The sequence below is a fragment of the Leptonotus elevatus genome, chromosome 13, assembly GCF_054856555.1.
Source record: "Leptonotus elevatus isolate MCC_2025b chromosome 13, RoL_Lele_1.0, whole genome shotgun sequence".
Lineage (NCBI taxonomy): Eukaryota > Metazoa > Chordata > Actinopteri > Syngnathiformes > Syngnathidae > Leptonotus > Leptonotus elevatus.
This window is the reverse complement of record NC_141251.1, coordinates 17,083,931-17,152,911: the sequence shown is the minus strand read 5'-3', so window position 1 is coordinate 17,152,911 and position 68,981 is coordinate 17,083,931. Positions and strand designations below refer to the sequence as shown.

At 38.3% G+C, this 68,981-nt stretch overlaps 9 protein-coding genes across 13 annotated transcripts; 5 read left to right on the top strand and 4 right to left on the bottom strand.

Moving 5' to 3' along the window:
* Positions 1 to 1,249: 1,249 nt before the first annotated feature.
* tmem72 (transmembrane protein 72) lies at positions 1,250 to 8,183 on the top strand. The gene is made up of 6 exons (XM_086093205.1): positions 1,250 to 1,302; positions 1,408 to 1,502; positions 3,964 to 4,030; positions 4,246 to 4,317; positions 6,263 to 6,402; positions 6,499 to 8,183. Exons 2-6 carry the CDS (start codon positions 1,427 to 1,429, stop codon positions 6,909 to 6,911), a joined length of 768 nt encoding a protein of 255 aa, XP_085949331.1. The 5' UTR covers positions 1,250 to 1,302; positions 1,408 to 1,426; the 3' UTR covers positions 6,912 to 8,183.
* A 636-nt stretch (positions 8,184 to 8,819) lies between these two features.
* rassf4a (Ras association domain family member 4a) lies at positions 8,820 to 30,886 on the top strand. Its single transcript, XM_086093204.1, has 11 exons — positions 8,820 to 8,876; positions 16,585 to 16,653; positions 16,726 to 16,801; positions 23,823 to 23,932; positions 25,030 to 25,109; positions 26,397 to 26,569; positions 26,932 to 27,033; positions 28,195 to 28,246; positions 28,344 to 28,465; positions 30,074 to 30,171; positions 30,525 to 30,886. The coding sequence occupies exons 2-11, from the start codon at positions 16,601 to 16,603 to the stop codon at positions 30,592 to 30,594; spliced, it is 936 nt and encodes a 311-aa protein (XP_085949330.1). The 5' UTR covers positions 8,820 to 8,876; positions 16,585 to 16,600; the 3' UTR covers positions 30,595 to 30,886.
* Positions 12,774 to 14,637, bottom strand: LOC147164048 (C-X-C motif chemokine 11-like). Its single transcript, XM_086093256.1, has 4 exons — positions 14,553 to 14,637; positions 14,326 to 14,443; positions 14,166 to 14,249; positions 12,774 to 13,229 (listed from the first exon to the last, which is right to left on the bottom strand). The coding sequence occupies exons 1-4, from the start codon at positions 14,617 to 14,619 to the stop codon at positions 13,124 to 13,126; spliced, it is 375 nt and encodes a 124-aa protein (XP_085949382.1). The 5' UTR covers positions 14,620 to 14,637; the 3' UTR covers positions 12,774 to 13,123.
* Positions 20,765 to 22,124, bottom strand: LOC147164047 (uncharacterized). The gene is made up of 2 exons (XM_086093481.1): positions 21,866 to 22,124; positions 20,765 to 21,322 (listed from the first exon to the last, which is right to left on the bottom strand). Exons 1-2 carry the CDS (start codon positions 22,122 to 22,124, stop codon positions 20,922 to 20,924), a joined length of 660 nt encoding a protein of 219 aa, XP_085949607.1. The 3' UTR covers positions 20,765 to 20,921.
* A 2,300-nt stretch (positions 30,887 to 33,186) lies between the features above and the next one.
* paox (polyamine oxidase) lies at positions 33,187 to 36,963 on the top strand. Of its 2 annotated transcripts, none has more exons than XM_086092189.1 (10): positions 33,187 to 33,438; positions 33,753 to 33,929; positions 34,013 to 34,143; positions 34,214 to 34,395; positions 35,002 to 35,183; positions 35,261 to 35,430; positions 35,656 to 35,741; positions 36,003 to 36,115; positions 36,204 to 36,358; positions 36,440 to 36,963. In XM_086092189.1, exons 1-10 carry the CDS (start codon positions 33,285 to 33,287, stop codon positions 36,593 to 36,595), a joined length of 1,506 nt encoding a protein of 501 aa, XP_085948315.1. In that variant the 5' UTR covers positions 33,187 to 33,284; the 3' UTR covers positions 36,596 to 36,963. The 2 variants fall into 2 exon arrangements, with proteins under 2 accessions (XP_085948315.1, XP_085948316.1); XM_086092190.1 differs by lacking the exon at positions 33,187 to 33,438 and adding an exon at positions 33,453 to 33,550.
* A 619-nt stretch (positions 36,964 to 37,582) lies between these two features.
* On the top strand, positions 37,583 to 41,447 carry mtg1 (mitochondrial ribosome-associated GTPase 1). 2 transcript variants are annotated; one of them, XM_086093571.1, is made up of 11 exons: positions 37,583 to 37,804; positions 37,897 to 37,963; positions 38,038 to 38,140; positions 38,723 to 38,806; positions 38,877 to 38,933; positions 39,105 to 39,195; positions 39,748 to 39,809; positions 39,885 to 39,981; positions 40,242 to 40,323; positions 40,414 to 40,526; positions 41,290 to 41,447. In XM_086093571.1, the coding sequence occupies exons 1-11, from the start codon at positions 37,702 to 37,704 to the stop codon at positions 41,385 to 41,387; spliced, it is 957 nt and encodes a 318-aa protein (XP_085949697.1). In that variant the 5' UTR covers positions 37,583 to 37,701; the 3' UTR covers positions 41,388 to 41,447. The 2 variants fall into 2 exon arrangements, with proteins under 2 accessions (XP_085949697.1, XP_085949696.1); XM_086093570.1 differs by having other exon boundaries at positions 38,720 to 38,806.
* Positions 41,448 to 41,491: 44 nt separating this feature from the next.
* sprn (shadow of prion protein) lies at positions 41,492 to 44,659 on the bottom strand. 3 transcript variants are annotated; one of them, XM_086093576.1, is made up of 4 exons: positions 43,184 to 43,246; positions 42,811 to 42,847; positions 42,632 to 42,677; positions 41,492 to 42,554 (listed from the first exon to the last, which is right to left on the bottom strand). In XM_086093576.1, the coding sequence occupies exon 4, from the start codon at positions 42,552 to 42,554 to the stop codon at positions 42,090 to 42,092; it is 465 nt and encodes a 154-aa protein (XP_085949702.1). In that variant the 5' UTR covers positions 42,632 to 42,677; positions 42,811 to 42,847; positions 43,184 to 43,246; the 3' UTR covers positions 41,492 to 42,089. The 3 variants fall into 3 exon arrangements, with proteins under 3 accessions (XP_085949702.1, XP_085949701.1, XP_085949700.1); XM_086093575.1 differs by lacking the exons at positions 42,632 to 42,677; positions 42,811 to 42,847; positions 43,184 to 43,246 and adding an exon at positions 44,417 to 44,659; XM_086093574.1 differs by lacking the exons at positions 42,632 to 42,677; positions 42,811 to 42,847 and having other exon boundaries at positions 43,184 to 43,304.
* echs1 (enoyl CoA hydratase, short chain, 1, mitochondrial) lies at positions 44,211 to 47,505 on the top strand. Its single transcript, XM_086093572.1, has 8 exons — positions 44,211 to 44,572; positions 45,118 to 45,315; positions 45,403 to 45,530; positions 46,197 to 46,296; positions 46,390 to 46,494; positions 46,638 to 46,757; positions 46,847 to 46,914; positions 47,002 to 47,505. Exons 1-8 carry the CDS (start codon positions 44,479 to 44,481, stop codon positions 47,065 to 47,067), a joined length of 879 nt encoding a protein of 292 aa, XP_085949698.1. The 5' UTR covers positions 44,211 to 44,478; the 3' UTR covers positions 47,068 to 47,505.
* A 4,839-nt stretch (positions 47,506 to 52,344) lies between these two features.
* LOC147164041 (uncharacterized) lies at positions 52,345 to 53,332 on the bottom strand. Its single transcript, XM_086093631.1, has 4 exons — positions 53,314 to 53,332; positions 53,161 to 53,218; positions 53,010 to 53,047; positions 52,345 to 52,876 (listed from the first exon to the last, which is right to left on the bottom strand). Exons 1-4 carry the CDS (start codon positions 53,319 to 53,321, stop codon positions 52,345 to 52,347), a joined length of 636 nt encoding a protein of 211 aa, XP_085949757.1. The 5' UTR covers positions 53,322 to 53,332.
* Positions 53,333 to 68,981: the final 15,649 nt, after the last annotated feature.

Sequence of the window (68,981 nt, the reverse complement as noted above, 5' to 3'; positions counted from 1 at the left end):
TTCAGTTTGCGTGTTTTTCCACCAGCAAAAATTTCCGGGGTAATTAAATTCCGAGTACTATCTCAGCAGCAGGGTCTTGCTGAGCAAAGCTGGAACTTTGAGTGGACGGGCTGCACTTATGGAGGACCAAAACTGCCCAAATTAAAAATAAATGACTAAATAAATAAATAAATTGCTAAAATTTAAAATAAAAATAATTTTCAAATATGTAATCCAAAAAAATAAATATCAATGAAATAAAAATAACCAAAAAAAATACATACATGCATAAATAAATAAATAAAAGTTTAAAAAAAAATGAAATGAAATTCAAAACATAAAAATAGATATAAAAATAAATGTCAAAATAAATACAAAAATAAATATATAAATATAATTAAATATCAATCAATAAATAACATTTCGTCCTGGCAGAGTGTCTGCAGCATGAAATAAATAAATGTGAGAGCAGAGTTTTATTTATTTATTGATTGATATTTAATTATATTTGTATATTTATTTTTGTATTTATTTTGACATTTAATTTATAATTATTTTTTTAATCTTGTTTTATATTTTTGTATTTATTTTTTATTTTTACTTTTTGTTTTTACATCGGCTGGGATCATCAAACTCACACGTCATCAAAGTCCTTTCAATTAATTACCGAGAACTCCAAGACACTGTGGAAACACAAATTATAAATTCCCTTGAAACTTTTACAACCAGAACTCAAAGATCCTGGGCTTATTGGTGGAAAAGCAGCTAATAGTAAGTAGCAAAATGGCTGCCGCCTGAGATGGATTAAAAGAGGTGGATTTTGCTGCTCTCTTCATATTCCACAAACGCAATATTAATCAGAATACCGTGTTTAGACTAGCTGCTATCCAATAAGAGGTCCTAGGTAAAAATGTAACTTGACCTGTTAAGATGTTTTGGATTGAAACAAATGACAATTCTTTACAACCAATGAAATGTCTTGAAACACTGCTGTGCATAATAATTTGGATGATGATCATCACAGTAGTTATCATTGGGAGGTATATTTTAAACATTTCAATTATTCTCTAATAGCTAATGATGACTTGAAAATGATGCTGTTTGCATATACGACTATATTTATAAAAAATCATTTGCATAATAATTTGGAATACGGTGTAAAAGTACATATGGTTATGTGTGTGACTGTGAGAGAGAGAGAGTGATTAACAACGGGGTCATTATTGAGTCACAAACCTCATTGGAGTTGAACCGGACTAGGCTAAGAGGCTTCAAGCGTCACATCCCATGCAGCTTTCAATGCAGTTCTCCATCGAGCTCAGGGTCAGCTATGTTTCTAGAGCGTTACTCTAGCAACTTTCTGATCTACTATTTAGGGTAGCATAAAAAAAGAGAACAAGTTAGGTTGTTTTTTTGTTTTTTTTGCAGAGTAAGATTCCCAGCTGTGATGGGCGAAACAGGGAACGTTTGCTGGATTGTGGTGGAGATTGCCTGCCGGATTCTTGGCATCTCTACAGCCACAGGTAAAATACACGGTGATTGATTATTTCTGATGAAACAAGACAGACGATAGAACCTTACTGAGTTGTGTTCTGTTGCTCTTCGTTTCTTTAGCTGAGTCTGAATTTCATGAGGCAAGGAGTGAAATATGCTGTTATCTGATGCTGAATCTGTGCTGGAACAGTGCTTATCCATAAAAATACTATTTCAAACGTTACCGTAGCTCTGAGAAAATAATGAGCTTGCTGATTTCTTTCAACAATTACTGTTATTCAATCAACTCTTGACAAAGAAAATAACCAAAAATCCAAACTAAATATTTGGATTTCAGAAGACTGAACTTGGGTGACTATATTTTGATATCCATAAAAGAGGACACTCGAAATAATACTCAAAGTTTACTCAAAAATGTCATATACTGGTACCTATTTTATGCTATGATGTCCCACTCCCTACTGTACACACTAGTTGTTAGCCTAATCACCCCCTACAATTAAAACAATTGCCAACGCTGCTCATTTACACAGACATGCGCCATACAGCAAATGTCTCTGCATCCAGCAGGTTTACTGGCCTTATTTGAGCTCACGTGGTTTTATACACTCATGAGCTTACGGTGCGTTTGCTCTTGTGTGTGCACATTTATGTGTCTGTCTGCTTCTGTGTGTCTTCTATGGATGAACAATTACATAGGGTGTACTTTTATGTTGATTTTCAACTGGTCTGTATACAGTGTTTATACCCCTCACACCCTATAAATGAGCAGCAAGCTTCTAGCAGCATTCTCCTGATTTCCCTCTGGTGCTGGTTGTGATTGTATCGCTGCATTTCTGCTAAGCCTCCCATAAAAATGCTTCCATGTGTAGTCCGTAAGGCACTTTAGCCATGCTTGCCTCACCTACAAACTTCCAAGACAAAAATAAGTAATATCTAACTTGAGAAGGAATCATATTTCTTGAATCGAAATCATAGCTGTAATACAGTAAAGTGTTATGTTTGTTTTCAGTTATTTTTTTCTGTGTTCCAAATGCTAACTTGAATCACACAAGGTTACAGCAGCGAAAACTAACACACCTTAAGAAAAAAGAAACACACACACACACACGCACTCAAGGCAACAGGTGTCGCTGTTGCATGTACCAACTGCAATTGTTGCATTTACTGTCAGCGTTCTGACGTAGGAATCTGCACAACTTGACCTTTTCTTTTTCACTGTTTGGTCTGACGATGCAGCCAGCTGGACTCGGCTCGGTTCCTCGCTTTCAATTCAAGTCTCGGCCAAGCATCGCTTGTTTCTAGCTGGTCTTCAAAATAATATTTTCATTCAAACTAAACAAATAAATGATATAGAACAACAGTACCATTGATCATTCATGAAGTCAGGATGTTTGAAATAAGAGCAAATGCAGTGATATCAAGTTACTAACGGGGGTCAAATCGGAATTACGAAAACACCATTAGCACAATTCAGTAAGCATGACATCACTTTTGACTTTTGGAATGCACGGTACAAATTGTTTACTTCAGGTTTGATTAATTTTATCTTCTATCGTCACCTAGCCAAAAGCAACCAAGAAACAATCCACAATTCCAACAATCCATCTAGACAATTACATGGAAGTGACTCAGTGCTTCTAGACTTCAAGCTTTCAGACCATGACATTTATGGCACCAGTACCTCAATATCCAGCAGGATAATACAATATCATCAAATTGGTTTCTGGAATGCGGCACGGTGCGTGACTGGTTAGCACGTCCGCCTCCCAGTGCAGAGGACGTGAGATTGAGTCCGGGCTTCGGCCTTCCAGGATGGAGTTTGCATGTTATCCCCTTGCTTGCGTGGGTTTTCTCCGGGTACTCCGGTTTCCTCCCACATTCCAAAGACATGCATGTCAGGTTATTTGAACACTCCAAGTTGTCCATAGGTGTGATTGTGAGTGTGGATGGTTGTTTGTCTCTGTGTGCCCTGTGATTGGCTGGCAACCAGTTCAGGGTGTACTTTGCCTACTGCCCGAAGCCAGCTAGGAAAGGCTCCAGCACCCCCCCCCCCCCCCCCCCCCCCCCCCCCGCGACCCTTGTGAGGACAAGCGGTTAAGAAAATGGATGGATGGTTTCTGGAAAATAAGCTCAATTAAGTCAAAATTCCCCTCCAGTCATCAGATGTCGATCTTTATCACCAACTTAGGCTCAGAATCCAAACTGGGTCACCAATTTGCAATGTGAAAGGGTGAAAACTACCTACATTTTAATAAAATATGGTGGGAGATGGTCAGATTTGTGGTTATTTGGAAATTAAAGGCTGTCTAAAATCGACATTTATTTTGCTTATTTTATATTCACAGGGAGGGAATTAAAAAATAAATCTTTGCAAAGACCACCTTCGCAGAAAAACTTACTGCCTGAGAAACAGTGAACCAAGTCTGACACCTGGTGGACACGACTTGCTACCCTCCAAAGTGAAATCAGTTGCGTTCTCTTTTTCAGTGTTGTGTGCTGTAGGAGTGGAGACGCTGCAAAAGGGAGACTTCAACAGCCTTGGCATCTACCTGCTGTAAGAGCTTGTTGAAATATTGTTCAGTGGGATCAAGTGTGATGAATTTTATCCCAGGGGCATTTTCTCTGGTTCACAAGAAGGCAATCTGTCTATTAATGGGGGTAATTACCATCCCTTTACTCAGAGAAAAATCTGAATTCATACACAAGCTGACATGTTTCACTATGTTCTAGATGCTGAATGAATGCAAATGACGATTTGTTCCTCAACAGAGTGACCTCTATTGGCATCGTGATATTTGAGTTGGCCTATTTCTTGGATTCACTTTTGCTCATGTGCCTGCCGTGAGTACGCAGCTTGATTATTTGCATTAACAACACACCATAATAATCAGCAAAGGTTGAAGTGAGTGAACTTGACTCTTTTTATTTGTTCCAGATGTTCACTTTTAATTTGAAAATACAATAAACCTGGTTTGATAGTTGCAGAGTGTGGCTGGTCAACCGTTAAAAACAGAGGGGACATTTGTTTGAGGATAACAATTTACAAATTCTGGATAGGGAGGAACTATAAACATTTAGAACTGCAGAAGCCTTTTGGAAGGTGAAATGTCTTCAACAAACAATTCCATTTGCCTCAAATTCACCTGTGTGGATTTCTATGACCTGGATGACTGAGAATTCACAGCATTGATTGAATCCAAACTTTTTCCTCATATAGGGGCCACATATAGAAAATTTTGATTTGTTTTTTTCTTTGATTTATCAAGCACACCAAAGTCAATCAAGCAATTGTGTATTGTCAATATGTTTTAACAATTTGGACCTTGACAAAGAGCAGAATGTGGAGACCGTTTTTCTTCTTCATTATCTTTATTCACCCCAATGTAATAAAGAGAAAGAAGTTAATTATCAATTGGTAAATTTGCATATTTAGAAAAGCTTTACAGTATATAAAACAGATTTATTAGTAGCAAATGTAATTTTTTGTATATGTCACAGGCCGCTTAAAAATGGACGGCAGGCCACAAATGGCCACTGGGCCGCAGTTTTGACACCACTGATCTACAGAGACTAATAACAATAACTACAAGTGGTATATGTTACATACACTGTATGATTCATTTATCATGGACTTCCTGCTTATCACTGGCTGAAACCCTCCTATGTCAACATTTGGTAAATTATGCATTTTTCACAAGTCTACATAGAGGCCTACTATTAGTCAGTCCACACGTGTCTTGCTAAATTTGATAAATTATTGACCAATCTAAAATGCTATACAAAGCTTGCTCTCTTTGACCATGAAATGTTAATGGTTGAACAAATACCACGGGGTTATTTTTGGACAACTGAAAAGTGATGACTATTTTTTAGGTATAAAGATTCTGCCCGATGCCAGAGATATGTCTTGAAAGTTTTCAGTCATAACAAGCTTGAAGATTGTAGTACAGCTCTCATGACAAATTAAACACAAACATAGACACCGATTTATCACATCTTAACTGATTTTTAAAATGTGAGAGACTCCAAATGTGACAAAGGGAAAAAATGGCAAGTGTGTGCTTATTGCTTGTGTAGTGTGGGTGAACTCTAGATGACACGGAACAACACAAACACATACAGCAAGGATATCTCCACAATCGCCCGTCTTCTCCCCAAAACTAGATGGTCTGTGAAGAGAAAGGCAGCATAACCCTCCATCCAGACTGCTGGAATATGTAAACGAAGAAAGTAGTAGAAGAAGAAATACAACAAGCTAGGCTAACTGCTAGCTTATCTGCAAACGACCTTGTATTCGTAAACTCTACTTCTTGTCATTTTTACTGCTACAATTAGCATTATGCTACTTGCTAAAGCAGCCATGGATTATAGCTATTTGTTCTACCTTTGATGTTTTTGGAAGAAATATCCTTCCTAATTTTGAAACTCCCCAGCCAGAATAAGACATGAAGAATAATTTGCGGCTCTGTCTATGCTAACTGAGACAACATCATGTTCAGTGATTAGTCTAATTTGATGTAAGTCATTCAAATTGACGGAAAAAGATAATAGTAATAATAATAATAATAATAAATCTCAGGCCAGTGCTCATGTGCAAGCACACAGCAATACAATCCGCAAACATGGTTTGAGAGTTATGGGTTTATCGTATTATTGTCATTCAAGTATTTAGTACAAAATATTCATCTTTTAAATATGTTTTACTATTTGCAGCACATTGCATTTCATATACAGTAAATTCAGCATTACACAGATGATGACGATGACTTCTCTGCCATCTCTGCAGCTGTCCCCCAGACTGTTGGCTCTTTATATTATGGGGGAAGATGGCACAAGTTGGAGGCTTTCAGAAGTTCCTCTATTATTTCATAATGTCCGTAGTCTGTTTCCTGCATCCTGTGCTGGTGTGGCATGCAATTATTCCAGGTAAAATTAAACTATCCGTAAAGAATATTTCATAGCCTCAAACCTTGAGTACATAAATGTCATTTAGTACATTTAGACACATTTCTACCCTTTTAGGGACAATGCTTCTAGTGACTGCCTTGTTCAACTTCATACTCAGCAAGAAAACAAAGACCGAATCACCTAAAAGGCCGCAGCAGAGTTACAGCGGCCAAGGCCAAACCACAGTGTGTGTGACAGAAGAGGTCGCCTCAGACGACAAGCTCTCCTTCCTCCATGCGGTGACGGGAAAAAGAGTTGCCCTAGCAACCAGGGATGAGTGCCACTGCCTGGCCGAGAGTGGAGGTGAGAGCTTTCAGGCCATGCTGGAGCTGGAGCACACCCCAAAAGAGAGGAAGAGGAAGGAGAGGAGACCCGTGTGGATGAGACGGCGGAAGGAGGTGGTGGAGCGAGAGATGGAGGAGATAAGAGATTTGGGGGATTTAGAGGCAGAAACCACCTCAGACACTGCACCTATGATCACTGACTGATGCTCTCTGCATTCCTTACTCAAATGTTGAGTTCATGTTTGTGCTAAAACTGCACGGTACTTGGAAAAAACTAGAGATAAACAAAAAAAATAATTTGAACAATGACTGAGGATAACATGAGACACATTTATGCAGTATGATTATAAAACTAAGTGTAGCAAAATCTCTAAAGATGAAAACAATTAATTCCGGGATACTCATTGAAGGTTTATAAATTATCGTTGCCATAGGAGATAATGTAAGGAAGCGTAATCCCATTCAACAATTACCATTAAGGACAGGCAGTTTGTTTTTTGTTTTTTACTTGTAACCTTATACCACTTTTAACAGTCATATTTTATTCCTTTGTTTACTTGTCTGTCTCACTCTAATCTGTCAAAAATGTACCCAATTTTAACCAATTAAAAAATTTTGTTACAGTAACACTCCCTTATGATTACTAATGCTAACATCAACTTGTTTATAATGCTACTAGAGTACCTTTGCAAATGTTTGTGAAAGCTGGATGTGCATTCTCTGTGTGAAAAAAAGAAGCAAAAAGTACAATGAGTTAATCCTTCTAATATGATTTTTGTGTCACTTTAGAAGCATAACATTTCCCAAAATTTCAGGTCAAATTCAGAATGATGACATTTTAGAGCTGTGTCTGTTTTGTATTCATGTGTATACTTTTTTATGATTAGCCATTTGGGCCAATTTGTGGCACACATGGTGCCTTTTAGTCTGATTTAGTCCATATTTGCAAAGCCTGAATGGACCAGGGCAGTGACACTAATGCAAGGCAATCCAATCTAGTTAACGTCCATGTATTATTCATAAGGCAATAAAGTGGATTAAGTGTTTCACTCATTCAACGGCACTAATGGAAATATGCACAAATGTGACAAGGAAAAGCCGGAATTAAAGCCTGTGCAGGTGTCACAGTTACATTCAAGACGCCTCATTGTGTGTGTTTATCAAGTGTGAGTGGTCATCATGGTAACCGGGCTAGTCTGGGAGGTGAGACCAGACACTCCAGACCAATCAGAAAATTGAGTTAATGTGTCTAACATGATTGGTTATGCACTGAAATATTTAATGTCATGAGTAGGCAATAATAAAAAGCCTGCCTTTCGTTTGTCTCTTTCGTCAGTCAGTCTCCAAGCTGAGGTTGTTCTTTTGTTCAGGCCGTAAATCAATACTGTCTGCTGAAAGACTCACACTTCAGCATTTATACACTCCAGTCTTTTGTTTCCTATCGGTAGCAAGTGGACCAGGTACAAGTAGGCTCTATGCAATTGACACATTTCCAGTAGGTTTAACAAGTGAACACACTTGCTCTACCATGTAATGATCTGACCGGTGCCAAATAAATTCTCATTCCATTTCCACTTGTGGTCTTTTCTGAGGCAATTGACTCAACAATGAATATGCCACTTCCTTTAAATTGTAAATCCCCATTAGGGAATGAGGGAGAGACTTCCTATAGTTTTTGTTCCCCCGCTACAATGGCTCAGATGGAAGATCCGGGATCAAAAACAGGATGGGAGGAATAAATCTCGGACACGGCCATGGTGGCTTCTTCCTTTACTCAGAGAATGGGAGCAAAACAGGATAGGCGTTCTGCACTCTCTTGAGGGACTTCATTTAAAAAGAATAAAAAGAAAAGTTATTTGAATCTCTTTGTCAGACATTATACAAATGTGGAGAGGGGGAAATCCAATCTTACTATTTTTTTTGTAAACAAAACAAATGTGGCTGGATAAACTGCAGGAGTGCAGGACCTTGATTATGCTGTAGAGCGGAATGCAAAGCTAATACAACAAGGCCCGCCTATGCCCTACGCGGATTGGTCATATCTTAAATCCCGGTCGCCTATTGGCCCATCTTGGTGTCAGTTTGTTTGTGTGGCTTTCCGATAGAAAGAAAGCTGCTCAAAGATAAGCAGCAGCAACACGGAGGGACACGGAGACCTCAACTGCTATGGTAAGAAGCTTTTAGAGTTTATAACAAATTAACCTGTAGCCTATAATCCTAAATTCAACTGTGAATGCCAGTATTTAATTTTAAGAGCTGGTCTTGTTGGTGACAGTATGTGGTTGATTTTCTTCTCACAATTCTTACTTAAATAGTTGTGAGTACGTCAACATTTTATTTTTTTGTGTGTATTTCTACGCATATAGATGGATGATGGATGGATGTGATGATGTTTGGGCTCTGTTGCCGGTGTAGGTATGATAATTGGATGCACCTCTCGCGATGCTTCTTTGTCCACCTATGGAGCAGAAAAAAAGGCGAGATAAGACAATCCATGCACCTTTTCTCAATTCCAACCTTTCTCCGCTATTGTGAACTTACCTGAAGTATTCATAATAATAGTGACAGACTGGGAATGCATTTAAATGTGTAAATATGCATGAGGGACAGACTGACCCCCCCCCCCCCCCAATTTATGGACAGATTTGGAAGCAATGTTATTAACCTTATTTCCACAGTTTCTATAAAGTAATCAGATTACGCAAAATTTGTATTTTGGGAGGTTTTGGACCACAATTAGAAGATTTCTTCATTCTTTGTTTGACTAAATTTGCACCAAAAACCTAGTGTTGTATTGACTTTTTTTTTTATTGACTGATTTTAGCCGCTTACAAGCTAATGTATAGTATGCTCACTGCATAATAGCCATGTATTGTATAGCCAATCATTTTTGTCGGTTTTGTTTAAAGGCAATGGCATTTATTCAGATGCATTTGTAGTCATATTGGCCAACTATGTCAAAAACACACAAGTATTTTGTTGACGGTAGTTTGTGTCAATTGATAAAACACATTAAACAAACTATGCATTTAGGATGCATAAAATTCACATGTAAAACTGATTACGATTATTTTTAAAGGAATTTAATATTCTGGGTGGACTAAATTCAATTTCAAAAGCTCTATTAGGCGGCAGTAATGAAGCATAAAACATTGACCCACTTTTCTGGTGTCACAAGTGACATTACAAGTGAAATGATGATCCACGTGATCCATTTGATGTGGAAATGAAGCACAACTTGAGGCACTTTTCATACTCCAGTCAATACACTGGGTAGCAGCATTATACCATCAACCGCTAAGAACTTTTTGAATGACCCCGAGTTGGTAAATATGACAGATATAATTTACTTTGGTGGGGATTTCGATAATTGATTGTCTCCTTAATGCCTCCATCAGGTGGAGGAGTTGCTCCACAAGGGCAACACTATCTTGAGACCTTTTGTGTTTCATACAGAACAGTGAACTTCCCTTATATGTGGTGGATAGGAGCTCAGATACCGAAAATCAGAGAATAATCACCCCAACATAAGGGCTTTGTAATTGCATGTAGATGCCACAAGTGGGCGACAGAGCACGTAAAAGTACGGAGAGGGTCGTAGAGTATCAGCGCCATGCCTCATGTACACAGTATGAACCCTTGTTAGGTAAAGGAAAATGTATTCAGTTTTTTTTTTAATTCAGCACAAACAAGTCACATTCACACGAGGACCATCAATAGTATTAGCTAGCTTACTAGTGCAACAATAATATTTTACACAAACAGTATTTCATCATTAAACTCACATACAAGCATCAGGAGGGAAGCACAAACAAAAAAGAACTGTCAACAAAATGAGAAGAAACAATCCATTAACAATCAATTAATTTAAACCTAACAAAACCACCAAAATTCCTGCAGCACTAAAGCGGTGAATAGCCGAGACGTTCAGCAAACAACGAAGAATAAGTTAAATAATAATAATTATTATTATTAATTTAAAAAAATTAAAACTGCAAATATTCATGAATTGTTTTGCAGGCAAAGTGACTTTTCCCTCCCAAGGGAAGACTGCTAATCCCAAAATTACCGTTGCCACCATTTGGCCAAATATACACTTAACTCTCAATTTTTGATAATTATTTCAGGATTTTTCCTCCCTCAAAATGCCACACAATTTATGTATTTATTTATTTATGTTTTTATTTTTTTTGTAATTGTGTTTTTTGCTTTTTGAGTTTCCATTGTATAAAAAAAAAAGTGACTAGTGTCATTATTCAAATATTAAAAGTCCCCTAAAATACTGACCTGGTAATGACAAACGCAGCCCACTTTTGCTTTCCATTTCTCACTAAGCTCTGTCTGCAGTCATTTCGCAACAATCGGCATATCGCGGAGACCAGTGTGATGGAAAACCAGGCAGGTTATGACACGAGCATCGATTCAAATGTCAGTGCAAAGTAATTAACTGTGTGCCAATAGAAAAATGTGTGTGGGTGGTTTAATAGACACCATAAAAAACTCACTTATATTGTTCCTTATCTTGTCACATGAATGTGTTGCTTGCAAGGTATAAAAGTGAAGGTGGGGGGGGGGGCATAATGTAATGCGATATAATAACATGTCATGTCACAGAAAGCTTTCTGTCAATGAAATCTATGCCACTCTTTGATGTTTGGGCTGAGATGTGTTTCCCTGACTGACTCACATCCTGTGGTTTATTACAGTTTTTCTCCAGAGGTTTGGCACATTTCTTGAAACTGAGATGACATTTTCAAAACTGCAAGATAATTTGGCCAAACAGACTTACATTTGTGCACAACCTATCCGTTCATTAGCAAAAGCACATATCTATCCCAAAACTGGTCACACATGCTTCATTCACTCCAAGTTCCTTTTCCAAACAAAGAGTTGGTACAGTCACAACTGCAAAGATCCTTCTCAATTGCTTTGACTCATCTGCATTCACTTAGTGCTTTTACCAAAAAGAACTTGGATGATTTTGCACAACTCTTTGGTTTATCTGCAAAAGCTCATATCTCTCCCAAAACAGCTCACCTATGTGTCAAAATCAAATTTCTATGTCATACAAGTAGTCAGTGCCCCCAAAATGCATCGTCCGTTTGGCATTCTGTGAGCAAGTCAAAATCATCAGATGTTTTCTCACAACAGCTAACAAAATACAATTATATATAAAACTGGGGGGGGGGGGGGGGGGTTACAAGAGCAGTATTCAAAGTATGCGATTTGACATACTCACAGTCAAGGAAATTGCAACAGTTTTTATTCACACAAAGTTACTTACACATTAGAGTGCAACATAAGAAAATGTAAGCCAAATTGTGTATATTTATGAAAAACTAAAAACTAATAACTAAAATCATATCTTGCACACAGCGTAAATGAAGAACTAACTACTGTAACACTTTAACTAGCCTTCCCCCTCTTGGCCATCATCCTCATTCTCTTGGCCATCATCCTCATTCTCTTGGCCATCCATACGCTGCTCTCAGTTTGGCCGCAGGTTTTCATCTACATCGCAGCCGATATTTTCCCTTGCAATGCAGCGAGGAAAAAAACGGTGTGAATGTCTCAACCATCCTCTCTACACTGCTCCCCTGTGATATGCTTGACAAATTTTGACAATTAAACAGATGATTTTGCATATTATGATCTACACACTGAAATCCTGCTGACATGTTTTGGAGAGGACAGCCATTAACATGACTGAAAGACAACTAATCCAGTTCGATCAGCGAGATCCATTCATTTGGAAAAAGTGCTAAATGTGGGTACATTGTGCTAACTGTACACAACCATTTGCACACATCCACTAAGGCAATTGAAACATGTACGAAGACATTGGCAATTTGATGGAAGCAATGAGAAATGCCATTCAGTTGAGACCAATAGTAAGGTAGTTACGGGATTTGTCCATGGTATTTTGAAAATGTCATCTCAGTTTCAAGAAATGTGCCAAGCCTATGGAGAAAAACTAACTAAAGCCAAGGTCATGTGACATCTCACATCCTGCTGTGGAAGAAATGCTCCAATGTCTTCCTCTCTGATCATAAATGACACGCTGGACACTGTTTAAGTTGTTTATTTGCAAAACAACATCAAATGTTGATATCAAAAATAAATAACACACACATGAAACAATATTGACTGGTTAAAGCTGTAGACGTTAATTAACATTTAGCCTCCAGGGCTTTTTAGTGAACATGATATCTGCGCAGATAAATAAAGTCTCGTACTGCTAACGTAGAAAAGATCATCTAATTTCAAGCAGACAACAGAATCTGAGCTGTTCTGACACTTGATGTAAAATAACACAGTGTGCTGCTGTTTTTGAAGGGCCCTGATATCAGTTTGTATTGCAATGTATAATCCACACAGTCCTCTCTTGTACAGTAGCTAGCTTTATGCTGTTTCCACTACTGGCGTTTATTTGAGGCCCTCCCGCGTTGTCGAGAACGGCGCTGACCTCTCCTCCTCCTCCTCCTCAGACACAACTTCACGTTGCGACCCAGAGACTTTGCTCTAGAAAACAAACCAACATTTGTATATGTAGTTTTGTGTTTATGTAAGGTGCAGAGGCGGGTCTTAAAAGTTGTCAATCAAAGTAGGCATGTACTGTATTTCTGTTGCATTGGCAGGTTTGGCAACTTGGACAAATGTAAACAAAATAGCATTCACCGTCTGTGACCTATGACCTCATGCAATAAGAGTAATGCATATTGCTATTATGTATAGAGGTCAACGTCCATTTTTAACCTAAATTGAAGGATTACATGGGGGCTGGGTGAGCATAAGTGTACAAAAGCATGACAAAGGCTGTTTTCTGCGACATTAACTAATTGTGCGTAATGTGTGTAGAAAGTTCAGTATTATTTGTATACACAAATTTGAAGTGAAATAAAAAAAAATGTTTTGTTGAATGACTTTTAGCTGAGTTACACTTCCATATTGCATACTCCCTCAGTTTGTAAATCCCTGGTTTCAGCCGGAAATTATACAAGTGTAAAATAAATAAATAAAATGTGTTAAAATAAAAATATATAAAAAAAATAAAAGTGGTTTTAGATTATTATTATTTTTTTTTAGAGATGTTTTATATTTTTGATCTTATTAAATTATTTTGTGTAACTGCAAATTTACATCGCTCCAAATCATCTTAATCAATAAAAAGAGAATGCAGCCCACCTATCTCCAAATATCTAAAAAATAATAATAATAAAAAAACAAAAGTTCTTCACATGCCACTTGAATTATCCACAGATACAAACACAAATCTAGAGCTCTGACCAAGTAAACATTAATAATAATAACATTAATAAAATATAACTTTTTGTCCAATAAAATTACATTTGAAAAAATAAAAAATTAACTGGGAAAAATTTTCAATCTTTTGACACCTTTCTAATGTAATTTCCAGCAACTCAACAACTTTATATCAAAACAAAAACTCAATTTTACCTGTTCCAGCATCGAATCAGCTGTTTCCCCATTGGAGCATCTGGACTCAGACACACAGGCTCATTGTTGCTCTTCAGCGTCACTCTGTAAAACACACACGTGCAATGTTAGGTCAATTGAATATGCGCGTGCCTGTGTGTATGCAGCATGAGCAACTCACATAACAGTGACTTTGTCACAGTTGGGGTTCTTTGGGTAAACGGTGAGCTCCTGCAGTTTGCCTCGCACGCCGGCTTGTGTCTCGGGACACAAACATCTTCCCGGAACAAACGTACTGTCTGAACAAACGCAAGTAACGGGATTAAGCGGTGGGGTCACTTGGTCTCGTGACAAACAAATCTGCAAGAGTGGAGACAGTAAACAAACACGAGCAGGGGATGTTCTCACCTGTATTCAGCACACAGCAAGCAGCCAGCAAGATGAGCTTGCACACTGACTGAGGGTTGAGCCTCATGTTTGACGATGACTGAGCCTCGACACTGATCTTCTGAAACACACGCCGTCTCTTTTATACCTTTGGCCCCTCCCCCGCACACACAAGAGCTGGGCTTTCCACACCCGGAAATTCCCGACAGCACTTTCCTTCTATAGATGCTGCTGAAAACCTGGACACCATTACTCTGCTAGCCCTGACACCCTCAAGCACAGTTTTCCCACTCTAACACAGGATAGAGATAGTCCAACTTACCCCCCCCCCCCCCCCCATATGATACAACACTCTCTATAATGTGACATGTTAACAGTTCTATAGTAGCCTGTACAATTAAAGATGTTAAAAAAAACAAGTCTTCCAAAAGCATGCTTCAATGCAAAAACCACACTGTGCATCACCAGAAGAACACAATACTGGCGGTGAAGAGTCATGTTTTGTGGTTGTTTTTCTCCAGCTGGAAGTGGTGCCACTTTTTGGTTTTCCACATATTCCGACAGAAAGATGACGCTCAAGAGGAATTCCACCGTTTAGCATGACAATGTTAAGAATGAAACAAAATCAAATATAGAATAGTTGTTGTTTTTTAATGGCCTATCTCGAACCCAGACCTAAACTCAATTGAGATCTGAAGAGAGCTGAGGACAAGCTGCCTCACATCTATGGCACATTTAGAGCCTATTGTGAAACTCTACAATTGATTCATACGGGTTAATAATTTGTATGTTCACTTTCGATTTCCAGTAACTGTGGATATACAACCCCCCCCCCCCCAACCAAAAATAATCCACCTCCACCAAGAGAAAGTATATAGAAGGCTGTTCAGGCATCATCTGGTTATGACACAGGTCAAGTTTGAGGCTTTGCCAGTGTTGGTTACAGTCTGTTGCCTCACAGTCAGTTTGCTGGCTCTGTGTCAACAACACCATGTGATTTATCCTAAGTGCCTCTCTCCTGTTTTCACTCTAGTCACAGCTAGGAGCACCACTTTACATACAGTGTCTATCTATCTATCTATCTATCTATCTATCTATCTATCTATCTATCTATCTATCTATCTATCTATCTAAGATAGATAGAGAGATAGAGCCATTGATTCCCAAAAGGTGGGAAAGCGTCCAGATTTTCAGGTAGTTGGCCTAAGGGAAAATAAAAAGGTTGAATATGAGCAATTCTATATAGCGTTTTATAGGGTGCCTATATGTGAGAGGGGTTGTGCCAACTAATGGGATGTTAGAGGTGTGCAGCTTCAAATGTTTGGCAAAGGCTGATGGAGAGCAAACTACAGGGGTCCTCGATATCGCCGAGCAATATTTCAGTGTTGCTAATGGCAAAGAGTTTGTGCAGTGTTTAAGAATGTGCCGTCATACAACGCAATAAAATGCTCAGTTACAGAGTTACTAATACATCGTTTTATAATTATGAACTCTTTACACTGATGCTGATTTGTCTTTCATGTACTGGTATATAGTTACTGTACAAAGAAAAGTATCCTTCTTTCAAAGTATTTTATAATGGCAAAACATTTTTTTCCAAGCAGAAAAAAAATCTAATTAATAGATGGCAATGATATTGAAATTTCTGAAAGAATAAAATGTCGGTATGCATTTCTAGTGCAGTTTGTTTATTATTTTAGTGGTAGAATGCCATGGATTGTATTAATATTTCAGCCTCATGTAGCTACAGCAAATAATAATGCAGATTTTACATAGTATTGTTCAATTATTATGGTATTTAATGTTTTATTTGATTTCTATTTTGTTGTGTTATTTATCTTCTGCAATAAAACATTGTTTTAAAGCCTATGTTAAATGAAATGTACAGATTTTCGTGTCAGTGTCAGTCAGTGTGTGACCACTGTGTTTTACAAGTAGATAAATCATTATAATGTTATCTGGAACGCCGTTCTTTTGCATAGTGACCAACAAGAATGAAAAAATACAGAAGTGATGCTAATGCTAATGCTAATGTATTCTTTTTTGGCCACAGCTGGGCTCCCGTCAGAATGGGAGAGCATCAAACTTACGTGAAGCTCAGTTTAGACAAACTAATACCCAAGTGAGTGCCTTTTACCCGCACAATTGTAATCACATTGAATAGCGTAAATGCAAACTCTTGTTCTGTTGTTAGGTCTGACATCATGTTGCTGCTCCGCACCTACAACTGCTACCACGAAGGCAAGAACTTCCAGCTGAGGGCGCGTGAGGTAAGAATCACCTATTACAGTAAGCAAGAAGAAAAAAATGGCAATACAGTTTGTTTGTTTATTCTTGGCTGCATGGGAAAAAGCAACGGTCCATAAACTCATAGCAAAAATGAAACCAGCTCAACCGGTGTTTGCTGGCAAACAAATAGGGTTAAAACAGGTTGCCAAGTATCCAGTATGGGCCCCTGTTTGCAAAGCACCAAAAATCCCCATTTCCGACCATTTAATATGGAATAAGAAAGTGGGCCTCTCAGATATGCAGTCATACACACAAACAAACCACTCGCCAACTTAACCTTTTGCTGTTATGTGTGTAAAAAATAAAATAAAAAAAAAGTTTGCAGGAGTGCGGTTATTTGTTTGATAATTGTTCTGTGGCATTTATGGCCAGGAGTTTCCCTGTGTGCACCAGCAGGTTGCTGAGTGGTCAACTGCATGTGTGTGTGGGCAGCCAACCATGGCCATGATGTGTCCCTCATATTTGTCCCCCACCAGTCAGACTCAGGACTTCTGGGAAAGTCCCTCACATTCCAACTAAAGGCGACCTACACATGTTCTCCATAAGTTAAATTACATAGACTCTATGCTGTACATGTAGTGTGTATAGTTTAGTGGTGCTACAGTTGAAACTAGTATCTTCTGCAAGTTTGTTGCCCTTAGAAGTTGTACAATTTGGAGTTCAACTATAATGATCTGTAAAAATAGACCTCCATAAGTCAATTATATAGCGGATTATTTGCTATACTAATGCAGGATTTTTATTTATTTATTTATTTATTTATTTAAATCAATGTTACTGCAGAGAAATGTCACACGCATTTAGCCACTGACAGGCACGGATACTACAGTACTATAATCCACGAGGATCGTAACCTGCATATATTTTGATATTACATTTATGAAGCTTTAAATGTGGTTGCCATTTTGTGGATCGTGGAGGTCTCCTGGTACGTAAGCCCTGCTATAAACGAGGAACTACTTTATTGAGAAAACAAACACCATCACTGAAAGGGAACTGAATTCACACTGTGCGGAAGTCAGGCACAGTCAGTGACCAAATTGGATTCATAGAAATTATTTACCAGTGTGTATTCTTTGCTGATTGGCTGAGAGAAATCTTGGCCTTCTATTCAATAGTATGATGTGCTGGCTCCACATTGAGTACCAAATAAGGTACTTTGACCAATAAAGTACTGCAGTGACTTCCTCATACAGATAAAGTGTTAGGTGGTTTTGACGATGATGGCAAAAGATGGAAGCAAGCGTAGTGAAGAATGGAGGCAAAGACCAATAAAGTACTGCAGTGGCTTCCTCATACACACATAAAGTGCCAAGTGGTTCTGAGGCAAAGATTAGATTTTATTTTCAAAATAGGCAATCTTTACATGTGGAATAACCAAATACAAGCAAACTGACAACACACAAATGGCTGAGGGAGCTGATTGGTAGACATAAGTGACTGGGTCGACGAGAACAGGTGCAAATGAAAACCTAACGAGTCTGAATGTGGAAAACAAGACAACGTGAAACAAAACTACCTGGATATCATGAAAGCCACAGTTTGTTTGGAGTTTTATCTAATCATATGAACATCAGAAAAGTGTAGTCGTCGTTTCTTTCAATAGAGAGTCAAAGCCATACTGTGAGCAAACGTTTCGTACAACAGAAGCACATAAAGGCAAACAGGCCTCTTTTGCAAAAATAGGTCAATTTCGTGAATAACAATCCATTCATGTTGTTGTTGCAATTACATCACGATCACGCTGACTGGGTGTGTGTAGTCAGGTGATGTGTGAGTCAGGTTGTGGGAGAACGAGTCAGGTGCGGTGCCTTGTAAGTTTAAGAAAATGAACACTGATGGGGTTTTCTTCCCTCAACGTTGAGAATATGCCCTGACATGTTTACAGTCTAAGTGTGGAACTGTATCCTGAATGGGGATGATTAGGAGGAGAAGGGGGAGGAAAAGGAGGTTCTAATGACAGAAGATGAACCTTGCTGGAGATCAATTTACTGTTTTTTTAATTTATTGATTGTATGTTTTAGTAATAATTTGTATTACTGGAAAAAAAACAATTCTCTTCTTCACTGAAAAAAATAAGTGAATGTTGCACATGATTAAAATTTTGTAAACTGATGTAATTTCCCCCTTCTCCTAAAAAATAGAATATGTAAATGTTTGTGCAACCAATGTACATAATAACATAAATCTTCATATAAAATAACAATCTCATTATTTAATGTAAACATTCATATTCTATATCACTTTTCCACAATAGGATTGTGGGTGCGCTGAAGCCATAACGAAAATAATTACTTATACAGCACACAAGCCATAAAGTTGCAGCCAAATGTCCAGTGTAATTTGGAAAAAAAAAAATGCCAACCGGGGACTGGTAATTACGTGAACGGATGATCAACCCCCAGTGATGGCATTAATTATCAAAGGGAAAAAAATCTGTCAATAAGGTTTATATTTGTAGGTATTGAAATTGCATTGTGTTCGTAATGAAATTAGCAAATAAAACAGTAGAGGGCACTATACTGTATTTAGGCATACATTTCCTGTTTTACTTCTGAATAAAATGTCTAGGTAAGGTTGGAATGAAGTAAAGTACAGAATGAAGTGCATATTGTAACTGGAGTGGATCTATGGAATGACCTCGAATCTGATATTAAAGTCAAAAATGTTTATACAAATTACATTATGCGGAAATATGCAGAGGAATTAAATAGCTAATGAGTAAGAGGTGTTTATTTTTTATTATTTTTTAAATACTCATTCATATTCATAAATAAGTCTATTAAGACTATTTTCTTCTTCTCAATTGTCTTCAGTTTTTCCAATATTGTTCGATTACAAACGTGTATACTATTTACACAATTTGTCTGAGTTATCTTCAAACTATATGACCATAAACGAGTATTCTGTTTGTGCCAATTGTTTTCCTTTTTTGTATTCCTATATTGTATATTTGATGCCTGTTTTTTTTTTTTGTGGTCCTTGTAAATAAGTTGCTTTTGTCCTCAGTTTGAGGTTCAAACAGAAATAAAAAATAGTGGAAAATAACAGGTAGGATTACTATAAGTTCTCTGCTCCTATTGTATAATTTTTGTTGTAATAGTTTTGTTTCTTTTTAACCTGATGTTACTCAAATAAATGAAAAAAAAATGTGTAAGAATAGCTTTTATTACGCCATAGTTGTTGCACCACCTTTTACCAATAGATGGTAGTGTTGCACTGCACTTTTTTATTTATTTAATTGTTTTCTTGTCACCACGTTCAAAGGTGAATACTGTACATAGAAATACACTTGAAGTCAGTAGTGTCACCTGGAAGTTAACTATCCCAGCAGATTTTGGGAGAGAGGCGAAATACACCCTCGAAATGAAAAAAAAAGAGAAGAGGTTCTGACTAATTGGTCTTCTAAATTGTGAGGCAAACTTGCGAACTACTAGTACACTGTGCCAACCATAGAAGATATTGTATTGAGAAGATACAAATTATTGAGTTTCTTCTTGAGTTTCCCTTTAAAGAGTAGTATTGTGGGGGATAGTGTTGCAGTGCCGCATTTTGGCACAGGGGGGCGGTGTTGGTCCAGGGAGTGAATGGGAACTGTGGAGCTTGCTCTCAGCGCACTGTAAATTGGTGGAAAAGCTGAAATAAAGTTTGTGCGAAAGCAACGAAAAGAGAACATGCCTGTTCAGTCTCTGTACCACGGTGAAGAGGTCACTGGACAGGGAAAGAGGATTTAACACAATGAATGTGCCCTTAAAAAAAAACAGTTAATATTATCATTAGGCCTATATTTCTTGCATACAATTGCCAGACAAGACAGCACTTTTTCTGGATTTTTTAATTTTCCAAGAATGTGTATGAAACGTTCACTGAAGACTCTAAATTGCCTATAGTGCGATTTGTGAGTGTGAATGGTTTGTCAAGGTAAAACATTTTCATACAAAATGTGATTTCAACATTTTAATAGAAACGTGAAAAGTGTAAACATGAGAAAGTGCCGTCACATTGCACGCAAATAAATAGCCATTCACTCCTTGCGCATCATTCCCAAATATCACAATATTTATGAATTCACTTATACAAAATTGACCCCTAAAAGCTCCCTCAAGTCCTCATCTGAGCAAACAGCCAGTCCACGGGGTCTTTACCCCGACTGTCTTGTTGTCTCCTGAGAAAACAATCCTCTGTGCCGCTCGCGCCCACGCAAGAAGGTCGACAAGTCCTGTGGGCGTGCGGCGAGCCGCGTGGAAGCGATGCCGATACAGAGTGTTTCATCTGAGCCTTGGACAACTGCCTCAGCCTGGGGGGTCTCTGGAGCCTGAAGGGGCCCGAGCCCGTGGCCCCCTCGGGACGAGCGAGGGCCTGGATGCTGCTCATGTAGTCGTCCAGAGACTGTGAGGTTTGGGTGGATTGGCAGGCGGCGGGATGCAGAGGCGAGTCCTCCAGCATCTCCATGATGGTGGGCAAGAGAGGCAGGGACTGCAGCAAGCGTCTGTGTTTCATGACTGAAACAGCAAAAATAAAATCAGAATACTGTATATTTGTCTCGCTGTTGAGTTGCTGTTAAAAGTAGAAAACAGGGTAAAATGGAAAATTATTTATTAAATATGTTATTAGCTGTATTTTTTTTTCATTTGGTATATAATTATAAAAAAAACACCATTATTATTAGTTTGCTAATTAAAAAATCCCTAAATATTAAATCATTATCAACATATAGATAGACTAAACCAGTGCTTTCCCACCAGGGCTGTGAAAGACCATTAAATATCCAATTCCACCTCATTTGTCAGAAAATTATCTATTCATGACAATGCCTCATTCATCTATCTATACCAGCAACGTATAGTGACCATCAGAACAGATGCTTGTTCCATCCACCTGTTGCTATTCATACAGCAGAAGATATCATGGCAAGCACACACTAAGTACATTTGTGAGTAAATTCCAAATTTGGCATGATATCTTTTGATTACTAATTCCAAAATATGTTATTACATTCCTGCATTACTATTCTTGTATGAAGCAAGAAGAAGAAGCTTGCTCACCTTTGTTGATGCCCTTGTAGTTGTGATGAAGTGAGGTCGCCAAATGTCTGACTGGTGGAGTTTGGATCTCAGCTTTATAGAGGCAGGCTGCACCACGGTGATTAGGCGTGACTGCTAAATATAACTCTGCTGATCTTAACGCATGTGCGAGAGAGAGTGAGTAGAGGGCGTGTTCATGCCTGTTGCGGAAGCCTTGGAACAGTGTGTTCGCAGGCTTGGCCTCGTCCCAGTGTTTATATTGCAGAAAGAGTGAAGCCATGGGAGCAATTTGGCCTTCCCGCTGGCCATGACAAACTGATAAAATAAAATAAAACATACTCAGCTGCTTCTCTTGAAATTTAAAAACAGCTCTCTGCACATTGAGTCTGTGGACCAACTCACTCATTAAAATTACACACACGCTCCTGATTAGTCAGGCACAGCTTGTAAACACCAAAAATGGAGTTGCATAACTGCAGATATGTAAAACGATCTTTATAAATACAAACATTTAAACAATTGTACTACTAATAAACAAAATTATTTTTTTCTCCAGTGATTGTATCCTTATTGACTGATAAGATTTCATAAGATTGTTGAAGTAGTCAATAGCGGTACACAATAATGAAGCAAATTGCAAAACTGGTGTTGTTGTGAAACATTTTTACTTTTTACTTACTCTGAAACATATCTACATTTGGTTGGTAAAACAATATTTACAAAACAAAATGACATTGTAAAATACAAATACAATTTTACAAACATGGAAACAAATGTGAAACATTTTTACCAACCACAAACAATTTTAAAGGGGTAGACAGTAAACTCAAGATTTATTTATTTATTATTTATTTTTCACAATAGTATGTTATATGTGACCTCACTCGTCCAAACAGGGCATTCTGATTAATATTGTGTTTGTGGAATATGAGTTAAGCAGCAAAATCCACTTGGTTTTGTCCATCTCACGGGGCGGCCATTTTGCCACTTGCTGCCAACTGAAAATGACATCACAGTTGCTAAGGACACATAGGACATCACAGCTCACCTTTTTTTCTAAAGCGGAAATGATTGGCTGTGACCTGAGCCCTGCACAACTGCGATGTCATTTTCAGTCAACAGCAAGTGGCAAAATGGCCACCCAATGAGATGGACAAAAATGTGTGGATTTTGCTGCTTAACACATATTGCACAAATGTAATATTAATCAGAATGCTGTGCTTAGCCTAGTGGAGGCATATATAACATATTGTAAAAAAAATATTGGTGTTGACTCTTTAAGAATGGTGACTCTAATGGAAATGTGAAGTTCAGGAAGTGAGAGTCCTTGTGCCAAAAATGAGTTGTTTTCAGTTTGTGACATTTTATTGATGCTTCTGGGACACCGTACTACTGTAATTCCCAACGTCTTGCGTCATTGTCCATGAACCACAAAGTAGTTTGCTAACTAACGAAAATGGCCAATATGACACCTGATGGTTTTCTCTCCATTTGCAATTTGACTTATAAGTGTTCACTCAACTCCTTCCCCCACCCCACACAATAGATTTTTTTAAACTTTCAACAATTTCAAATGTTTAGTTTTGGGTCACAAAGTAGTTACTTATAGGAAAACATGTCCAGCCTCCTCCATTAAAGCCATTTGCCAGTTTTTATGCTACCATTATAAAACTGTCATGATGAAACTGTAACGCCTAGCAACAAGCAACAAAGTCTTTCTTTTGGAGTAAAATGCAAAGATTGAGTTCAAATTGGTCAACTAAAATGCTACAGTACGTGACCCAAAGCAGTCCCGACTCTGTGGTCCTCTGTGCTTCACAGACATGACTTCAACCGTACTAAAAGGGCGGGGCGCTCCTGATGCCATTTCTCCTAAATGAGAAGCTTCACCTTGGAGTGCCTGTTCTTGCACGCACACCTGATATTCAGCCTTTGTGGCAGGATTTCCTCTCTGAGCAATGTGTGTGTGTTTGTATAGGAGGAGGCGCGGGGGCTCATCCTGGAGGGTTTGCTGAACATCCACTGGGGTCTGCATCGACCAATCAGACTTCAAATGTACGACGACAACGAAAGACTGCGTCTCAACCGGTACGACTGGCGAGTTCACGGACTCGTTCGCCCTGCTCGCTGAACATACAAACGACACTTGCGCATTCATCTGCACTTCAGTCCAACTACACTTCACCTCTATGTGCTCAAGCATTCCCGCCCGGCATTGTGTCACCCGGCAAACACTTACTAGTTCATGGCCTACTTTTGTGATCAACTCATCTACAAAATGTGGTGACTATATTTGTCCCTTATGTTCTGAGGTCAGAATGGGGTGCACCCTGGACTGGTTACCAGACCATTACAAAGCATAGATTTGTACCTATTATTATGGAATTGTTGTATTTAGAAAAGTCTTACATTTATACATTTAGCTTGTAAGTGTGTTGAAGTACAGTTGTACATCACAGCAAAAATAATTTATTTCAGTTTTGGATTGTAATTCGTGTAAATACTAATTGTTTAAAAATATCCACTACATATCTGCAATATTATTTTGCACAATTAAGAATACAATTTAGGTGCTAGTAATCGAGGGTTCTAAAAAAAAATTTAAACTGATGGACATAAACTTGGGAAAAAAAGGAAAGATTATAAGGTATTTCAATAATAAAGACAAATAGTACAACCGGGATAATTTCAGGTGTCATTCATTATACGGAAGTTGTATTCACTTGGAAAAAAAATCTATTTTTTTTTCCTGATTTCTTTTATGTTTTGGTGCTTTGTTTATTGGGCATTTTTTTTATTATAAAAAAAAATTCTCGGTTTTATTGAATACATGTTTTTCTGTTTTTCTGAATAGGTTTTTTTTTATATTTCAAATATATATATTAAAAAACACGAAATTATTCAATAAAACAGAAAAACAATTATTTATATCTGTCTATTATTTTTCAGTAATTATCAACATTCTTTTATGATTTTTTTGTTTTTCAGAATTCTTTCAATGAGAAAAAATATATAAAGGAAAAAAAATATGATTATTATCATCTGACATCAAGCTAAACAAAGTTTCAACACATGTATCTAACACATGGAAATAATTTCCCTAAACTGTTTAATCTACTTGCACATCAATTTGTATTTGTATTGTATTAATGAAAATAATGCCAGTTTTACGTTTGCTTCTACAGGAACAACATGTCTATAATTACAAAGCCACGATCAACAGAGTTGAACAATAATTCACTGAGCAGGGGAAATGGACCAGCAGGTGAGTAACGCACGTGCCCCTTAATCCTGCACACACACGCATGATTACAGAGTACACGTTGAGGAAAAGATTCTAGCCCCCCTTCACTCAGCATAATTCCACAACTCACGTGTCGAAGTAATCTGATCATGAGAAGCCAATCAGTTCAGATCACGTGTAAATAGATGAAAACGAATTAACAGCTTTGATGTGGTCCTGCTTCAATATGTGCAATTTTCACCTCTCATTGCACGTGATTTATTTCATGAAAACATTTACTTGTTATTTGATCCCCTCCAGACTTCTGGAACACTGCAATCCAGATTACTGGATTGAATGGCTACAAATTTAGCTGTGTGGTATTATATATAGAATCTTTAAACAAAAAAAAAAAAAAAACATAGAGAAAAGTGTTCACTGCAAAAAGGACAGTAGAAAATTTAAGAAAAAATATATATATAAAAAAAAGAAAAGAAAATTATTACTTCAAATAAGCAAAATTATCTGCCTACAGAACACTTTTACTTAAATTGACCTGTAGGAAAATAAGAAAATAATACTATGCCCATATTAACCACAGCGGTCTTGAAAATAGTATTTTTAGACTAAAAACAAATAATATTGACTTTTTTCAAGCTGTAATAAATATAACTATTTTCATAAACATGTATTTTTATTTTACACTTGAATAACTTTGCCCGAGTGTCAAGCAGGGAGGTAATTGGTCCTTCTTTCATTGTCTTTGGTATGACCCAGCCAGGGATTGAACCCACAACCTCCAAGTCCGAGAGTAGGCACTCTATCACTACGCCACTGAGCTTGCAATGAAACTAGGAAAAATGATCTTAGTAAATATAATTTCAGGGCCTTTGATGGTTAGTTATCATCTTAAAATGTGGAAAATGCTTGTTTTAAGCCTCACAGTACTTAAAACTGGCTGTTAACACTCAATACCAAGACTGCTTGATCAAATAAGATAATTAAGTAATAAGTATCTTAAAATAAGCACAATGATATTGTCTGACAATTTAATTTTAAGTAAAAAATAACTTGTCAAAGCAAAATAGACAAATTTAAGTACAATTTCAGAAAATATATCTTACTTAAGATTTCAGTTTTTGCAGTGTACAAATGTGAGTAATTAAAATGGAACCTAAAATGATGCCTCCAAATTTTGAACATTCAAGGCATTGTGAATGTGTTTGGGAATGTGAGAGGAAGCCTGAGTACCTGGAGAACATCCACGGAAGGATGGAGGGCTTGTCTGGCGATTCAAAAAAGTACAAGTAATTTATTTTGCGTATTTAGGGGTGGGCGTGGAGGGCGTGCAGGAGGACGAGGAGTCTCCACAGCTGCTGAGAACCAGAAGTGACGCTTCCTTCATGCACGTCCAGAGGAGGTCAAGGACAAACACCGCCAGAGACCTGCAGCGTTTACGCACACACAGGTTCTCAATCAACGGACATTTCTACAACCACAAGGTACAAACACACACGTACGGTAACATGTCCACAAACGCAGGTGCAGATGCAGTGGGGAAGGTCTTTCCTGGAAGGATGTTCATGTCCTTGCGCTGTTCATATTTCACAATAGATTGGCCATGTGCGGATTTCACTAATGAGCCCTATTAGGAGCACATTATCAGTTCCTCTTTGACCGTCGTGTGTGTTTGTCGTCCAACATTGTGCAGCTGCTCAACCACTGCCTGTTTGAACTTCCTGTACAAAATGTTCAAAGCCCCTACGTTGGAAAATGACAAGAACTGAACATGAAAAGACCCAAACTATCATAGATTTTCCACATGTTCTGTAATGGATTTGCATTTGTGTCTTTCTCCTCACAGACATCTGTGTTCACGCCGGCCTTTGGTTCAGTCACGAACGTGCGGGTAAACAGTGCCATGACGACAGTACAGGTTCTTAACATGCTGCTACAAAAGTTTCGGGTAAGGCAAATGTGCATTTTAATAATATTCATTACTAATAATAAAGGGCTTTCGCTTCAGCCTGGCAACCACAATGTAAATCTTTACTAAGTTAATATTCTAGTGTTGATTCTACTACTTGATATTACTTCCATAAACTGTAAAGCACACCATATACAGGAAGGCAGCCATCGACTTTTTTCTTCAATATACGACCAATCAATAAAAGGCTAATGTTTTAACATACAGTAAAGACAAAAATATATGTCAAAATATTATGGACATTTTCATATTTACTTTAAAAATATTTTGAATTGAGGTCTCAACTTTAGCTCAGTATATACATAACTGTTATATTCTAAAACTATATTTACACTTCAAAACTCACTAATGTACGGAGCCCCTAAAGTGACATGGGGAATTTTTTATTAAAATGTTTCTCCTTAGGACGAGAAAATTTGAGAAAATTTCAGGAAATGACAAAACTTCTTATCTAATGAGAAAAGTTTCTCATTAGGACAAGAACATTTCTTGTAATGAGAAACATGCAAAGTATTTTTTTTTTAAACCCCCCGACACCCCACATGTTACTTTACGTGGTAATGTCAAAATCTTGTAGCTACAATTCTATAACTGTCCAAAAGTTTTGATTTTGAAGATTCCCTGGATTAAAATGAACTTTTATTACAGAAACTTCCCAAATGGAACCACAACTTTCTACACTTCCTGATATCGACGCCTTCTTAAAATAATCGCCAAATAAGTCATTTTTTCAGATTTTTCAGGAAACACAAAAAATGCATCATGAGGAGATGATTTAGGCAAATAATAATAATTTTTGCCAAAAAAATGACTTCGGCAATTATTTTAAGAGTGTGACGATATAACATTATATAATATCACAAACTTGTTGAAGTAGACAACTGTGATTCATTGAAAAGCTTGTTAGCAATCATGCGAATGTTCACTCACATCTTAGTGACTCCAAACATAACCTTTATATGCCTTTATGTATCCTGAAAAGTACTATTTATTATTATTATTATTAGTAGTAGTAGTAGTAGTAGTAGTAGTAGTAGTAGTAGTAGTAGTAGTAGTATTGAAAATGAATATGCAGCAATATATTATTACTATTATTATTATGCATTGATAATTCTTTTTTGAATGTTTGTGTCTTTCAAGGTGGAAAATAAATCAGAGGAATTTGTTCTTTATATGATCCACGAGTCTGGTGGTAGGTTATCATTTTCATAAATAATTATTCCATGAAAACTGAGTCATATATTCATAAATGTTTTGATGATTACAATTATTATTGTTGTTTGATTTAGAGCGGACCCAATTAAGGGATAGCGAATACCCGCTGGTGACACGTGTGCTTCACGGACCTTGTGAGATGATCTCCAAAATCTTCATCATGGAGGCCGACCTGGGAGAGGAAGTCACCTACGATGTAAGTCTCATTTTTATCTCGTTGTTCACGGGTGACCTCTATAAAATGAGCATAGACATTAGACACACAATGGACTAATTATGTTAGGTTAAATTTAGCACGCTGAGGAAGGGCTTTGGGACTCGTCTGACAATAGGCGGCCATGTTGTGACTGCACTGAGGGGAAACCAGGTCTTCGCTGGAGGAATGCTCAAGTTGATGTCGGGTGAAAACAAACAAATCAGTCAAGTTATGCAATACATAAAACGGGCTGCTATTAGTTCAAGCGAGATGTGTGTCGCTTGCCTCGCGTTCAATGTGCGAGCACAGTTCAACTATTCAACAGTAAAATAGCTTTCAGCTGTGTGCAGCAGAAATCCACTTTGTTTCCCCATCGGCAGCACTCCAAGTCCCAAGTCACATCCTGTGTACATTCAGCACAGTTCTTGCTTTTCACCCACTGAAGGCAGTAAGTGAAGACAGCAAGACCCACAAATGATCAAGCAGGAAGTGAAGGCTCAGCAAAGCACATCCAGGGAGGAAACTCCAAATTTGGTGATGTCCATGTGCTCTGGAGCCATGCTTCTTTTTTTTAGGTCATATCCCCCTTACTGGGGATACATTTTTTTCAAGGACCCCCTCATAACCCCAAATTTATTTTAACATGTGTAGTGTACCCCCAAAATGCCATGGGAATATATATATATATCCTCTAGCATTTTCTTTAAAATTGCATGAAATTAATTATGTGACAAAAGCTGGCATTTGAACAGGGGTGTGTAGACTTTGTGTATGATGCAAAAGCAGTGCTTGATCCCCATTAGAAACTTTTGACCCGAGGTACGTCCAAGCCGCAAATATGTTTCCATGGTTTTCTTCCTCATGATGAGAGAGCTAGAAATTAATTTCGCATGATGAGGTGTTGGTACATGTGATATGTTACAATCATATAGTAACTTTTAAACTTAGCTAAGGTAAGGAAGAGTAAATAGTTTAGTATATTTTTTAGGCATTTAAATATAGTTATGCACTTTTCTTTTAATAATACAAGATAGTATTGGAATTTATTTTGCTGACTCTAAATTGTCCATAGGTGTGAATGTGAGTGAATGGTTTGTTTATTCAGAATGTGCATATTCAGAAAAACAGAAGGAAAAAAATATACAGAAAAACTATACGAAACTACAACTAGAAAAAAAATACAGAAAAAAATCAGTTCTTCTGATTTTTTCAGTTTTGTGACTTTTTTTTTGTTTTTTACATTTATAGTATATATTCAAAACACAGGGAAAAATTATTCCGAAAAATAATTGCCCTGTGATTGGCTGACCTGAGGACAAGTCCAGGTTATGCCCAAACACTAATCTGACAAATAAATAATTTGGGATTGGCTCCAACTCATCCGCAACCTAGTGAAGATAAACACTATATAAAATGGATGAATGTTTTTATTTACAATTGTGTCACTTGGACAAATACTTTTGAGCACCTGAATATTGACATATACTACAATTGCTAAATGCTAAATCTCATATTGCAGTGCTAAACTTCCAAAGCTGAAAGTCTACACTTCAGTCACATCTGCTTTGTTTTTGTTTGTGTTTTTTTGCCGTGTTTCCCCCTTGCCAGGTTGCCCAGTACATCAAGTTTGAGATTCCAGTTTTGGACAGTTTTGTGGAGAAGCTAAAAGAGGAAGAGGAGCGGGAGATAAACAAACTGACAAAAAAGTATGTGAAGAGTCTTGAATGTACGCAATACAAAGCCTCTCCACATTGAACATATCCAATCTCGTTATGTGAAGCTAATGTCCATATCTCCTGCACATTATGAAAGCAAAACAAACGTGCCTGTCAATGGAGGTTGTGCTAGTTTAACTGCTGCATCATATGAGTGACATTCCTGCATCAGAAGACAATCAACTATGTCTAATATCTATCTGCAAGTGCAGAATCTATATAGCGTCCTTTTATGTCCTGAAAGGCGCCAATTAAATCCTATTTATTAGTAAGCAGTAGTTGTATCATTCACCTCTTTTGTTATTATTATTTTTAAATATATGTGTTTTCTTGCCCCTATGCAGGTACATCGCATTGAAGTCAATGATTGCCCATCAGCTGGAGGGCAAAACTCACACATGTGATGCAGTATAAGTATTTTAGTAAGTAGTTTGTGAGGGCACATGTGAGCGTGTCCATAACGCTAATTATATATTCATAATTTGTATGACACATTTTTACTGCTTTCGATTTGTACATGCATTTTTGTAATCTGACTGTGATGTTTTCTATGACTTATGTAATGTAATAAATCAACTGAGAGTTGTTGCATTTCTCTTCAAAACAAACGTGTCATTGAAAAAGGCGACTTATCATTTCCTGTTCTGCCACAGTAACTGATGAGTGTGTTAGCATTGTTCTTCTCAGTGACCCTTTCTGCCAACTAGTTCCCATGCGCTGTTTGTGTGTGTGTGTGTGGGGGGGGGGGGGGGTTACAATGGAGTATCCTGAGAGAGAAGGGCCGTTCCTTGTTTCCCACACTCTGGCTAACAGAAAGAAGTGTTGACTGTTGTCATTTTGCAGGGCCAGCCTTGACCTTCATTCAGTCCGCTAGTATAATTAATTGATTAATGCACTAATACTAAAGCACCATATCTTTAACCACATCCCCTTCCATTCGGTTGTAACTCCAGTAGGAATATATATACATGTTGCTGAATGCAATCCTACAAACCAAAAATAAAGAGTTAATCAAATCTCATTATTTCTGACCTTAAATGGGTCATATGGTTTACAATGAACTTTTAAACTCTTTGTATAAAAACAGCTGGGTCATTGGAGTGCCTGCCCACCTATCTACTGCGAAATTAAACCCAACCAGAGTGTTGATTTACAAAATGACCGAGTAGCTCCACAAGGCTGGGGGAAGATCCAGAGCCACTTTCTAGTGATGCCCTTAGACCATGTGCCACATCCAATGTGGATGTGTGTTTTTTTAGTGCTGTCAAAGTTAAAGCGTTAAATGATTATAAATTATCGCATTAATCATAAATTAATATTAATTTTGACCATAGATGATCCTTTAACGTGACAGAGGATGGCTACGTTTAAGGTAGCACAGGTTGTGTTTTAACAATAAACATAATTACATGCATTAAAGTAAAGCATTTATTAAATGTTTGCATATCACATTCTGAATATTTGTTCATGTCAAAATATTGAGGTCATTTTTTTCCATTTTAAATTATGCAAGTAATTAACTAATTAGAAAAAGAGGAGGATGAGCGTGTGCAGTGGATAAAAAAAAATAATGAAGACGTCCTCATAACATTAAATGTCAAAAGAATGAACACGTAACCAGTGCTCTTCAAATTTGGCGGGAAAAAAATGTTGATAAAAAGCCTTTTTTTATTAAGCGATTAATCATGATTAATCAAAATTCTAAGATGTGATGAGACAAAGCTGGCTTGTTTGCAATTGATAGATCCGTCCCTTAAAACAGACTGAAATTAGTAAGACAAGAAATCGGGTAAGTATGCATCTTGGGGGCATTTTGATGAAAAACATATGGGAACTCTTTTATTGGGGGAAGGGGGGGGGGGGGGGGGTATGTTAAGCCACCATTAATATCAGTACTAATTTCAGTAGAGTAGCCTATTGGGTGAATATTCTAAATGGGTTACCCCACTTAAAAAAATAAAGTTATTTACCCATTAGCTCCTGCTATACTCCCTTTAACATATTTACATGATACATCTCTCTCACACACTCCAGGAGTAAAACAATACAAAGAAGGCCTACTTCATACACTTTCTAAAAATAATCTTCCAAAAAAAAAGAAGATATTTTAAAAATACTAATACCAAAGTTTTAGCAACACACACAACCAAACTAGTTTCTGTCACATTTAAACTTTGCAGGATAGGTCGGACCTATAACTATACTACCACCTGCTGGCCAATCATTTGCTTCTGCTTTCCGTCTAAATATGCACACTTTGTAGTTTGTACTTTGTACAGTATTTTCGTCTAATGTAAACAAGCCTTATGTAGTGGTCCGTAGTAGAATATATACAACGACTCTCTTACAATACAATGGATTTCATTTAAAAATATATATATATATTTATCGCAACATGATTTTTAATCTAGACCACATTTAGATTTGTAGATCACAAAAACATGTAATATCTGAGGGTCCTCCTCTGTTTACGACGGAATCGAATTTCTTGCCTTTTAAAATAATAAATTAAGTTAGCGTGACTTCCTGTGACCGAGGACGTCCTGCAATTATTTTTGTGCTTCAAATATTATGACATGATTCTCATTTTTTTTTAAAAATAGCAAGAGAGAGAGTGTTTTGTTTTTGTAAAAAAAAAATAATAATCCTCGCCCAATTATGGTTGATTTCTTGGTATATTTCAAATGTATTCTCTTGTAATTCTTTTTCTGCAAACTAAAACGAAATTAATAATCTTTGGTGGAAAAAGAAGAATAACTATCTAACGATAGATTAAAAATGTGTGTTTCTATTTATTTATTTTTTATGCCGATATGCAGATGTACCTGCAATCGAGTGGGGGAGTTTTGGAAAATCGAAATTACATGAAGCGAATAATAATAATAATAATAATAATAATAATAATAATAATAGTGTAATTTAGTCCCAAAAAAATAATGTGGACTTTTAATTTGTCTATTCGACAACAGCCCTGTCCTTTATTTTGAAACTCGCCACCTCACTTGCACTCGGAAGCAAACCAACAGTCAAGATGACGAAGTTTGTGTCTGTGGCAAACACTGCTTATATACCTCCGTGGTGTTTAACTGGACCAATCTGTCAGGATGTCGACGGGTGTTGACGCTAGAATAGTCATCATCGGATGCGGTATATCAGGAATAGTAGCGGCACACAGACTAGTTAAAGCAGGATTTAATCATGTGCGGATACTCGAAGCGACCGGAAGAAGCGGGGGGAGGATTAAAACGGGCAAATTTGGTGAGTAAAAGTGCCATAGTTATCTATGAGTATCTCTTGACTCCAGTTCTTTATTTTTGTGTATTTCCTTTACATTATTACTCCGCTGTCTACCAGTCACGGTGATAACATGGTGCACTTTGCCTCCCATTTGTCACACAATGAAAACTGGACATTTTCATGATTATTATTTTTTTAAACGCCGCGACGTAATGTTAAAAAGTGGACATGTCTTAGCCTGGCCTAACCTGAGTTGAGCATATTTTTGGAATGTGTGAGGAAGCAGGAGTTCACAATAGCCCACCTTCTATTATTCTTGTTTCTTTTGTGTATAGGTGATAACATAGTAGAAATTGGAGCCAACTGGATCCATGGACCGTCCGAGGAGAACCCGGTGTTTTGTTTGGCTCGGCAGTACGGCCTGTTAAGTCCAGACGCCCTCACCCCGGAGAACCAGGAAATGGATATTGGAGGACATCCTCCCTGGATCCCCAATGTCTTCACCAGCTCAGGTCACTCTTGAGACATCAATTCCCTTTTTCAACCAAAGAAGGCGTGATGAACCCGCGCTGTTTTTTTTCTTGATAATTAAAAGGTCGCAAGGTGAACCTTGAGGATGTGTACCCCGCTGTGGAGATGTTCAAAGACCTTCTGGATGAAAGTACAGAATTTGAGGAGAAGGGAGGAGAACCCTGGCCAAGCGTGGGTCAGTTCATACGTGCAGAGGTATGACCATCATGTCCATGTTCAAGCAGAACTTGCCAGTAACATTTTGTCTTGTTTGGCGGTACTGTAGGTGCTACAACGATCAGCAGAGAAATGGAAAGCAGACAATGCAGGATTTTTGAAGCGGTGCATGATCACCACCATGTTGAAGGTGGAATGTTGCGTTAGTGGTACTCACAGCTTGGATGACCTGGGCTTGGGTGCTAATGGCCTCTATAAAACAACACTGGGTCTTGACTGCACTTTCCCAGGGTTTGTAGTCCAACATAGTATACATGAGACATGCATGTTCAAGACCTCTCAGCGCCTGTTTATGGCATTTACAGTTAGCGCTGTGCAATTAATAGAAGTGTAATTACAATTTTAATTACTACACTCTGCAATTACAAATTAGCATAATCATAAAAAAACATTATTAATACTAATTTTGAGTTGTTAAAATTTATATATTTGCACCTTTTTCATTTTAAAATGACTAATTTAATAACTCGTTTGGTCCAAAAGGAACTTGCTTAATTGTAGTGTTGCAAATAAATTAAATTGCCTTAATATATATATTTTTTTACATGATTAAACATTTTCTTGTTTTGTACCCAAAAACAAATGATTGCCCTAATCGTGATTTCAATTATTACCTAATTAATCGTGATTGATATTTTCTTCATAATCGAGCAGCTCTATGTACAGTATACATAACACTTCTTTAGGCATACCCATACAGTCCTTACTATAATGATTAAATACAAGAGCTGTAAAAAAAAAATTTAAATGAAAAAATATAGGAAATTAAAGTAGCAATGTTAAATAAATTCACACGCAACATTGTCGCAATATTGCGTATTCTGTGTCTGACTTCAGAGGTTATGAAGGTCTAGTGAGGAACCTGATGTCAGAGATACCTGCTGGTGTGGTGAGCTACAACCAGCCCGTTCGCTGCATTCACTGGAACAACTCAGACAATAGGGACGCACGTGTGAAAGTGGAGTGCGACGACGGGAAGATGGTGGCTGCTGATCACGTGATCGTCACAGTTCCTTTAGGTCAGCGCTTCATTCACTTGCTTCTCCTAAAGTGAAGTAAGTACTGTATTAAACTGTTCTTGTTTCCGTTGGGTCAGGCTACTTAAAGAAGCATCATATGTCTCTGTTCCGCCCTCATCTTCCTCTGCACAAAATGCACTCCATCCAGAGATTAGGCTTTGGCACCAACAATAAAATATTTGTGGAATTTGATTCGCCCTGGTGGGATGAGGACTGCGAGGTCATCTACTTGGTGTGGGAAGATGAAGTGAGTCAATGAATGAAGCTGGAGATTTACTACTTCTTCAGCCTGTTCTAGTACAGTTGAAATGTCTCTTGACAGTGTCAAATGGGAACGTTATTCTTTTTGTCAAGGCAGAATTGTGATAATGTACTGTGTGGCCCAATGCTTATCTTGCACCTTGTCTGCATCTTTGATGATTAATCTTTACAACTTAGAACTTAACCTGTTATTTGTCGTCACGTTGTTCAGGACGCCATGGTGGACCAGGTGCAGGATGTTCCGGGGTCCTGGATGAAGAAATTGTTCGGCTTCACTGTGTTGAAACCCACAGAAAGGTTCCTATGCTCATCTATTTGAGATAATGCTCAAAAGAGTATATGTTGCATTTTTAGGATTTGTTTGGTTCATTGAAGACTCAAAATTAGGCATGTTCGATAATTTTTTCCCCAGACAGATACCATGAAAGTATTCACTGATACCAGTAGCACTTATGAGATATAAAATTTCAACATAATGACAGATGATTGTGAAATTTTCCTTCTGATGGATGGCTGCAGTAAGTTAAAAAAATAAAAAAATACTCTTTAAACCCTCAGATTTGGCCATGTTTTGTGTGGCTGGATCGCTGGGCATGAGTCAAGTTATATGGAGACGTTGTCTGATCAGGAGGTCCTGCACGCCGTCACACAACTCGTCCGCAGGTTTACAGGTAAATGAGTAACAGTCTTTTATGGCTTTACTGCACAAGCCCGACTTTTATTTTAAAATGAATTCTACCTGTGTGTGCGCGTGTGTAGGTAATCCCATAATCACTCCACGGAGAGTCCTGAGGTCTCAGTGGTTTCACGACCCCTGGACATGCGGATCGTACAGTTACCCTGCAAGGGGCTGCTCATTGCAAGACTTGGAGAACTTGATGGAGCCTCTGCCGTCGAAGCGATCGCCGCCGCAAGTAATGACATTTTAAACATTGAGAAACATTTTTTTTGTATCAAACTCACAAATCCCAAACTATCTGGGCTGTCCTTTCCAGCCGCTGCAGGTGTTGTTTGCTGGAGAGGCGACTCATCCCTGCTACTTCTCCACCGTCCACGGAGCTCTTCTCACTGGCTGGAGGGAAGCCGATAGACTCCTTGCTCACTACTCTTCCTCCGCTCGTCCTGCACAGCCAACTAAGTCAAAGCTTTAAAAGGTGTAAATGTAACTTGTTCTTAATCTTGATTAAAGGTTTTATCTTTTGTTAAGAAGCACCATAAAATTAAAAGCAGATCATTATTTGTCTAACTTATGAGATATTGATATTGTTGATTTAAAGCACAACAAACATTACCTGTTAAAGGGATGGGAAATGTAAAAAAAAAAAAATACAAAAAAGTTGTATTTATACCTGCCCACTCCACTCATCAACTAAACATTGTTATGCATTACATACGAGTCTCACTATAAGCTCTTTGAATAGATATTTGAAGTCTTGTTTTTTTAATGTGCAATATGTCCCATGACATTTCTGACTACTGTAATAATTGTATTATAACCCAATAAAACTGCCATGTTCTATTTTGTTGTCAGAGTTTTAATGAGTATTAAACCTTTCTACTTATATTTCTGCTACTATTTCACAAAAAAATAAAAACTGCAGCAGCACTGTATACAAGTGGTTAGCATATTCGCTTCAACTGACTGCCTCAACAAGCTGCAGCATACCTACAGTACCAATAAAGGCAACAGCTTGATGGATTTTCTTTTGCATTAAGCTGTTTTAAGTGAGCTTCACTTCACAGCTCTAACAGTGAAATCCTGCTTAAAAAACAAATCTATAAGTATTAAAACATACACACAAGAAATGTTTCCCCTCCCATTTTCATTAACTGAAATCAAAGATCCAAGACTTTCTATTTACGAAAGGCCCATTTTTTTTACAGAAAATTGGGAGCAAAAACCGAAGTGTTATGTTTATATTTTTATTCAGCACGTTAATGGGCCTTTTTATTTTATTTATATTTTTTAACTTCAACTTTGTCATTATAATCATTTAATCTCTATCAGACTACAGCAAATATGTTTAAATAAAATACAGTAGTCGTAATTTATTTGTGGTACAGTAAACGCACACACGACTTGGTTTAAACCAGGAAGAAAAGAGGAACCAATGTTACGTTTATAGTTATGAGTCGGTGTGTAAATAGTGGTGCGCAGGACGTCAATTTGGAAGTTTATTTAAATCGTGAGTGGGACAAATAGTGACTGAGGTACAGATGCGACATTAAGTCCCATATTCATATATTTATCAAGGTCATGAAATTGTATAGGTCACTTTGCGATGTCGCCAAGTTTCGAAGCACATTCGACTTTGGAGGACGGGAAGTGGCTCACTGGTTCCCTGGACACATGGCTAAAGGTGATTGCAACAGTAATTGCTATTAAATCATAAATGCATTATTCCCTAAACACTTATGTGTAGTGAACTGGTTTGTTTTTGACTGTGGACAGGGCTGAAGCAGATGAGAGCCATTCTGAAGAATGTGGACTGCATCATAGAAGTGCACGATGCTAGAATATCCTTCCTAATGAAACTGTCGGTTTGCTTGTGCTCATACTACTCTTATAGAACATCTTTAACATGAAGTACATCCCCTTCTCTGGAAGAAACCATGTGTTTCAGGAGACTTTGGACGTCAAACCACAACTGCTTGTTCTTAATAAGATGGACCTGGCTGACCTATCAAACAAACAGGTGCTGGATAACAGTTTCAGATTTGAATTAATCTGTAGACTCTTACACCTTGTTGCAAATAATTATGAAGATGACTTTAGTCGCCTCATTCTATCTGCTGTTGTGTAATGAAACGCCCTTGGCAATTAACAAGATGGACCTGGCTGACAAACAGGTGCTGTTTGCCTTCATGGAGGCTTTAAAAAACAACAACAACATCACTTGTATAAACAAGTGTGTGCAGTACAGAATAGATATAAACTAGAATATTGTGGGGACATGTAATTAATTTCAGTAGTTAAATTAAAAAAGTAAAGTTCATATGTTATAGGGATTCACAACATCAGTGAACTATGTCATGATTTTGTTATGTTATCATTTTGATGACTACGTTTGACTATTACATTAAAAGCAATAAATATTCTTTAATAGGCTACTTTCGTAGGAAATTGGCCTTCTGAAACATACTTTTCTGTGTTTTTAATAAGTCTGTATAATAAGTTTCACGTTTTAACTTGTGACTCGAATAAACTTTTCTATTTGAGATGCCCTTGTATGTGTTTTCATTTCAAAATATAATTTATCATTTTTCCTCTGCAGAAGATCCTGAAGGAACTTGACAGAAGTGGTGTGAAGAATGTTTTGTTCACTAACTGTCTAAAGCAAAGTGACGACAGCGTCACGAAGGTATGCATCGTTGTCCCTGAAAAGCCAATAAATTTGATTACCTGCCTTAATTAATGATCTTTTTGTGCAGTTGGTGCCGTCAGTGCTGGAAATGGTGGCGAACGTGTGCCGCTTTCAAAGAGAAGAGGTAGACGCCGAGTTAAAACAGCCAAAGACACTAAAAACCTCATCACAGTGTGGATGCTGAATTTAAATTTTACATTTTTGTGTGATACACATTAAGTTTTATAACACAATTTAACTACCGCATTGACATTTATTTTGATAATCCCATGTAAATGTACGTTTTTTTTTCCAGATTTATAGTTATTGTCTGATGGTAATTGGAGTGCCCAATGTGGGAAAATCATCACTTATCAACTCCATAAGAAGAACACATTTGAAAAAAGGTACAATAAAGTACAGTACAAGCCAAAAGTTTGGACACTTCTCATTCAGTACATTTGCTTTATTTTCATGACTATGTCCATTGTAGATTCTCACTGAAGGCATCAAAACTATGACGACAACTAACAAACACATTTGGAGTTTTGTACTTAACAAAAAAATATGAAAATAATCAAATAAGTACATAAATAGCATACCTATTCTCTGATGACTTTTTTGCACACTGTTGGCATTCACTAGACACCTAAAAGGGTTTTCCAACAGTCTTTAAGGAGTTCCCAGAGTTAAGAATGCTCAGAGTATGCAATAAAGTAATCAGAGCAAAGGATGGCTATTTTGAAAAATCTATCATATAGAGTTTTGTTAAGTACATAACTCCACATCAGTTCATGCATAGTTCTGATGCCTTCAGTAAGAATCTACAAAGTAACCAGTCATGAGAATAAAGCAAATGCATTGAATAAGAAAGTGTGTCCAAACGTTTGGCCTGTACTGTCGATACTTAATGCTGTTTTTATTTGAGTGTAACACATTGGATGAAATGTCTCATTCAGGCCGTGCATCTCGAGTAGGTGGAGAGCCTGGTATCACTCGAGCCGTCCTCACGAGGATTCAGGTCAGTGGTCATCTTTTTTTATTTGTTTTTATTTATTCAATTTAATTGTTGTTGTTGTTCATTATGTATTCTCAGGTGTGTGAACGCCCCTTGATGCACCTGTTGGACACACCAGGAGTCTTGCCCCCGAAGATAGAGAGTGTCGAGACTGGCATGAAGTTGGCGTTATGTGGTGAGCAGGCTTAACAAGCTAATTTAAGGACTCCCAACAGAAATGATCCAATCACTTTATTCCCATTTCATCAACACAGAAATGTTTACGTATTAACTGCAAATAATGCTAGGCAAAGCGATTCAAATCTTCCACTTGTATGCGCTCTGAGGTATTTCTAAAATAAAATATGTGATGAGGCTCAATACAGGTTTTGGAAACAGTGCTAAAGCAGAGCTTTAATTGAACTGTGTTGAAAAAATTCTGTCGTCTCACTCCAGGAACTATCCTGGACCATTTAGTGGGTGAAGACGTCATCGCTGACTACTTGCTCTATTCTCTGAACCGGCTTGAAAAGTTCAGGTAGCAGTTTTACGTGTAAGCCTATGTTACATGATCAGTGTTGCCATTTTATATCTCTTTTGTTCCATTCCGTTGCGTGTTTGTGTACAGCTACGTTGAAAAATACAACCTGGGAGAGCCCAGCGATGACATCCAACATGTCCTCAAGCGCATCGCTGTGAAGCTCAGGAAGACTCAGCGCGTCAAAGCCCTCACTGGAGTCGGTAAGATAGAGAATGCAGCTTACAAAAAGCATTGGCAAACAAGAACAAAAATGTTTAAGTGCATAAATGAATAGTTTGCCATTTTCCTTATTTAACCAAATGGCTTTTCTTAGGATGTACGGTTTATCATAAAACAATTGTAATGAGAGCAACATATTTTTGAGCATATTTTAATTAGCATTCTAACATTTGTAAGTGTCATGCAGTGGTAAATAGAAGTTAACCACTTGAATATTATTACTGACCTTTGTGGGTGCTTTATCCACCTCTCTTATCTAAAAAGAATTTAACCACTGTAAAAAGTAAAAACAATAAAGTTCTCTAACCTTGATTGCAAGTGACAAGACTATAATGATGTTACACAAAAGTATTGGGACACCAAAGTGTTTTGAATGTGAATCATATAAAATTATATAACTTCTGGTGATTATCTCCTCTCATCATTTTATTAGTAATTCTAACATCTGCAAAGAAAAAAAAATCTATTATTTTTATGATGCAAGTTCTAATCATGCTGGATAAAAAAAAAGAAGAAGTTTGTTTGTTATCAAGAGAAATAAAGCAAATACCGGAAGGGGAGAAAAAACAAATCTTGTTTTCATTTGCTTTTTTTATTTGTTTTTTTTTGCTCCCATTCGCCTTGTTGGTTGTGCTATGCTAAGCTGTATACTGGAGAGTTGCAGGCTATTTACAGTGCAGACGTGTGTGTCATTAACATATTAAGATCAGCCACTGGATAATAACGATGTTTACTCTCCTTTAGGCAATGTTAACATCACCGTTCCCAACTACCCAGCAGCAGCGTATGATTTCATTCGAGCGTTTAGGAAAGGAGAGCTGGGCCAAGTGATTTTGGACTAGAAGGTCACATTTTTATGTACCTGTATATTTATACAATGTAAATAAAACTATTCAAGATGTTGTGATTTGAATGTTTCTTGCTTTTAGAATGAAAAAGGCATCTCTTTTGGGAGTTGGTTCAAACTGTTTATTTGCATTGAGACAGATAGCAAAGGTATTTATGTACAGTACACAAGTGTTCTATAGATAAACAAGAGGGAAAAAAGCTTGGGGGATACATCACAACCTGTTTGAGCAGCACCATATCTTTACACCTGACTCGTAAATATAATGAATTTCCTCAAATAATGGCTATCTTCTAATACAACACCATGACCCAATTGGTCATCCACAAAACACAAAGCCTCGTATTTCCTATCAGGAAAATGGGTCGGAATTATGTTAAGAGCAGCACCTGCATGAATTCAAGAATTATTTCCCTGGGCATTATATTGAAAGATGATCTTAGATGCCTCTCCCATCTGCAGTAAATAAACTATGGTCACTAATGTGTATTTTGGCTTTGTGCATTCGTCAGTCTTGATCTTTTGACCCGTTTGGTCCACAACACACAAGCTAGTGTTTGAGGAGTGCACTAGTTGGTGCGTTTTAAATTTAAGGTAACAGTGCAGTGTTTTCTTTGTGGTCATGAATATGTCTTTCCAGTTGCTTCCAGCCTGTCCTGAATTAGTCAGGTGCAGCGCTTTTCTCCTTAAAAGCTCATTACAACATGGAGTCCCACAAGAGTGTATATTTGGAGGACAGCGTTGCCATGGTGATAGTGAACATTTGGCAGAAGGATGCTCCCGCTGTGGAGCCAGACATATGAGCATCAAAGTAACCGGTCCTGTTGTAATAATCCAATTCGTCATCGGAGTCGGTGTTGCTGCGGCGGTAAGCGGACGCGTACCATTTATCCGCCGTCAGGGCCACCGCAGCACCTGCAGCCGCAGCGGCGGCCACCCGCACCGGGGACGACCGGCCCGCTGCCCTAAAGCGAGAACGGGGGCCGCCATAGCCGCCCGCCCCGCGGTACGAGCCTGCCGTGGTGCTGCGGGCGGAGGAGCCTCTGGATGAGCCTCTGGATGAGCCCCGGGACCCCCCGCGGCCCCCTTTACACAGCGCAGGCTCGCACAGGAAAGCGGAGAGCAGGAGGAACATCCAGCAGGTTGCCAGCACCTGGTTCATCTGTGCAGGAGGGCAAACATAGATTTTTTTTTGATCATCATATAATGCGAATATTTTTTTTTAATGAAGGACTATACCGCTTTGATTCATAATTCTCATTATTGCCACACACTGCTTTTCTGGCTGTTGCCTCACATGTAAACAAAACAAGTGCATTATTTTAGAAATGACAGTTGGTTAGACATGGAAAAAATCAATCTATACAAAATATTATGGGTTTTAGTTAAAGAAAGAAAAAAATGTGACTCATTCCCACTCCGTCAAATATGTTGATGCTGTCGAGAGCTGCTGCACTGTAAATCAAAACATTACATTTTATTTAGCTTTTTTTCCCTGTCAAATAAACATGCTTGAGAAAGTATTACAAATATGCCTGGAGTGTTTACGAAAAATACAAAATTAGAGATGAAGAGGTTTGGAATTACTGCACATAACTATGGCGATCAATATAAGCTTGGTGAATTTGACAATATGCACGCCATATTTTCAAATGAACCATTTTATATTGCATCTGCAACCAGCCGTGCTAATTAGCCTTCTAGCTCATTGCTTTCATGAAATGGATTGAAACAATATTAAAGCTGTTCCCATCCCATAATAAACAGAGTATCCCTATGGTTGATGCGTACCTTGATCCTTGTTTATCTTCAACACAAAGAAAAAGAAAGGTGGTCAAGATTGTCACGGAGGATGCTGGTGCGCGTTCACGAGGATGGCGGTGCGGGAACGAGCAGCGCGCTCAAGCATTCCGATCGCTGTGGTACCACCGACCGAACATAGACTACAACCTGCATTGAGCCCGTTGCTGCCATACGTTAACACGTCCGTCATATTGGATGTGTTTTTTGCATTGGTAGCTGGAAACACATACACATTAAGAATATTGCCCGATTTTTGTGCTTACCGTCTGTAATATTCTAAACGTATGGAGAAAACATTTATAATCATTAGATTATCTTTTTTTTTTTTGTCCTTATGTGTCCCAAACACACGGATGCGCACACACTACAGTCTGCACTGTATTTAGCAGATTCCATGAGTGCTTTTTATATAAAAATGTATGCCATATAGCCAGAGAAATGTGTGGTGGTATGCAATGATAAATAGAATAGAATATAATGACTTTATTATCACTGCACAAGTACAACGAACTTTAGGTATGCAGTCTTCCGCAAAGTGCCAGCAACAATATGATGAATATGAAATATTTTATGTTATGTCTGTAATGACCAATTCCTGGTGTGACATATGGCTCAAGTAAATACTAAAAATTATACTCGCTTGAACAACAATCAAAGTGCCCGAAGTTGCTTCTGGTCTGCAAAATGACTAATATAGAATATAGTTATTTTTTAAGGCTGGTTTTACAAAGCCAGTCACTGCTAGTCACACATACGATAACGGACAAATACAATCAAAAGACAATGTTCAGTCTTAACTATGTGAATCCAAGCTTTTTGAATGTAAAAACGCTTGTTACCGGTACATGTCCAAGCTTGAATGAATGAGACAGCTTCAACTATTGCTCCATTTTGCCAACTCCAAGATGGCGTCGAGGTCGACGTACGACTCCGTGACAACACAGTATTCAGTATAAGTATTGAAGTCTATGGTACCCTCGGAGCAGTTCATCTAATTTCACATGTACATTCTAGTTTACCACACCATATACTACACATCTACATGTCTATCTAACTGATTAGATTGATAACTATACAGCGAATTGGCTAACTATCAGGCTCGTTATCATGTTCGCGGTGTAGCTAATAATAGTAATAACACCCAAGTACCCTAGTTGGCGGTAAAGCTATGCTACATTTGAACGTGAACCGATGTTAGGCGAAGAAGAAAAAAAAACGTACCAGACAGAAAGCACTGTGCAGCTCTGGTTGTAGTCACTCAGTAGACAACTAAAATAGTGGTCATGGCGTTTGTCTGCAGAAAAGCTGCCGCACTGCTGAAATCGAGCCGCTCAGCACCCGCCTTGGTCTCGGCCGCCGCCCGCCTGTGCAGTTCGGGTGAGTGAGTGTTTTTAATGACACGTGCTCTTCAATGTCAAGTAAAGCTGCGTCACAAGTTCTGCGAACGTCTCTTCGTTGCACTCAGCTATGAAGTACAAAGTTGTTATTAGTGCACAGGTTATAATGCGTCATTGTAAGTTAACGGATGATAATTTAGCAACTATATATGCTATATATTATGCTAAAGTAGAGTGGCTGTGTGTACGTGTCATCACTTGCCTTACAGTATTCAACATTTGTATAATCTAATTGTTTCTTAATCCGCGTACACACATTCACCAACCCCCCCCCCCCCAATACTGAAATAATGATGATCTCGTCTCAATTCACTCACAAATGTACCCTTTCCGTATGAAATCTGGACATGTTTTCGTTTAATACAAAGCTATTTTGTAGTACGAAAGGCAGCAGTTGGATGCACAGTTTATTTGTATCTTCTGCCATCTAGTGGAAGACTGTACTACCTTTCACAATATTTCACTGGCATGGATAGAGTATTTGAATAATCGGTGTATAATAATAAGTGTTTGCACTCTCTGCAGGTGTCCACTATGAATATATCATGGTAGAAAAGAGAGGAGAGAAGAAGAATGTGGGTTTCATCCAGTTGAATCGACCTAGAGCTCTCAACGCTCTGTGTGACGGCTTGATGGAGGAGGTGAGTCAGGCTTTGGACTCCTTCGAGAGCGACAGCGACGTGGGCGCCATCGTCATCACCGGCAGTGACAGAGCGTTTGCAGGTGAGGGAAATATTAAGAATATGCCATGCTGTTGCCAAACACTTATTAAGACTCATCATTCGCTCATTTTTTTTCTGTCTTGTTTAGCTGGCGCGGACATAAAAGAAATGCAGAATCGAACTTTCCAGGAATGTTATGGTGGGAACTTTCTGGCTCATTGGAACAGAGTGTCTACTGTGAAGAAGCCTGTGATTGCTGCTGTCAATGGATTTGCAGTGAGTATCTCTGTTTTGTCATTTTAATACAGCTCAAATCTCATAATGGTCTGACAGAGGTCTGCAGTCTCTCTTAACTTTTGTTGACACCAGGGTTATTATCGTTTTGGAATTTTTCGTTATATTTAGTTTTTATTTTGTTTTTCATTTTGGTTTTAAAATTTAGTTAGTTTTAATTAGTTTTCAAGGTGGTTCTGTTAGTTTTTATTAGTTTTAGTTATTTCATAAATGCTTAGTTTTAGTTAGTTTCAGTATTCGTTTTAGTAAAAAAAAAGTGTATTACTTGTGCGCAATATTTAAAAAACACCATGGGAGCAACGTCATCTGGAGGTGCTTTTCTATTGGCTGCTGCTAGATGACGTCACTTTTGTGTGACACACTTTCAAATGTCCTTATTCCGGTTAATATCCAAATAAATCGACTTAAAATCACATTTAAATCATCCCCAAAGGCCCATGCATTACATTTATTACAAAAGACTAAAACAAAGGACATTTTTACTATAATTATAGTTAGTTTTGTAAACATAAAAAGTAGTTTCAGTTCGTTTTCGTTGTTTAAAAAGCTTTTTCGTTTTTATTTTATTTCGTTAACGAAATTGTTTGTTTTATTTTAGTTTTTTTGTCAGTTTTAGTTAATTAAAATAACCTTGGTTGACACTTTCAGTTGGGAGGAGGCTGCGAGTTGGCGATGATGTGTGACATCATTTACGCTGGAGAGAAGGCGCAGTTTGGCCAACCAGAGATCCTCCTGGGGACCATACCTGGTATGACTGTGGGGCCTTGTACATGTTTCTCTGTTTCAGTTGTTATAAAACCCATTGGGGCCACATTTACCATGATGTCTTGTCTCCCTACAGGGGCGGGCGGCACCCAGCGTCTGACCCGTGCGGTGGGCAAATCACTGGCCATGGAGATGGTGCTGACGGGAGATAAAATTAATGCCCAAGAAGCCAAACAGTCAGGTACAAGAACATTGCGCTACATCAAATCAATAATATGCTTAAAACGGAAAAACTTCTACAAACCTCAGACCTAAAAAAACAAATGTGTGTCAAGGCACATATTTTCACAATCACAATTAAAGACATTGTTTTGCTGTATGCAGGTTTGGTGAATAAAATTTGTCCCGTGGACCAGGTGGTTTCCGAAGCGGTGAAATGTGGTGAGAAAATTGCTGCCAATTCCAAGCTGGTGTCCGCCATGGCCAAAGAGGCAGTTAATGCAGGTTAGGCCACATTGCCATCGAGACTCGCAGCACACGTTGTCATCAAATCATGTTTCATTCATGTCATTTTCCTCCTTGTGCGGTTTCAGCCTTCGAGCTGCCTTTGGCTGAGGGGAATCGTTTGGAAAAGCGCTTGTTCCATGCAACGTTTGCTACGGTAATACGGCACACATGCAAGGTCCACATATTCATGGAGACTTGCTTTACATGACATTACCGTTGCATTTTTACTTTTAATGTTTAGGACGATCGCAAGGAGGGCATGACTGCATTTGTGGAGAAGAGAAAAGCCAGTTTTCAGGACAACTGATCCGCTAATGAAACTCCAAACGGGTCATGTGCAGCAAGTTGAATGACGGCAGAAGAACATGGAAGATGTTTGATCTCACTGTTTATATAACATTAACTCCATGGAATTTTCTCCCAGCCAGTCAGTGGAAAAATATGATATTCCAGTAATATACTATCATGAACAAAGCAAACCAATCTTGTACGTAATGGTTGACATTTTCAATTTCAACGAGTGCCTTATTATTAAGGCGTACATCTGGATTTGAATGATTGAGTGCACACGTGTTTTTTTTCCCTCTCGAAGCCCCGACAACTGAGGGTGAAGTGTATGTTTTAAATATTTGCAATACAAAGTAATCAGCTGGATCACTTGGAGCATTTTTCACTCTGATTATGAATCTGCATCTAATGTTTCTTTGTGTGTGTGTATATTTCGCAAATAAACACTAGGAATTGATGTCTACTTTGTTGTTGGTTTAAAAGAAGAAGAAAAAAAGAAATGCTGTCTACTGATGAATCACAAAAATGTCCACATTATCTGTCCTTTTTCATTAGCACTCGGTGGTTGAGCCAAACAGAACCTTTCCCAGCTGACTTTGGGTGGGAGACGGTATACTTTTGACTTGTCAACAACAAATCATTCTCATTCAGACCTAAGGACAACGACGAGTCTTTCATGAACCTAACATGCTTCTTTTTGGAATGTGTGAGAAAGCTGGAGTAGTGGAGAGAAATCACACAAGCACGGGGACAGAATGCTCGAACAGCTGTTTCATATTGTTGCGTTTGTATATTTTTACATAATTATAAATTTATTATCTTCCAAAACAGTCTTTTGTACTTGTAAGTGATAAAAGATTTCGATTTATAATTTTTTTGCTTCGAAATGCCTCGTGTTTAGCAACTTTTATGGTACGCCACTAGAGGGAAGTCACATGCCGTTAAAGGCGCCAAGTATCAAGGAATTACAAGAAAATACAAAGAAATTGGCAAATAATAGGTATACAAATGTAGTTTTTGTTGTTTTACTAATTTTCTTTTTATGGTATCTTATTGCTCTTTATTTCTTACACACATTGTACACACATTTCATTAGCCGGTAATAGCATAATTTTACACAATATCAATCAAATGTGCTTGCTAAAAAAAAAATCGAATTGTAAATTGTCAATCATCCACGTTGTGGCAGCAAATGTTTAATTGAGGTAACTGGACTGGTGAACTTTCATCTTTTTTTCATTTTTTTAAAAGGGGAAGTCAACACAAAAAAATCTTTACAATATGTTCAGGGTTTCCCCCGCCCCTACTGCCCGAAGCCAGCTCGGATAGGCTCCAGCGCCCCCCGCGACCCTTGTGAGGACAGGCGGTTAAGAAAATGGATGGATGGATGTTCTATGCAGCACCAGTAGTCTAAACACATAATTGGGATTTCTGGCTAAGTGGCAAAATCCACCCGTTTTTATAAAGATCCCCCTGTGCTGGATAAAAATTGGTGGATTTTGCCACTTAACTCATTATCCACAAATGCAATATTAATCCCAATAACGTGTTTAGACTAGTGGGGGTGCATACAACATATTATTTCAAAGAAAATGTTTGGGTTCCCTTTAAATGTTTAAAAGTGGCTTGGGCAATTATGCTAATGAACTAGCGAGTTATATCCATCCATCCATCTTCAGAACCTATATATGTATATTGAAACATTACTTTAAAAAAAAAAGTGACTCTCTGCACTGAAAGGCCTATGACGCTCAAGTCAACTTAAGGTAAAAAAAAAATTGAGCGTTTATTTCGAACATGAAAACAAATAAAAAACAATTAAAACTAGATTTCCATGTTTTATTTATTTTTTTAACCGTCTGATGTTCACGTATCCCGCCCACAAGGCCATGGCCTAATTGAATTTTATATTTCATTCAATATTCCCCCACAGAGATGGCTTTCTTGCCAGTCCCGTGGAACAAAACTTTTCAATGCAAAAGAAACTTGTCTCCTCTCTCGGCGGGATGCACAAAAAGTCTGCAGTGTCCGAAAGCCTCTGCAAAGGAGCGTCCCCCTTTGATGGTTGGAAAGAGGTCAAAATAATAAATGTCGACTCAATTGAGGCTCCCCAAGTGCACAAAAGGGACCAAAACATTACACAGAGGCAGCGAAGACCCTCGTGGCGTGATAAACTCATTTAAAGAAGGCCTAAAGAAAGAGGGAGCAGCATGGGTTCGGACAGGGGGAATTGGGAGGGGCTCCTAGGGGCCTTTGCTCTCCTGCAAGTCAGCCACACACTTTATAGCAGACTTTAACCATATTTTTTGTACTCTAGTGGCCACTAATGTCTCCTGTGACTGTCTTAAATCTAACAGCTGTGCTGAAATGATTTAAATGATTTATTTTACTTATTACTATTAGAGCTAAAGTGCAGCACAGGGATACAGTGGTTTAGCACTTGACTTTTATAGCTTGGGAACATATAGCAAAGGTTCAAACAGTTCCCCAGGGGTCCTTGAAGTAATGGACTTCTATAACTGTACTTATTCCTGACACTATGGGAACCTAACTCCTCACTTAATGGTACAAATCACTATCAGTTAAAAGGGACATATCATGTTAAAGCGACTTTTTAATGGCGTGTCTAAATAAGTGAAGTGCATTGTGGGCAGGGGGGCGTTACCCAGCTACGAAACAGTAGCCAAGAGTAATGGAAAGCAACTTAAACGATTTCAACCGCATGAAAGTTGATGATTTAATTAAGTGTTTTTGTAGTCGCCGTGGATTGCCTGTTACAACGAGGACTGCGTTCGGCAACAGACAGCAACGGAAAGACGAAATGGCTGCCCTTGCATATGCTACATCAATCTAAAAACTACCAGTCTTATTGACAAAAGAGGAAGAGAGAGACGCAGTGAAAAATGATGACGTCATTGTTAATTGTTGGAGACAAAGTCATTTCTGACCTCTTGAAGACAAGTGACGAATGGCTGGAAGGAGTCCATGGTTTGAAACTTTGGCCACCTTGCATGTCAGCCAATAATGTTGAATGTGTGCACTTTACCGGGAGTTGGATCGAGGACACAAAAACGGGACGCTATCAAGAGACCGGTAGGATCTTTTTTCACTGAAAGGGTCAATTGGGGCTAGAAGCAGGTTCTTAAATGACCGTCACTACATTAGTTTCGTTACACGTGCGTCCGCTAGCAAGCTTCGTGATGCTAGCAAGCTTCGCGGTGCTTCCATTTTAGCCTCTTTTACGTCCGTTTGGATTTTTTTTTTCTGTCTGGAAATTGGGAAGAGTGAACAGAGGTTTACAAGCGTACACTTTCGTCTTCTCGAGCTTTGCAATGGTGTTTTTTTTTGCCTATAAACTCCATTAGGACAGTTAAAAATGACACTAAGTGCACCTGTTGTTTTGTCACTTAAGGCTGAAAGGCAAGCTTTAAGGTGTGCAGTTACGCAAACACTTTCAGCACTCCATTCGCCGCTATTCAAATGGCGGCTTTGTTAAGTAGCAAGGTTTTTTCTAACTTGATTTTCACGCATGCGCAAACGTAATGCACACTTTGCTTATAGTTGGTTGCTCTGGTGGACCTGCCCCCACATCAAGTGTCAAATGAACAAGAAAGTACATCTTTTGCTATGCTCCAATTTCTGATATTGTGTCTGTGAGCAAGCCCTTCTGGTCCACTGTCACGTTGTCAATGCTTATTATACATTATCCACAACAACAAAAAATTAAGTTCCGTTTGAGTGTCTCATTGAAAGGTCTGACTCTGATCAACGACATTTTTAATTCAGTTCAGCCACTAAATACCATGGGAAAATCTACTCTATCTTAATGGTACAAACCAAAGTCCCCTCTGTGGGGCACCAGCGGACATCAGGCAAGCTTGAGAAATATTTGATCAAACAGTCAACTTTCATAAAAGCGGAGTTGGATTTAAGTGGTCTGAAGCTCCTTTTTTTTGCGGGGGTCCCCTACAAACTGTCCTTCAACTCCTATCTCAACATTGAAGTCATAAACCTGCACATATTTCCAATCCAAGTTTGGGGACTCTTCTTCCAATCAGTGGCCATTTAATTTTTTATGAAGGCCTCAAAGGGTCGGACTAAATTCATCCATCCATCCATCCATCCATCTTCTTAACCGCTTGTCCTCACAAGGGTCGCGGGTGACACTGGAGCCTATCCCAGTTGGCTTGAGGCAGTAGGCAGGGTACACCCTGAACTGGTTGCCAGCCAATCACAGGGCACACAGAGACAAACAACCTTCCACACTCACAATCACACCTATGGACAATTTGGAGTGTTCAATTAACCTGCCAGGCATGTCTTTGGAAATGTGGGAGGAAACCGGAGTACCCGGAGAAAACCCACGCAAACACAGGGAGGACATGCAAAGTCCACCCAGGAAAGCCGAAGCCCGGACTTGATCTCACGTCTTCTGCACTGGGAAGGGGACGCGCTAACCAGTCAGCCACCGTGCCGCCCGACTAAATTGCATCCATTGGTCAATTTTTTATGATTTAGAGAATTGATGTTAAATAAATATATTTAATAATAATAATAATAATAATAATAACAATATGCACTTTCAAGTCTATTTTGAGCTATTGACAGAAGTAAGATCAGTCACTGAGAGGACTAGTAAACATTTTTGCCATCCAGCAGAGAGTGTTGAATGAAACACGCAGTGTTTGGCGGGGTGGGGAGGGGGCCATCTGACAAATATTTTCATTATCTAACATTCTTGGCTGCAGAGACTGTCAGAATATCGCCACTCGTCTCTGCTTTGAATTATGCCCTGGGGGCCAGCAAAAACAGGCAGAAGATGAACTTTGGTCAGTGGGATTAATAACATTCATGACACTTAAATAAGCATAAATTAATGATGTATATTGTGAGTATTCTATTTACCTGTGAATTTAGGACATTTTGATCAAAACTTGAAACGGCTCATTAACATGTATTGGGGAAGGATGTGGCGATTTTAATGAGGTGTTGTTGTTGTTTTTTTTAACAGCAGTACTATAATTTTATATAATTTAAGATAGTAACATTTGCTTGGAAGTTTTTACTTTACAAGAAAATGTCATATACCAATAATTCAGTTAATAAATAAATAAGAAGGCATTAGGCATAAAAATGGTTACCAACTTTATCATTACAATTCTATTGCTTTGTCGAAAAACTTACACTATAGGCTACATGTTATTAACAATAGGAGGGTGTCCAATAATAAAGAGTGCGGGGGTCTACATCAAACATTTTTATACGTTTGAAAGAGTCAACAAGTTGCTGCGACTGATCAGTGGTGGTAGAGATGATCCAGATCTTCTTCCGGTTGGTCATAATTTGTGTCAGATTGCCAATTAACAAGAGCAGCGACGTTGTCATCGTCTTGGTAACTTGGCATCCAGCTTTGCACGTCAGGATGGTACAAGTCATCCGTGTCCACCTCGGGCTTCAGGTGACGTCTCACCTCTTCAAGCGCTTCAGTCTTCTCTGGTTGGGGTTGTACAAGTCGAGCCATTTTGTATTCAGCAGTGAGCGGGGCGAGATATCCATCAAGTTGCTCTCTGGCGTTGTCGTAGACGGAAACCCAGTCCTGCTCAGGCTCCTCACTGAAATCTTCTTTTTCATCTTCAGCAGGAAGCTTCATCATAGAAGGATGGTGAACATCATCTAAGTCCACTTCTGCCACCAGGGCCTGTTTTTCCTTCCCTGTGGTGGCCATATTCTCCCAGATCTTCATTTTGGGATCAATGTCATCGTCAGTTTGATCCATGTCCTGTGGAGGCTCCACTTCCACACGTAAAGGCATCTTTCTGTCTTCTGACCTGAAATAAGAAGACAAAATAATAATTACTTTTGCATATGAGTACAATTCATACAGCAGATCTTAAATCTAGGTTTGAACCCTGAGGTGCTGCCCACAAAGAAAACATATTTAATGGGGGGAAAATTACTTACATGACTGTGTCCTGGAAGGTGTTTTCGCTAAGTTTATTCTACGAAAAGATATCAACATCAGAGACCAAAGATATCAGTTTTGTATTCGTAACATTTATGCACACATTTAGAGCGATTTTCAGTGTAATCTTAAAATATTTGATGTACATACCCATGGCTTATATGGCTTGGCTGCAATGCCAAATATCAGCGTGACCAAAAGAGTAATCCTACAAGTGGAAAGACTCAAAATAAATGATGTGTTTTTTTTCCCCCAAAGTCAGCACTTTCTAATATGCATGGAGAATCACTGTTGGCTCCTTACCTGAACATGGTGTGCTCCTGTTTGTGTGGAGTCTTAAAAGTGTGAGAGAAAATTTACCTTCGCTGTCAGAATGACAGTCCAAAGTTCCAACCATAAATACACTGACTTGACCTTTGAATCATTTTCAATACTGCAACATCAAATCTTTATCTCGTGTATGTCACACGTTATGCAATGCCAATGTTATAAATCCAAGACGTACAATATAAAACCAAACTAAACTACAAAAATGAGAAGCTGATGAGACAACTTCATGTTTCAATTGTCTTGTTTAATGCCACAGAACGCTTTTCAAATGCCTGCTATTGAAAAAGCAATCATCGAAATGGAACCCCTACAATGTGAATGAGCTACTTTATCGACAGCAAGTTAATAATTTACAGTGAGATATTTTTTTAAACGATCTTTTAATCAACTTTATATTACAGTTATGGTCACCAGTGTAGTTGTTGCTTAAAATAACAGCCTCAAAGTCATGTTGGTGGCACAATCACTGGGAATGAGCAGAAAATGATCTTTGTTGTTGCCATGGTGACACTGGATCATGTACTTCAGTAGTACGTAATACTGGTGGACCAGCCAGGACATCGCTGTACTAATAAAAATAAATAAATAAAAGTAAAATGTAATAAAAAAAAACTCTATCATGGTGTGTGTTATAAAAACATACAGTACTGACATAATTAGATAGAATGAAATAATTTTTGCTTTACTTAATACATTGTGCTGCTCCGTCTAATATGCATTCCTTGACCACTTGGGGGCAGTATAATACAAACATAGTGACACCAACTATTTCAGTAAGCTGCAGTAATATTAAGTATTTTTTTCACAAAGGAAAATGGATTGATGGGAAAATAATACATGCATATAAGTATTGCTATATTATCTATCAAATAAGTTAACTGTTACATCGCACACAAATATCCATATTACAGTCGGATGTTATGTAACCCACGGCAACACACTGTACCATGTGACTGTCACTTTTAATGGCTTTGTGTTTCTTCAACGTATCTTGTATGAAAATACTTTTTATGTTATGATGTTAAACAGCACAAGCATGACAAATGCATCCATTTCAGCTCATCTCGTTTAACACATGCACTCATCTATAAATCTACTGCCGTCACCTTACAGTACTTGAGTGTTGGCAACGTTCCCGCCTCACTATTCGTTGACTGTCCGCGGGAGCGTCATTATGTCAACATAGGCTTTATTAATGTCAGCAAGCAAGCGCACACTTTTTTTCTTCTTAAAAGAGCAACAGGAGTCGCTTCCTGTCTGGACCAGGGATGGCTCCAGTGCGTCTGCCGGGTTATCTGCCCTCACTATGGGATCCATATGTGTCAGCCCAAAGTTTCACCGCCCCGGGTCACACTGTGATCTACTGTCCTCCCTTCCCTGTGCAAATGCCAAACATCTTCAACATCATTTGCAATATGTTAACAAGGAAAAGGCTTCTCGCTGGTTCGAGGCTCAGGCCATATCTTTACATACGGCGGCACTAGACATGGAGATCCAATACAACTGACTGTCAGACAAGTATTAATATTGTTGGCATAACTTTATACGAAACAGCTCTCAGTAGGAAGAAGTGATACAGTCACAATAATGAACATGAAATCTAAAAAAAATACTTAAAATGAAAAGCTCTCTGATAATAGAGTGTATTTTTGGGGAAATTGTGTACTTAAAGTGTCTGGTGAGTGCATATTTACAGTATATACCACATTTCAACATTTGGGGAAAATAATATTCTTTCATTGAACTTTTGATGAAAGCTAAACCTCTATACAAGAGCCAGTGAGCTCATCTTATTAAGAATATAGAAATGGGAGGCAATATTGCCATTATACTGATATTGCCATAGTCACTGCATTTGAATTATAACATTGATATTTGTATTATTGTATTAGTCCATCTTTCTTTGTGTTACTTATTTTCCATTTTAGACATAAAAGTGGAGCGCATCGTCAAGACCTGTAATATTGTTTTATGTTATGAAAATGAAGTTGGTTTCACAGAATTTTATCCAAATATTTTAAAGACTTTGGCACTAAATTATAATATATTTGTTAGTATTACATATTATTATATATATATATATATATATATATATATATATATATATATATATATATATATATATATATATATATATATATATATATATATATATATATATATATATATATAATGTATTTATTTCAAATTTAATTCAATTCAAATTTTTAAAAAGTACATTCGATTAATAATAATGATACAGCAGTCATTTGTTTTCTAATGACATCTATTTTATTTCATCATTCCCTTTATTCACTGACAGAAAAATGGCTAAACTGGAAACAACACCTAATTTTGTACAAGAAATAAATAATTGATGTTTGTATTCAGTCATGAACTGAGCAATGTGGCTTTGCTGTCTTCACCACACAACCGTAACAACAATATCAATAACAACTGTATCAAACTGATCAAACGACTTAAATGAGACCACCGCGTTCAACATAATAGAAACAACCCTTCAGTTACCGTGTCCTCGAGACAAACGGGCTGTCAAACAGACGTTGTGGCCAGGAGATGTGGCCCATTATGGGAAAGTTCTGTCAGTCTTGTAGAAACCGCAACCTTGAGAGCAAACCCTCAGGTCTGATGGATAAAGTGTGCCGCAGATTGAACATTACGCAGCCTGCTCCCCACCCCAGACTCGCCCTCGTGGAGCGGCTTTCATGTGCATGCGGGCCCGAAGCCCAGCGTCTACAAGCACGGATCAACCGCACGAGCACTGGGTTCCCCCTCAACTGCTCAGGGTCCCAAATGGCCCATGTGGAGAAACATGCCAGCTCTGGTACAATTCAGAAGCGCCCTGCTTGGTAGAACTTTGTGGCGACAGAGAGCGGTCGCCTTGTATCGATGTGAAGGATTTCTGGTTTAGAAAAATACGTGCTACAAATGAAACTATCTGAAAGTTTCAGAGCAACATGTCGGCTAAGTGCATGTCAAAACATGAATTATCAAATATATATATATATTTTTTATATTTTGAGTTACAATAAAACTGATTAATTTAATTGCCCTCAAGGGATTAATAAAGTATCTATCTATCTATCTATCTATCTATCTATCTATCTATCTATCTATCTATCTATCTATCTATCTATCTATCTATCTATCTATCTATCTATCTATCTATCTATCACAATAGTGATTCAACTAGTGGTACGTGGGCTCCCTCTAGTGGTATGCATAATAATGCCTAAGTACAGTTCAGTTGTATTTACCTTTTAAGTTCCATTCAATAATTATTTTGCTATCTTTATTCTTACTTTCTTTTTGTTTACAGGCTGTTTTCCAGTTCAATATACAGTACTCACAAATAAGTTTAAGGACTGTCTCTTTTATTTTAACACTTATTAGGGCACAATTTTTCTTTAAACTTTGTGCCATCCACTTGATTGGAATTTATATATATACATATACATATATATATATATATAAAGAAGCACAGTGTTAATTTTCAAACTGTGCATAATGTCATAGTGGCTTATATGAAATATTTATTTTTGTTAGGGATGGGCGAGTACTGATACCAGGTATCAGATACTCATGGAAGTTGTCGATACCAGCCTCTGACACCTAGACCAAAAGAAAAACAAATCTGACATCAATTAAGTCCTACTATCAGTACTTTTGAGGTAGTGCTTGTAAAAGTGAGAACCACTGGTATAGAAGTTTACCTCTGTTGAAAAATTCTTAACATACTGTATATGACTGAATGAGTCTTTGGAACTTAAACATCTTATTTCATACTGTCAGGGGGCAATAAGAATATTAATTCACAATTTAGGTGATGATATGTCTGTATATTTTGGGCGCGAACTTAAAAAAAACAAAAACTGAGGCATCTACAACCATAACCAAGAACTAAAGTGAAATTAATACTTCCCTTATCTTGGATTGTATACAATGTGCATTACAATGCAACTATTTTTCCTCTCATTGCCACACTGCTTACCTCACATCCCGCTTGTTTTGGTGTGACTGACAAGCCTCTTGAAAAACGTGGCGGCGACAACAAAGACCGCAGCCAGTGGGAGAAGATTGTGTGCTATGTGAAAGAAACACTCACACGTTCACAAAGTGTTGCTGCGCTAAATACCAGCGGGAGCCAAGAATAAATTGCCTGTCTGTAACTATTTAAATGTAGCATTAAGTCTTGATTTACGCCTGTAATTCGGGGATGGCAAAAGGCGCAGCGAATGTTACAGCTCGCAGCAATTTATGGCTGAACCCAACACCAAAATGAATATTTGTCTTAATTGCCGTTTGAGAAAGAATGATTCTGGCTTGACTTTGCATAATGTTTCTGTTGCGCAGATGTTGTGTGGGGGTGTGTGGGCTCCAATGCGTGCAGAGCTTCATAGTTTGCATTTCCATTGCGATTTCTTTCACCTACGAAGACATTAACGGCAATTATGTGCTTCTAAACAATACGAATCATCATAGCCATCAGTGCTAGCGAATTACACTTTATAAGAGCAGTTCGTGAATCCTCTTTTATATATTTTTATACAATACAGTGTATTTTTTTACTTATTACACACAATCCAAAACATTTGGGTTATTTTGAGACTGGAATTTATTTTTGTCATTTCACTACATTTTAATATTTATTTGATATACCATTGAATTAAATTAGGAAGCTTAGTCCCAACAAATTAAGATCGCAAGTCAAAGTACCACCATATTTGTACTTAAAGACACTGCAAAGTGAATCCAGAAATTGGATTGTAAAAAGATTGTTTAAAGATAATTGCTGGAAATGTGAAAAGACTGAGAACTATATAGTACTGAATTGTGGAAATAGTGTAAAAGTATTTTTTCACCATTTCACTTTTCATGAGTGTTTATTTTTTATTTTTTTCATGGGGGTAGTGGTGGGGACTTTAAAAAGATCGCCTTTCCCCCAATATATGAGAAACTTATCAGTGGTTACCTGGTGCAATTGCGTGTTACTTAAGACAAAGGGAAAACTCCAAAATCCAATGGGGGAAACAGAAAAAATCTTGAGAAAGGACCAAGGATGACCAAGGATGACCAAGGATGACCAAGGATGACCAAGGATGACCAAGGATGACCAAGGATGATCAGGCTGCGGGGCGATGGCTAACTCAGTGTATTGAGCACCTGCGCCGCATGTGTAGAGGCTCGTCCTCGGAGCAGATGACCCCGGTTTGATTCCCGGACTGTGTGGTCCTTTCCTGCAGGTCATTCCCTCTCTCTCCCCCATTTCCTGTCAATTCTTCAGCTGTCCTATCAATTAAAAGGCTAAAAGCACCACAAAAAAAAAAAAAAAGATGACCAGACTGCAATGGATGCTGGTCTGAGTGGGCAACATTTAACAAATAATGTTAATTAGGACAGTGTGAGAGTCCATTTATTAAGCCAAAAGACATCTCCGGAGAAGTGGCATCATCACAGTGTGTCCCTCCGCGATTACTGTGGTCCATCCAAACCATGAAATAGTAAAATAGGTCAATTCAAGTAAAAGCATTAATGCAAAAATAAATAAATAAATAATATTTTCTTCAAATGAAATTATCACATTACAAATTCAAATACATTACAGAGCATGCTCAGAAGAACAAATTATCTTATGCTAGCCTCTATTCTACCAGTACAGTGTGCAGTTAGCTAGCGAGCTATGTCTACATCCCGAAAATGCATTTCCCTGGATGCCAAAATTTACAGAACAGCTCAGCATCGTTACATTATTCCCAAACAAGGAGGTGACACCGTGGACGAGACCGCCGTCCATCCGCCGGCAAAAGCGAGCCCCGGAAGCCTGTTAGCTCATAAGCTAGCTGGTGGCTAACGCCCTGTATGCCCACAACGTTTGAAAGCAAAGACAACGGCTTAATTTTTCACAATTTTGAAGCCTCACTTTATATACTTGCCTATTTTTTTAATCTCTAAATTTGGGCAACGTTGTTAACAACACTTCTCTGTGTTGTGTCAAATTTATTTTCACTGAACTATAAAGTACAGCATGAGAGTACTTTCGCCACATCTGCTCATGGCCAAATGCCCCAATATTTTGGTACTTTGCTCAAGGGCAGAGTTCAATAAGGCAGTATCTCTCCAGCAACTAGTTCCAAGCTCAATAGGTCCATAAGTAAAAATCCCTTCCCGTCTTTTAAGCCAAGTCCTGAGTCACTGTCGCCCCAATTGACTTGAAGTGGCAAACCACTGACAAACAATAGTCAAGACGAGACGAGTAGCTGCCGACACCACGCAAAACCTCCAAACATGCCGTTTGAAATGTAATCATCTACACATTGTATGCACCGCATGAAAACACAAACCCTCCCACTTCTAAAACAATCATCAGCTCCAGGCCACCATCATTACTCGCAATAAATCACATGAAGGTTGTCTCAGCATTTGAGGCAAACCGCAGCTCAGTCTCTCCTCGCGTTCTTCCGTCATCTCCCCACACACTCACAACATTTAGGAAAACTGGGGTTTTCTAAATGACTAAAATTAACACAATGATCTACAATTAACTTAATTGATGCTTTCACCAATGCTCATTAAGCGCTCATTAGACATCGCTCGGTGGAGTTTGACCGCACAAATTACAGGGCTGCGAGAAAGACCTCCACAGTGGAGAGGACGCAAACACGAAAGCAGTGACGAGGGAGAAGTCTGACTTATGGACGCGCCACACAGGGAATCATCTGCTCAACAGTTGTGTGTACTGAAAGAAGCTTCAGCTTCAACATCATGCGGGGACTTTGGTCCTGAGAAAAGTGGACTTGTTCCTGAGCAGGTGAGTCCAAAGAGGGGGACAGAATGAGACCAATGATGAGACAGTCAGTCTGGGGCCTTTTAGGCCTAGCATGTGATCATCACATTTATTCAGCAACAATGGAGCTGGTGACAGCGGAGGAAGAGGGAAGATGAAATACACTCACATCCTTTGTCATGTATCTGGTAACCACAGGACAAAATAACCATCCCACAATATATGAACTGTCCCCCCCACATTAGACTTGCCCCCACTTCATGTCTTTTTCCTTGGTGTTCACCACCACCATGCATAACGAGTTGTCAGCTTTGTGTATAATGTATTTATGTATTGCTAAGGTATTCAGTGTTTTATTTGTTTCATAATGTTTTATTGTTATTCCAAACTCTCCTCACAATAAGCAGCACTTTGGTAAATAGTAACAATATGTAAAAATAAATAAATAATGCATATATATAAAAAATAATAATAACAGGCGTCAAGCAGTTTATCGCCACTCACAGTTGAAGTTTACTGTCAAACAAAACATAAAAAAAAGAGAATTACTCAAAAACAATCACACAGTTTAGCCTTCCAGGCCTTAGCTTAATGCTAATGCTAATTATCATTTATATTACGACGCTAATAACTCTTTCAGCAATGGATTGATGTGGACTTCAGCATGAGAGAGAGAGAGAGAGAGAGAGAGAGAGAGAGAGAGAGAGAGAGAGAGAGAGAGAGAGAGAGAGAGAGAGAGAGAGAGAGAGAGAGAGAGAGAAAGAGGGGGGCAGAGAGAGAGAGACAGAGACAGAGAGAGGCTGTAGATATATAAATAGATATATTATAGATATAGATATGATGCGTCACAACTACCTTCCTTTCATTAGTTATCACTTCAACATTTGCTGTGGTAACCCACAAAAGTTAACGACATTCACCAAGGGGGAATGAGTGCGTGCGATGGGGTATTTTCAATTATGTTTTTTGCAGACTAAACTTATCTTCATCTTCTACTCCTAGTCACAAAACAATCACAACATCGCTACAATGATCTTATCATTGTCAAAATATCACAATATTGTATTGTACAATAGTCTAGATTACAACCCCAAATAGCAATCAGGAAGTATCAGTTTCTTTCTATACATCAGTTATCACTGAATGAAATATCATCATATTATTGTAAGTTAAGATGCATTCCCAAACCAAGCAATTCAGATGTATCATATATGTTTTTTGTGCAGCATATCAATTTGGAGCACAATGCTGTATTGTAAAAATAATCATATTGTTGGCAAAATGTCGCACCAATATTGTATCATGAGTTATCTGGTATAAGTGGGTCTCTTTGAGAAGAGATTTGACGTGTTTGTTGACATCTTGCATATTCCTGCAGTGTGAAAAATGGCCATTTCTAACGCCAGATGTTTGATTTGCTGAGCTGTTCCGTAACTCCTTGCTCATGGAAATGTATATTATTATTACAGGCATAATAATTAGAGGGAAAGCACAAGCAGTTCGCTCAATCTCAACGCAAACACGCACCATTATCCACCCTTCATCACACTCCTCATAAAGTCAGTAAACATGTGGAAATGGTTAAAGAAAGTTAAATAGCAATTAAATGTGTTTTGCTATGTACTGATTAGGCGTATTTTCCAACGTGTGTTTGGGCTTTTAAATGACAGACATTATTGCTCAGGTGGGTCTCTGACGAAGAAACGCCATCTTTCGAATAATTCGAACAGTGTTACCAAAAACGAAACCCCTCTAGAATATCATAAAGAAGTTGTAAACAGCATTGACCCACAAGACAAACTTAATTATGGCATCTTGGATTGATGTCACTAATTATTAATTGTGTGCTCCAGTTTAGTCTCTTATGAGATTTTACGTCACGCAACACAACCATCACTGAGGTCACCTTTCTTAAGACAATATCACAATAACCTCCTTGAAGACTTCCCTATATTACCTAAGAAAAAAAGTTGAGAATTTGGAGGGGGCGGGGGGTGTAATGTGGGTTACCAACACGCATGTTTTTTGAATGTAGGAGGCAGTCAGAGTACATGGACGGAAACTTTGCAATTATACGGACAAAATGCACGCCGCGGGGCCCGAATTAACAAAGAGCTAACAAATCGGGCACCGAGCTGCTGCCAATGAAAACCAACAGTTTGACCAGAAATTTGACCAGAATTTTCTGGACAAAATATGCCTCACAAGATTTGAGTTCAAATATGCGTGCGGAAGAGAAGAGAAACTTCAGTTCATCTGAAGGATTAACTCCACAAGTTTTTGTCTTTGGCTTTCATCAAGTTTAGAAACCCATGACGTCTCTCAACTGTGAGGCAAACATGCTAGCCCCATGGGGAAAAGTGCTTCCAGATAGAAATTAATCAAAGCTCAACCTACAATTTGCATTCGACCTTGGAGGTTCCACTGTACGGTAGATTATATTCGGCATACTTCAGCTACCAGGATCTGTAATTGCCTTGTCACAAATACAGGTTTGTTGTTTTAATTTTTCCATTGTCATTTACGTTAGCTGTTTTCCTTAATACCACTCATAACAATGAAGCAGATTCTATTCTATGTCTTAAATTAAAGGAGTATTTCCCATGTTGTGGTTAAGTGGGACTTAATGAGGCTTGGTGTCTCAGTGTGAACCAAAACAGTTCAATTTGCAAGCTGGGAAAACAGTGACTTCAAAGTTGCCGAAAAGCTCTGTAAAAGCTGAGTGTGACTGCAGACTCATGTGATAATCGTTTTCGGGGTCATCACAACAAATGACACCTTTCACGCAGAAGAAAGAGAGAGAAATGCCTCCAGGATGAGCGCATCAAACACGATGCCCCCTCCTGCTTTCCTCAATGAATGCCCCCTCGCTGGAGTCCATGGCAGCCCTGGTTGCCAGCTGGAGTACCCTCTAACCTTTAACCCATGACCCCCAGCGGCACAGAATTCATCACAGGGCTGTCATTTCAACACACACGGCGGGGAGTACTTCCTGCGTAACGCCGCCACGGCAACATAGAGGAAGGATGTGCGCAGGTGTTGAAAACTCATACAGGTGCCACTGATTTAGTATTACACATCATAAAAATGACCTCTGCGACATCACAAGATTCCACTCAGTGTGCACTCTTGCGTGTGTGCGTCCGTGTGGCTTTGCGTGTCATGCTCCCATCTGCCCTGATGCTTCTGGGCTAAAAAGGGAGGATCCTGCTGTTCCTTGATGGAAAGCTGCCTGCTACAGAAAGATCTGGTTACAAGAACCCAGCGCTTTCATCCTTATTAAAGAAACATGTGTCTGCTCTTGCAGCTGCGTTGGCAAATTTGACTTCCTTAATGATCTCCGTCAATGGAGATGCTATCTTGTCTGTGGCAAAACTACCAAGGGTGATGAAATTATGGCGGATGAGTAGTGTATTGGCAAAGGAGGAGGAATCTTGGAAACCTACGGTCTACGGGCCATATACGGCCTGCAAGACCATCAGGCCTAAAAACAAATACAACCTGGAACTGTATTATAAAGCCAAAAATCATAGATCCTACAAATTCTCATAATATACTTTTAAAAAATTAACAATATTGAAATAGGACCAGACCGCGGCCCGCGGCGGGCTGCACAGTTGAAAGAATTTTCAAATAAAAACTTACAGAACTTCTGGTTTATCCATTCGAAAAATTATTTTAAAAAGTGACAGAATTTCTCTCTGTTTCAACCATCCGTGACGGACACTTGACACACGTCAGGATGCTAATAATTTTGGTTGCTAACGCTGATATTAAATCCACAAGCTAGCAAGATGATTATAAAAACAGACAGACATTATTTGGAAAGTTTCTTTGCAACGGAGAAAAGGCCCAGTGAGACAACATGAGCCTATGGCCAAGAAGAAAAAGAAAGGTGCATTTGCAGAAATCTGGATTTGCGGCGAGGGGTGATTCACACGTATGAGGCCCGCTCATCACAAAATGCAGCAAGTGGCTCTTGATTTAGCGTTTAGCATGATGGTGAGTTATTTATGGACTTTGTATTTGTTGAACTATTGAAAATACCCCTCGTATGGTATCATTCATGATAAGTGTTACCATAGTGACCTTATTAAAGCATTGTTGTTACCCAGCGCGCGCCCCCCTCCCCCCTGGTCCCTCCAAAGACTGCAACAGCTGAATGGGATTTTTATCACATTCCAGGGAAAGATAATTTTAGAAGCAAGTGTTTAGCATTATGAGCGTGGTAACAGAACATATTAAACTTGTATCTCAAGACACTAGCGTATCTGCATTTTGACAAAAGCAAGTCATAGAAATGGGAACTGTTCAAATCGTAATTTAAAAAAAGAAGCAAAATGAGTCTTTCAGAAATAAAAATAGAAAAGCAAAAAGAGTCTCTCTTAAACAAAGTTTTTAAACATCCCCTTGAGATCATTTGAGTGAGAATTGGCTATGATTTTAGATGACAAAATTATGTAAACTTTTTGGGGTTGGCACATACTAGAAATGTTGATAATTAGATTATAGACCTTTATAAAATGGAAATACAGTAGTCCTTGGTAAAAAATAATAATAATTCTATGCTAGTGTCGGACCTCAGGTCCAATTGACATGTAAATGAATGTGAAGAAGAACCTGAATCAGAACGTACAGTGTAAGGATGCCTTGCTCAAGGGGATGTCACCAGCGCTTACATACACTCCAGCAACAGGCCCGCACTTTTTGGTCCACAACTTTTTGGTCTGCCGCCACCACAAACCCCTACATACAACTGATGATAGCTCATGTGTAGCAATCACGCTGAAATAGTTACATTAACTGAATTGAAAATGTGTTTTTATTTTGGCACTGACTCACCATTGAGTGATTCACCTCAACAGAAGAAGAAAAAAACGTGTAACAGCACTATAACTCGTGTCTTGGGCGAAAAGACCTCTGTAGTTGGACATATTTATATAATGTTACTGATAGTGAGCAGTCAAACAGGGCAGGAAGAGAAAAAGAGCAGAAGCACAAAGCTGATGATAAGGAGCAGTGATGTTTACAGTGTATTTCAAAGTGATTTAGAGGTTCTGAAAAAAAAGAGTCTGTGGAGGACACAAAAGGCTGCGACTATGGATTTTTGTCTATATTTTTCATTAATAGTTAAGCTGATTCATTATTATTTTATATGTAAATAATCATTCATTTATGTTATTTATAGTGAAGTTTAACAAAATTGTATGCAAAAAAAATAATGATAACAAACTAACTTTTATGTTCTGCAAATCTGGGATGCAGGCAGTATGTTTCTTTAAGAAGACCAAAAAACGAGTTAAATGCACTTGATGTGGATAGCCGCAGTGTTCTTTTCTAATTAGCTTAACCCAATAAGGATACGCGCTGCGTCTTCTTCAAACAAGCCAGCCAACACAAGATGAAACCCCGCTAAAGGGGGTTATTATTACATTATTGCTTTACATAGGCCTATGAACTTATCCCTGCGGAAAGACGCTCGCCAAAGTGGGATTTGACTAAAGTCTGAAAATCACTCCCAGCTGGCCCGAGTGCAGGAAATGCTGCTTTCGTCTCAAAACCTCAGAGCAAATACTACATGAAGTGTGGCGCGTTCGTGAGCATGTCTGTCCTCACAACTAATGTCTGTCCTGGATTTTAAAGCATTTTATGTCCTTCAGGGATGCGGCCATGGCCAGCCATGTGTTTCCTTTAGGGCCCCCACTGTCGGCCTAAGCTAGCTGTAAAAACGTGCTCAGCGTGCTTGAGAAGAAGATGCCAGGTTTAGGAAGGCGTGAGGGATGTAGTGCTGCTTCCATAATGATGTCAACAATCGCTGTGGGGTCAGCCAGACCGTGACCAGGGTCCTCGTGGATATTTAAAGGGTCTAGTGGACATCTGAGCAGGCTTTGGTCCCATGCTTATGAAAGCAGTTTAGCAATGGCTCGGGGCCAGTAACAACAGAGTGGAACTGATTAGGAGAGGGAAAGAAAAGAGGAAAAGGGAGATAGCGACTGATAACATCTCACCCTGCGCGACTAGAACAGACAGCTTAAGACGCTGAAATGGTGTTTAAAACCTGGTGCCAAATGTAAACAATAACATTAAGGAATAGGAGAGAGAACTGTTTTTGGAAATTGGAGTGGAAAGTAATAAATCAAAGTCAAAGAGCTTGATTTGAGTTTGAACTCATGTGTTGTACGGGGAAGTATTACTACGGTAGTTACTATTATTTGAAAATAACTATGTTACAAAATGAGTTTTTCTCAATTGTAATGAGTTCCTCAACTTCTGTTACTTTTACTTCCACCAAAACAGAATTCTAAATGATTAAATTTAGCAACAATGCCAAATGTTGACAGGCCTATTTCGAATTAACTTGTGTACCTAGTTACAAAATATAGGTTTTATCAAAAGATTAAAATCAGAGCTGTCAAACGATTAATATTTTTAATCAGATGAATCACATGTTAGAATTTTGACTAATCCCGTTTAATCACTTAATTAAAAAGGCTTTTGATCAACATTTTTTTCCTGCCAAATTTGAAAAGCACCTGTTATGTTAATTATTTCGACATTTAATGTTGCAACGTCTTCGATATTTTTTGATCCACTGATCGCTCTCATCCTTCTCTTTTTCTAATCAGTTAAATACTTGGATAATTTCAAATAAAATGAAAAAAAAAAAGAACAAATATTCTGAATGTCATATGCAAACATGTATTAAAAGGAAACCCCGACTGTCATGACAAGTTTGCTCTATATTATTTATTTGGTTGATACTAAAATAATTATGAGATTCATTTTTCAAAAATCCTTTCCAGTTTAATACATTTTGTAGGAACTTTATTTGTTATTTACGTCGCAACGCATTCATTGCGTAGTGACGTAGAATGGCGGCTGGCTCTCTGCCGAGCAATGTGAAACGCCGATGAAGAAAGCAAGGTAAGTCTCTGTAGCGTTCCTAAAGGGACGATCAAAACTCTTGAATGCGTCCGGTGAATGACAAGAGCACGGCGTGGGGGAGGTTGACTCTCCCGATCACATGTTGTTTCTTTAGGAACTCTAAAGCAGAGAGCCAGCCGCCATTCTACGTCGCTACGCACTGGATGCGTTAAAGTGGAGCGTGTCAAACTTTTAATGGCAGAACAGCAGGTCTTTTAATGAGTCTCTGGGGAGAAAAAGTAATATGACGCACTTAGCAAAATGATACAACACACTTAGCTAAACAGGAAGTGATGTAATTGTTACGGCGTCCCGTACGTTAATCGGGAGGAAGAAGATTAAACGTACACGATTGATAAGCGATTCAGAAACTGGATATACCAAAGTGAATACCTTTCATATCACTAAAGAGTACAGTACTGCAGTTCTGAGTTTTGATTTTGACTTTTGAAATCTGCACAATAAATGTTTTCAAAACGACATTAAAGTAGAGCTTATCATTTTTTATTTTTTAAACAATTTCTGTCAGAATTTTTTTTTTATATCCGCTATTTAGATTCATAAATACATTTGTGAAAAATATGTCAGTAGTTACTGTGCCTTTATATAGCAGCAGGATGCATTTCTCTCTTGACTCAGACCTGTTCAATGTCACTTCAAAATAAAATGAGAAAATAATATAATAATAATCATAGTGTGTTGTATAATTTTTTCTAATAGAAAAATATATTGTCGTATATTGTTATCATGATATAAAATAGCCTATACCATGATAGAATTACTACAATATACTGTACTATTTGTTTTTTAACCGCAAAAACATGACACAATTGTCAAGGAAGAAGCAAACTGGCACAGAGAGGAACCAGGTGACAATAAGGGCAACATAATGGATATTTTCAATATACAATATCACCACCAGGTTCAAAATAACAAAATCACTCTATGTTTAGTTTAAACTGAAATGAGTGTAATGTTTGTATTACTGAAATGTTATTACTAATGCCTTACTGAGTTACAGAAAAAGGTTTATGATTTTTTGTTAAATACTAAAATTGTATTACTAGTATTATTATCTTAGTATGTGATCTGAGATATTTTTAAATAATAATAAAATAAGTAAATACATAAATAAAAATTAATGGACCAAGAAATTACAAAGATATACATGAATTATCCCTCTGACTTATTTTCTTCTTCTTATTATTATTATTATTAGTATCATAATAAACAGTAATTCATTACAATAAATTGCCATGTAACCACATCGTAATTCACTATTTACAATATTTACTCCCTCTCCCTTCTCCCTCTACCCCCCACCCCCACTTTTGCTCCCCTCCACATTCCCTTTCCGTTGCCAACTCTTCTTGTGTCCGTGAAGGCTGTTGCTAATAAAAGTTAAAAAGCAAATGAAAAGGAGGAGAGAGGGAATGGAGGGAGGTGCATTCTTTCCTCTGAGCATGGAAAGAGTGTGGCTAAACGGAGTACCGGCAATGGATAGAAGCGGGTAAAGAAAGGGAGGTGCTGATCAGAGTGGATCGGAGTAGAGTGTCACCCGTTTCGCATACACACAAAAATAGTACGGTCAGCTTTTAAAGACACAGCGATTACTTGGGAGACGTGGGGATGACAGGAGATCCAAACACACTCGAGGGGAGAGAACCACGCCTTCCCAAACTTGACTGAGAGAAGTCATCCTCTCCTCTCTCCTCGACATGGTTATAAGCGACACTATAGCGGCACCCAAAAAGCTCATCTCCATCTTCTCTGTCTCAGAGGAGAAGGCGGCCATTGTGTGCCCGCTACTCTCTCCCCAAGTCAGATTCCTATTGAGGCGGTGAAAGGCCCTTTGAGGGGCCCCCGTTTTGGCTGCGCAGCTCACCTGCAGAGGGGAAACTATGGGTCTATTCTGAAGCCCAGCAGCTGCCAG

Excerpts from the sequence above, each read along its gene's own strand:
- tmem72 (XM_086093205.1), top strand. The coding sequence starts at position 1,427 with ATGGGCGAAACAGGGAACGTTTGCTGGATTGTGGTGGAGATTGCCTGC. Across the intron at positions 1,503-3,963 it reads TGGCATCTCTACAGCCACAG|TGTTGTGTGCTGTAGGAGTG; the intron begins GTAAAATACACG and ends TCTCTTTTTCAG. Across the intron at positions 4,318-6,262 it reads CTTTTGCTCATGTGCCTGCC|CTGTCCCCCAGACTGTTGGC; the intron begins GTGAGTACGCAG and ends CCATCTCTGCAG.
- LOC147164048 (XM_086093256.1), bottom strand. The coding sequence starts at position 14,619 with ATGAGGCTCAACCCTCAGTCAGTGTGCAAGCTCATCTTGCTGGCTGCT. Across the intron at positions 14,250-14,325 it reads TGTGACAAAGTCACTGTTAT|AGTGACGCTGAAGAGCAACA; the intron begins GTGAGTTGCTCA and ends TGTGTTTTACAG. Across the intron at positions 13,230-14,165 it reads CTGATTCGATGCTGGAACAG|AGCAAAGTCTCTGGGTCGCA; the intron begins GTAAAATTGAGT and ends TTTGTTTTCTAG.
- rassf4a (XM_086093204.1), top strand. The coding sequence starts at position 16,601 with ATGGGAGAGCATCAAACTTACGTGAAGCTCAGTTTAGACAAACTAATA. Across the intron at positions 16,654-16,725 it reads TTAGACAAACTAATACCCAA|GTCTGACATCATGTTGCTGC; the intron begins GTGAGTGCCTTT and ends TTCTGTTGTTAG. Across the intron at positions 26,570-26,931 it reads GACATTTCTACAACCACAAG|ACATCTGTGTTCACGCCGGC; the intron begins GTACAAACACAC and ends TTCTCCTCACAG.
- LOC147164047 (XM_086093481.1), bottom strand. The coding sequence starts at position 22,124 with ATGGCTTCACTCTTTCTGCAATATAAACACTGGGACGAGGCCAAGCCT. Across the intron at positions 21,323-21,865 it reads CTACAAGGGCATCAACAAAG|TCATGAAACACAGACGCTTG; the intron begins GTGAGCAAGCTT and ends TTGCTGTTTCAG.
- paox (XM_086092189.1), top strand. The coding sequence starts at position 33,285 with ATGTCGACGGGTGTTGACGCTAGAATAGTCATCATCGGATGCGGTATA. Across the intron at positions 33,439-33,752 it reads GATTAAAACGGGCAAATTTG|GTGATAACATAGTAGAAATT; the intron begins GTGAGTAAAAGT and ends TTTTGTGTATAG. Across the intron at positions 34,144-34,213 it reads GTCAGTTCATACGTGCAGAG|GTGCTACAACGATCAGCAGA; the intron begins GTATGACCATCA and ends GCGGTACTGTAG.
- mtg1 (XM_086093570.1), top strand. The coding sequence starts at position 37,702 with ATGAAATTGTATAGGTCACTTTGCGATGTCGCCAAGTTTCGAAGCACA. Across the intron at positions 39,982-40,241 it reads CATGAAGTTGGCGTTATGTG|GAACTATCCTGGACCATTTA; the intron begins GTGAGCAGGCTT and ends GTCTCACTCCAG. Across the intron at positions 40,324-40,413 it reads AACCGGCTTGAAAAGTTCAG|CTACGTTGAAAAATACAACC; the intron begins GTAGCAGTTTTA and ends GTTTGTGTACAG.
- sprn (XM_086093575.1), bottom strand. The coding sequence starts at position 42,554 with ATGAACCAGGTGCTGGCAACCTGCTGGATGTTCCTCCTGCTCTCCGCT.
- echs1 (XM_086093572.1), top strand. The coding sequence starts at position 44,479 with ATGGCGTTTGTCTGCAGAAAAGCTGCCGCACTGCTGAAATCGAGCCGC. Across the intron at positions 46,495-46,637 it reads CCAAGAAGCCAAACAGTCAG|GTTTGGTGAATAAAATTTGT; the intron begins GTACAAGAACAT and ends TGCTGTATGCAG. Across the intron at positions 46,758-46,846 it reads CAAAGAGGCAGTTAATGCAG|CCTTCGAGCTGCCTTTGGCT; the intron begins GTTAGGCCACAT and ends GTGCGGTTTCAG.
- LOC147164041 (XM_086093631.1), bottom strand. Across the intron at positions 53,048-53,160 it reads CCAAGCCATATAAGCCATGG|AATAAACTTAGCGAAAACAC; the intron begins GTATGTACATCA and ends ATCTTTTCGTAG. Across the intron at positions 52,877-53,009 it reads ACCTTCCAGGACACAGTCAT|GTCAGAAGACAGAAAGATGC; the intron begins GTAAGTAATTTT and ends TTCTTATTTCAG.